Raw genomic sequence first — 69,700 nt, 5'->3', positions numbered from 1 at the left:
CACAGAAACTCTGATTGGTTGACAGCTTCCTCTAGCGTTAGCACCGCACGCCATCGCAGAAGCAAAACCGGGAGGGGGCGGGGTTTGAAATCAGAAAATGAGATTTCGCCCCCCTCAGATTCTCTCTGCTCGGCCAATCAAAATGCACATAGGGCGTGGCCTCCCAGAGCTCGGATGCCTTTGGAGGAGACATCAGAGACGGGACGGGGGGGGAAGGCTTCAGTTTGGATTGCAGGTTCGGGGGGTTGCAAGATCAAACAACGGCAGCAGACCCCCCCCCCCCCAAGGAAGGAAAGGACACAGCAGGCAGAGATCCCAAACCACCCATTTCAGTGGTATTTAGCTGAGCATGGGGGGCGGGGGGGAAGTTACAGGACAGGACTCCGCCTCATCTGGGGTACCTGGGGCCTGATCGTCTGCAGCCGGGGGGTCCTTGCTGAGGGCCCTCAGCACAGCGCAGTGGAACTCTTTATGGGGGGAGTCTAAAGCCGAGCAATCCTCGTCTCCCCCCGAAAAAACCTCGTCAGTTATGGCCTCGGCGGAAACTGCCGGTTCCGTCCTGCTGGAACCCAGAGTGGGAGTTGATGCAGCAGGGGGCGGGGCTTCGTCACAGCCGGGGGGGGCGGTTGAAGAGCGAAGAGGTCTGGAGGCGGGGGCTTCATCCCTCAGCGCAGGACAGGGGGGGCTGGATACGGATCCCGTCCCGGTAGTGTCTGGTGTGTGTGTGTGTGTGTGTGTGTGTGTGTGTGTGTGTGTGTGTGTGTGTGTGTGTGTGGAGACAGAAACACAGTTTGACCCGTCTGAGGTCCTTGAAGTTTTTGCAACATTCCAAGATTCTGTTTTGTTTTTTACCTCCACAAGAATATTTTAAACTTTTGAAGCTACGAACGGATGAATAAATGAATGAATGAAAGAAAGATCAAAAACTTTTTTTGTGTCACGGATCGGTTTAACTTTAGAAAACATTTTCACAGACCGTCCTTTCAGGTCTGGCGATAAATACTACAAAATTAAACGATATCATCAGCGTAAAAATTTTTTTTAATCGAAATATCATAATAAAGTTGAATCCAGTTTGTATCAACTTTATTAGCAGTGTCCTCGTGACGTCACACCAACGTTTGTTTCTTGTTGGTTCTGCTAGCCTGGGCGTTTCAGTTTAGCGGTAATGTATTCTGTGTTAGCGGCCGGAGCGGCCCCTTTAAGACGGTAGTCATGTGACCGAGGCAAGCATCTCCACAAGCGTCAAGAGTGACTCGTAGACAGATGTGGAGGAGAGAATCCACTCATTTAAAACTAAACATGGTTCTGAATCACATCAGACAGAAAACAGAAATAATGGAAGTTCTGCAGTTAGAAACTCCGACAGAAACCGTCACAGAGACGGACGTGAATGTCGGACGCTCGTTCTTTTCCACGCTCAGTTTCTCCGGCCGTTACCTTCGACCCCTCTCTGTTTCAGCTCCACCTCCTTGCGGTACTCCTCCAGCTCCTGGTCGGTGAGTTTGGTGAAGGGGTTGGGACCCTGCATGCTGACGATGACCCTGGGCTGGTACTCCTTCTCTATGATGGCCTTGGATGCGGTCACTAGCTCCCCCTGCAGGACACACACAAGAAGGCAAGAGGGGACGAGCATCACAAAGCTGGGTCAACCAATTACAACGACTGATTTATATGTTGAATAATAATCATTATTACGTCTTAAACTTGGCTAGAACCTTTACTTGTTGCTTTCAGCCCATTCCAAAATGATGAGAAGTGACGGATTACAGTCGAGGGAACAGTCTTGACTGTAATCAGCTTCACTTTATTCTTTATTTCACTTTGGATAATAAACCTAACAACCACTTCTGCTTAGCGACTATCTCTGTTGCCCACAACAGTAACATCTGGAGCAGATTCTGCTTCTTTGAGGTTTCACCTGGAGGTTCACAACAAGCCTTTAGAGAGAATGAAGAGGTGAAACGGACCGATAGGTCACATGACTTTACAAACATGACAACAGAATGGCCCCCAGCACTGACTCGTCTACATAGGACCAGATACACAACAGGAATGACTAGAGAATGAGGTGGAGGACAAGACTGGAGCACAAATACCTTTCTAATTGATCTAGCAGGACTATAGGACCCCTCGGACACATCGAGGCCATCAATAGTGTCTGTACAGTCAGACAGAGGGGCGTCCTGCAATAGTAAATCCAGTGAGGGGGGGGCGTGACCCGGCTCAACACACCAGCACAGTCCAATCAGAAAGATCACCGGCACTCAAAGGTGGAAAGGTCAGTTTGACGCTGCATTTTTCTGCTGTTTGAAAAATGCAGCTGCATCATTTAACGAAACATTGGAACCATTATTTATGATTAAAAGCAGATTAGTTTGGTTTAGATTCATTACTTTCCACCTCTGCATGCACGCACACGCACACGCACACACACACACACATGCATGCAAAAACAAATGAATCTGGGGGGAGTTGGGCTGCAGGAAGCTTCATGCAGCGTTGTTTGAGTCCGGTTCACTCGGTCCAGTTCTGACTGGGATTAAATTTAACTCTTACTCTGCTGAGTTCCTGGTGGTGTTAAAATGTCAAGAGGGAATCTGTAAACCAGAAAATCATCGCCATGCAAACTAGACTCTAAAGTTCATCCAATCAGTTTTCTACCTGGAGTTCTTTGGAGTGAAGAGGGCATGCACAGAAATGAAACATAGGGGTATTACATCAGCGGTCCCCAACCTTTTTCTCCATGGACCGGTTTAACGTCAGACAGTATTTTCAAGGACAGTCCTTTAAGGTGTGGTGGATAAATAAAATAAAACAATACTACCAGCTAAAAAGACGTTTTTTTCTAACTCTAATAATAAAGTTGAATCCAGTTTGTATCAACTTTATTAGCAGCGTCCTCGTAACGTCACACCAACGTGTGTTTCTTGCTGTTTCTGCTAGCCTGGGAGTTTCAGTTTAGCGGTAATGTATTCTGTGTTAGCGACCGGAGCAGCCCCTTTAAGAAGGTAGTCATGTGACCGAGGCAAGCATCTCCACAAGCGTGAAGAGCGACTCAGACAGATGTGGAGGAGAGAATACACTCATTTAAAACTAAACATCTTTCAGAACCAGATCAGAAAGAAAACAGAAATAATGTAAGTTTTGAAATCTTTCTGTGTGACCCGGTACCGACTGACCCACAGACCGGTACCGGTCCACGGCCCATGGGTTGGGGACCACTGCTTTAGACCACAGCCGGATGCACTCTGCCAGAGCAGCGATGGATAGAAGCATCAGCTGTGAGGCGCTAAATTAAAGCAAACACATGACTGAATGGAGACGACTTGCGCTGGCTCGATGACCCCGCCCAAACGCACTCACCTGCCAGACCGTCGACCTCTGTGGTCAAAGAATAACGTGACAGAACAGAGTCACCCACGGCTCAGGGACACACGTGGTGAAGTCACTCCTTTAGAACATTCATTCATTCAGACAATCAATGGGTTTGATCGGAACCGATCTGAACTACTTTACGTAACGCTCACAGCTGGCAGCGTTTCAGGGAAGAGTCCAGACCTGGACTGAATACATTTGATGCCGTTTTTCATGCTTTTAAACAGATTTAAGGTCCAAACTAACGGTCGGTATCAGAGAACGTTCATCTCCAGGTCGGGACGGCGCTGGCGACAGTGAGGGTTCGGTGTTCGGCTCACTGACCTGGGTGAAGGAGCGCTCCACCACGGTGCTGGCACACAGCAGCTGGGACTGGGGTCCCGCCGTCTTGATGTCCTGCAGGTTCTGCTCCCGGATCTGCGGAACGACAACAAGGCGAGTCGTAAAATCCGGATGAACAAGCGGCGGCGCGGCGGATTTTACAGAAGCGTTTAAGGCGGGAGGAGGGCGGCACCTTGTTCCTCATTTCCAGGACGTCTTTTGGATTGGTGTTCATGGGGATGAACTGATTGGCTACTGCAGCCTGGCGGACTCCGTCCTCCTTTGTCCACTGGAAACATCAAGTGAAATATTTAAAACAACAAAAGCAACTAACGCCACACAGACCCAAGCAGAAAAAAAAAAATCTACTGTGCAGGCTTCACAAAACGGGAATCATGCTGAACTGAAAGGGCAGCTGGATGGCTGTAAAAGGTCTTGAATGTAAAACGTGAACCAATGATGACTTCTACTCGAAACAGACTGGTGGACGTCATTACATGCATCATCTGACAGTAGACAATAGCTAAGAAGAAGAATCTGTAAAGACAACTTTCAATTTTTAGCGCTCGTGCATCTAATTTTGTTCGTTGTTCACGTTAATGTTTCTTTAATTGTTCATTCTTAATTTGTATGTATATGAAATTTAAAAAAAAAAAAATTTCTTGATGTTCGATCCTCAAATATACATTTACAGATAAATAATTATACACAAGTAAAATCTGCATGTCGAATGGTTGTAAAAAACATAATAATAATAATAATAATAATAAAAATAATAATTTAGGGGCCTTTTTTACAAGGCTGCATCTGGTTAAACTGATTTTAATCATTTTAAAGGTTTACATGTTGTTTGACTAACGAAATGGATTCCCCCCGTATCTCCAGGTTCTACTGAAACACCGAGACCCGATCATATCGTTCCCCGGTGGAACTCCGGAATATCGATCGATTACCACTTTTATTTTTGTGGATGTGCCCATCCCTGATTAATATGTGCATCAATTGATCTTGTGATTGATAGACAGACATAAAGCTGATTCGCTAATTTTAGCACGTAAGATGGAAATCATGTCATCATCATTGATGTACTGTCAGTCCCAAAGAAACAGAAGAAGCCGGACATCAACTAAAAACATCACAGGAGGCGAGAAATGGTGACGAAGGGTGGGGGTGGGGGGTGGGGTGGATTGGGTGGGCGGGGACAGGTGAGGGATGGGTGGCCAATGAGATGCTGATTCTGGCTTACGAAGCGAGTGGCAGTGAGGGGTGAGCTGGCGTCACCAGTCATTTCCAGGCTGATACACAACAACAAGGATGACAGAGATAAGAGTCACACACACACACACACACACACAAACACACACACACACACACTGGATGGACACAACGCTAGGCGCTAATGTTAGCGCGTACGAATCCCTCCGTCCTCTGCGGGTGGAAACATTCGCCGTCCGGTCTACTTCCTGTGTTTTGCGTGAACCTGGTAATGCTCAGCGGAGCCAAAAGGAGGAAGAGGAGGAGGCCTGGATCCTTTTTCCAGCCAGCGGCGGAAACACAAATCACATCAGCAGCGCTCATGCACAGTATTTAGTCACCGCTAAGTGGCTTCATGTCATTCGCAGCAAAGCTTAAGCTCATGGGTTTCATTCCCGCCTTTTTTACGCTCAGCCTGATCAGCTACCAGCAGGAGGCTGGATGAGAACAGCTTCTGAATGAGGTCATGAGATGGACATGTGAACACGATATACTCACTGAGAAAGAGCCTCAAACACAACACTTCCTACTTTCCCAACAGGAGATATTTCATTTAAAAAAAAAAGTCAAGTCAAATTTCACGGTTGTTGGTTTTTTTCTTTAGCAAATCTGAACATGCAGGAAAAGCATTTTTTTTAAAAACGCTGAAACAGGAAGCTAGAGGATAAAAATAAAAACCGGGGACATCTAAAAGGTGCAGACACAGGAATCAGGATGTCAGGAAAAAAAAATCATTCCTGGGGAAGAATCATTTTTCTGATGAATAACGTGAATAAATCTGCCGTCGTCATCACTTCCCACACATGCCACCTCCTTTTCTATATTATTAATATGCTTTGTGAGGAGCTGACAAAAGAACGCACACATTTATCCTCTTCATTGACTCACATGAAGCCAGGAATGGGCAAACAGTGGCCCGCGGGCCACATACGGCCCGTTTGGCTTTGTAATCCGGCCTGGCAATCTTGTTTAACTTTAATTATGACATAAACGCAGTTGTAAAATATTTTTTGCAATAATTCTTGCATATTTAAACTTCGCTGCCTGATATCGGCCAAAAACTTTTATATCCTGGTTTTTACATGTCAAATAAATGCTCCAGCTGGCCTTCCTGTGTGGCCCACTGGTCAAAAAGTTTGCCCACCCCTGCGCTAAGCTGACTTTTATAATGCAAAGACGACTTGGGGAGGGCTTGGCGGCGGCGTCACCGCGTCATTGCCACGTTCACCTGTCCGTCGGCAGAGTTGTGCCACACCCCTGCTGCTCACTCCTCTGGGAAAAACGTTAAAAACCAACCAACAATGCATTTCACAACCACGCATGCGAGTGGGGCATGCAGGTGTGGGCAGCCGGCCCCGGCATCCTGACGCATCGGGAGCCCAGAAGGGACGGCAGTTAGCGCTGAAGAGGTAACCGTGTTAGGAAAGTTACCCTAACTCGTGAATGGAGTCGTTTGCCCGGGGCGGTCTCCAGACCGTCAGGATGCCGACCGCCTGCCCGTCACACAACAAGTAGCAGTAAATCTATACTATGAACAGTAAGGTAGGCACAGACCAAGCAGTTGGTTATACAGCTTGGCACGCAGACACCAGACGAGAGAGACTGCAGCAAGGGTTTGACTTGATCGTGTGTTATGTTCGTCCACACCTTAGGCTTGGACTTGGGGCTGCTGCCGTCGGGCCCGTCCTCGTAGGGCTCGTCGGGGCGACCGCCAGCGTTGACCCAGCGGGTCTTGTCTCGCTGGCCGCGCTGGAAGCTGTGTTTCAGAGGGGAGCGGGCGCCGGAGTCGCTGTCCTCGCCGTACGAGTAACCACCGTGGGCAGAGGAAGCGATCTCCACATCACTGTACTTTTTACCTTTGTCTCGTAAGGCGGGGCAGCGGTAAGGGTAGCCCGTCCGGTAGCCCTGCGCGACAGGGGGGGGAAACGGCCGTTAGCATGTGGTTCAAATAGCAGCAGATGTGCGACAGATGCTTTTACCCCGGCGCTTCTTGTAGCTCTCACCAAATTGTCGAGCATCCTCATGAGAGCCTCAAACTCCTGCTCCCCTGTTTGCCATTTGGGATGCGTGGAGGCGCCATCACTAGGCGGCGCAGGGACCCGTGGGCGGGCCTTATATTTCTCAGGGTCAAGCATCACCAGATTATCTGGGCCTCCAGCGCTGGCCAGCGTTCGCACCTGGAATAATTTGGAGTGGGGGGGTGGGGGGTGAAAAGATCCAGAATGAAGAGGAACGTAAACGACAACAGGACGTCTGACGTGAATAGAGCGCAGAGCTCGCTGCTGATCCCACGGAGACGTCCTACCTGGATCTCACAGGCGGTCACCAGGTTGTGGATGTAATAGAAAGCTTCCTCTACCGTTTCTCCAACGGACACCAGGCCGTGGTTCCTCAGGATGAGCACCTGGGATGACAACAAACACCTTCAGATCACGTCAAATAAAGGAGGACATGACGACTCGTCCTCAGGACGCTACCTTGCTGCTGGGCCCCAGGTTCTTCTGAACGATGGGACCTTCTTTCATGTCCAGCAGGATGCCTTGGTAGTCGTGGTACCTCACCTCGCCCAGAGACAGCGCCTCAGGAGAGATGGGCAGCAGCCCACATTTCATGGCCGACACCTGCAACTCATCAAACACGACAACGCGGCGCATGATGAGAGATCATGGTATGTTTGTATGTGTGTGTGTGTGTGTGTGTGTGTGTGTGTGTGTGTGTTGTCTGTGCTGTCGCTCACCGCAGCGCCGGCGTGTGTGTGAATGTGAACGATACACTGGACGTCGGGCCGCGCGGCGTAGATGGCAGAATGGAGCGTGAAGCCGGCCTGGTTGATCCCGAGGTTGGTGCTGCCCCGGTCCACGATCTCCCCCTGGAGGTTGATCTTCACCTGGGGAGGGAGGCAGGAGTCAGTCGTGTTTCTACGGCTCGTTTCAGCCGATCAAAAGAAAAACAGGAAGTTCTACGAGGAATACACTCACCAGACTGGAGGCGGTGACTTCACTGTACAGGAGCCCCATGGGGACAATTAGGAAGCGATCCTGCTCCGAGTTCACCCTAACCTGAAAGAAAAAAGACATTCCCATTTGATCTCGTAAAAGGAGAATACAGGTAAACATCGGCATATGATGTTCTCGATTAGACGTCGATTTTCAAATATAGAAACAACACAGAAAAATAAAAAGTTCATGTCATTTTTCTCCACTTTACGTCTTTACACAAATACTGGAATCATAAAAATCACATTATATCATGTTACTGTACAATAAATCTGAATAAAACATAATATCATGTTATTAGCCCGTAGCAACCCCCGTGACCCACAATGAGGAAGAAGGAGCTGAAGACGAGAATGAGACGTTTTTTTCTGTATGATATTAAAAAATAAAATTTAATTGTTTGTCAACTTAAAATAGATTCTTATTAACCAAATATTATTAAAAAACATTAATTAATAAAGTTCAGTACAGAACTGAACGTTTATCTACAGTTTAACCTGGAGACGAGTTCATTTAACTGACGTTGCGTCTCCCTGAACTAGGTTTACCTGCACACAGGTGTGTTTCTGTAGATCTATCGCTATTGGCTGCTGGCTGTTCCGTTAACCGGGTTAGTGAGTGTCTTTAAAACGCGTCGTCTTACCGTCAGGTGGTTGTAGATCAGCTGCGACCATCCGAACAAGTCGGCCACGCGGTAAAAGGCGGCCAGCTTGCAGCGGAGCAGCTTCTCTCCTTTATCGTAGGAGATAGAGTCCGATCCGCGCAGGTCGTTCACGGGGGTCACCATTCCCAAACCTGAGACGGAGACAGATTCTTTTACAGACCCAACCCTCTCGCTGGGACTTCCGCTGCACCTCCCACTTGAAAGTAACCCGTTCCCCCTCTCTGCTTACTCATATTGAGCGCCGCCATGCCTCCCTGCGGCGCCGCCGGGTACATGGATGGCATGCTGGTGGTCATGAAGTCGGCGATCTGCTGCAGGGCCAACAGGCTGGTGGGGGTCTTCCCCTTCTTCAGCTGGTCCTGGATCATGGTCTCCAGCTCGTCGCAGAAGGCCTGGCGCACAGCCGAAGGTTAGCCCACGTTTCAGAAGGGTAACAACCTGCTAGCCTTTTAGCGAGACCAGTTTGAAGCTAATTCGCATAAATTCTCATGTTTTTACTGTGATATCTGTTTTATGGTTTTAGCCGGTGGGGGGGGGTAGCTAACAAACAGACCAATGAGGTCGTGAAGAGGTCAACAGCGGACATCTTAACAAATAAACGCTGATGTCAGGGGTTCTCAGGCAGACAACGGCTCTTTGACGGCTCTGCTCTCTGGCATCCAGCGGCTGACAGACCCTCTGTTGACGAACATCATGTGACGAAGACAAAGTGGACTGTGTGTGTGTGTGTGTGTGTGTGTGTGTGTGTGTGTGTGTGTGTGTGTGTGTGTGTGTGTGTGTGTATGCTGGCACTCCACTGACCGGGCTCTGGAGGATCATGGAGACCCTCTTCCTCTGCTCCATCATGTTGAAGTCCTGCCGCAGGTCGGGGGCCATGTTCCTCTCCCTCTGGTACTCCGGGCTGCTCTCGTCCACCCGGTCGAAGTAGCGCTCCTTGTGGGGGGCCGTGGTGGGAGGGGGGGCCGTCACCACCCCAGCACCTGACTCGCCGTTCATCATGGGCTGGCCTGCTCCTGTTGAGAGGGGGGGGGGGCGTTCATCCATTAATAATGAAGTGGGATAAAATAAGTTGCTGACAAAGCGACATGGAATACACTCTGCCCTACTTCCTGTCTGGGTCATGTGACCTCTCCCCCCAGCGCAGAGAGCCTCTCATTGATTTCCACGCTGTGTTTCCTGGAACTCGACGACACCCAACTGTCAGGGCCAGGGTCGGGTGACAGGAAGTAGAACAACAACGGGACGCGAGGCTTATCGTTCAGAGGAGTTATCAGAAGGAGGACGTTTATATCCAGGTTCTGGAGTTATTCCTGGAGACAAAGATTTATTTCATGTCCAGGAATAACTCTAGAAAAGTTTATTTATGATTATCAAAAAATTAAGAGACAACTCTGGCAGAAACAGCTGATTGGTTCATGTAAGGATAAGAACTCCACAGGTCAGTCACCGCAGAATCCAAACAAAGACTGTGTGTGTGTGTGTGTGTGTTGCAGCCCATTAGTTCCCATCAATATGAATGTTCAGCCAGAACGACCATGACAACTGCAGACAAGGCCCAAGAATCCAGCGCCACGCCGAGCTGAACAGCCTCCGTTTGTTCACTGGTGCTGGTCGGCGCTGGGATTTACCACGACAACAAACGTCTCACCAGCTCGACCAACTAAATAGTTTGATGAACATGAAATAGTCCAGGAACACAGGAAATAACAGTTTAAAGCTTCAACTACAGTTGCTACAACAATTAGGGACCATAAAAGATCCATTGCACTAAAAATAGAAATGTACAGTGCGCCTTCGTTCTTAGCAGTTTATGTGTTCCAGCAACCACACATGATTAACGAATTCCGCGATAGAGCGACAAACTCTTTATCTTATTATTTAGGGTAATTTAAACATTAACGAACCCTCCCCATACAGATATTAAACCACCACCAAAACTTTGGGATGAGGTAAAGTCACAAGCCTTGATGCATGAGGGCATACTGAATGTGACACAAAATACTTTTATACACTAGCACCTTCAGTGCTACCCCTACGGGGTTTATTAAAGAATTTATCTATTTATATCAGAAAACTTTTTTTTTTTTTTAAATATATATATAGAAAACCTCTGATTTAATAGATACGCCCACTTTAACTGAATAACTTTCAGCAGGACTTACAGTGGAACTTCACTAGCCATCACAGCTGAACGGTCATCTACCTTTAAAACCAGGTTTCCATGGAAACAACATCAGGAATATCTTAAACTAGGTTGTGAAATCTAAAGATTTATGCTCGATACCTAGGCTCAGCTTGAACGCATCAACACAACAGCAGGAGTTGTGCAACAGGATCCTTTCAGACAGAGCCCAGCAGACTAGTTAACACCTTAATGACAGGTTGGATTAAACGTCACTGTTTATTACAGCTGCAGGAAAATAGCGGTGTGGTATTTCTGTGCTCCTCATCGGTTTAATGACCTTCATGTCAAAGGAAACCCAATAACGCTGCGCTGAACCCAGCTGGTTTGAGTCATCTCATTTCCTTCCTGCTGCTGTTGCCTGGTTACGAGTGTTGACACCGTTACTCCAGCTGTGTGACAACAACCGTGTGTTGTGCAACTAAAGTCCGCTCATTCCTGCAGCAACAACGGCTCCTCGCGCCCCCACATCAGACCCCCATCCTCTGATACGTAGGAGCGGCCACGCTCCTCTCGTGTTGAGTGTGGTCGCCATGGAAACAAACCACATTGCCATGGAAACGTGGGACAGCCTTTCCAGATCGGTGTTATGTAAGAGCAGCATGAGGCGGCGTCACAAGGCAAACTCCTGCTTCAGGTGGAATCATCTCCCATCTGAGCCGTCATGTGAAGGCATGAGGAACGTAATGATGATGATGATGATGATGATGATGCTACCAGAAAAAAATGTGTCTCCTTGTAGAGTTTCTACCACCACACCCAAGAAATACTTCAGCTTTAAAGTCATGTTCCTCATCGTAAACAGGAACTGGGGTGTTCACCGAGCTGCAGCTCCGACAGGCTTTATTTGTGATGCCTGCTCATATTTGTCTGTTCTGTTTGAATAAAAGCTTTAAATTAGGGCCGTCACTTTAATGCGTTAATTAGATTAATTAATTAAGCTGCAAATGAATGCGCTATAAAAATTAACGCAATTAATCGCGAGTGGCAAGTCAATGCGCAAGCCCACTCGGACCTTTGGGCGGAAAGTTTATGTATAAAAAGAACAAAGACGGGACTATCAACAAAAACGCAGTGATTCTGCGCTGCCAATCTGCGCTGTAATAAGGAGTGAATGAATAATGGATCCGATGTAAAGCGTCTTTGAAAAGTGTCCAGAAAAGTGTTATATAAATCCAATCCATTATTATTATTATTATTATTATTATTATTATTATTTGTACCTTTTGTAAAAGAAAATTTTCATATCACCGAAGCAGCTCCAACCTAATGTATCGCTTAAATGTAAAACATGTCTAGCACACAGAGTTATCTGTTGTCAGTTCCTGTAACGTTAGCTTACTATTAGCTTGCCACTGATGTTGCCTTATTTAGAGACATGTTATACCATTCATTGTGAATTGCTGTATTGAGTCAGCTTTAGTATTTCATTTTGATTGAGCCTTATTTTATTTCTGAATTTTATTTTACTTGACTGTATTTGTATCGCATTTTTGAGAAATGCACCTGGCCTAATTGGTTTGCTGATGTGCTTGGCCTTTTTTCTTTTGAATTTCATTCATAAAGCACCCATAACCAATAAAAATGTGGATTTTAAACCTTCTCTTCTTGGTGTTTTCTATTGATAAGTCATGCACTACAATTTTGTGATGTCCTAGAACTCAAATTCTTTATTTGGGGGACTTTATCAGGTATGAGATTAAAATATGATTAATTAGATTAATTAATTACCAATCCTGTAATTAGATTAACTTTTTAAATCGCGTGACAGCACTAGTTTAAATGAATTTTATTTATACACGAGGCTCTCAGCTCCCCCCATGGTGGCGAGTTATTGGTCAATTTATAGCTCTGCATATTCTGGGATGGAGATAGATATCCATTTGAATCATAAAGTTCCGTTGAATTATGAATCGGAGCTTGCATTAAGAACAGTTTTGCAGCACCAGGTGTTTCAAGGACTGGAAATGAAATAGAACGGCTATTTTCATTATTGACAGACTCTTCAATCACTCATTTAATCAACAACACACCCAAAGTTCCCCTCACAATTAAAAACAGGCCTGTGTTAGTTAAAAAAAGTATTTTCTGATATGTCTAACAATCCAAAACAATAGACATTGAGAACTTTACATGAATAAAGGCAGGAAAAGTCATCTGCTTCATAGCCAGAAACACAGTGATGCTAATGTCACTGCTGATTGTGCAAATGAGTAAAAAAAAAAAGCACAAACGACCAATCAAAATCACTTACAGCAGGTTTAAAGAATGCTAAATCTCTCCAATGACCCAAACTTTTTTAAATGAATCATCGGGTCAATTCGTAACAGAACACAGCTGGAGTTTCTCCGGGGATACAACTGAGACGTCTCCTCAGGCAAAGCTAACGCTAACATACAGCAACAGGAAGAAAGCAGGAAAGGAAAGGTTTCATCTGTCGCTCACAGCCAACGCCGGAGCAGCCGCTGTTCTGTTAGCGTGTGGAGTATATCTGGAGGGTTCCTGTCCGAAGCAACATCAGTTAGCATCGGTCTTTGGTGACGTCCGGATTGAACGACAGCTCTTTCAAGCAAAGTGATCACACATGGAAAGAAAGGAGGGAAAGTGAAGCAGGAGAAGGGACGTGAAATGAGGAACACATTTTCAGCTGCACTGCAGTGGAGGGTGTGGGCGTGGGGAGTGGGAGTAAAACAAACACTGTACAGTGAGTGTGTATGCATGGCAAAATGAAGCCAGACAGAAAGCTGCGATCCCTCCATTGGGAATTAAACTCCCACAAACAGAATGACCAAATCCTGGGAATCCACAGCCCGACAATTCATCCTCCTAGTGTGACGACGAATAATAATACTAATAATAACAATAACAATTAAGAGTGACCCGATCTGTCACTTATTGGTGACTCGCTTCTGCAGGAGTCGCCAACATTAGACTCATATTTTTGGTCATGCCATCCAAACAAAAATGGACGCCTGCAGTAAATCCATTCAGGACCGTTTGTTGTGACAGCTGTTCACCATTGCTGACATTCGTCACTAGGAATAAGTCTCCAGATGACTCCAGCGCCCCGCTCCTGAATCACCATCACCCCACAGGATGACGTCACGTGGCTGCACCGGTCCATCAGGAGGAGGATTACTGCTGAGGCATTTGATTGAACTAATTTTCTTTCGATCTTTTTTTTAAAAAACAATTTTTTAATTGCTTGTGTTGATTTTCTTATAGTTTATAATATTGTTATTACTATAAATAAAGACGTTGTAAAAGAACTGAATGAATCCAGTGCAAACAGCAGCAACTTGTGAGTGTGAAATGCAAAATAACACAGGCCTGCTAAAGTAGCAGCATGCTAGCGGTACCGTACACACACACACACACACACACACACCACACACACACACCGGACACCGTGTGCTGTCCGGTGTGCGGAGGAAAACATTTGAACGGAGAAAAAGACATTTAAATAGCAGACATACTAAAAAGCAGAAGCCCGTTATTCCAGCATGAATTCGTGGAGCAGCGCCAGAACCACCTTAGCTAACCAGCTGCACGGACACCAAGCTAGCGGGGCGACACTGTTAACACTCGGTCACCGCCCACACGGGAAATAAATAAAAAAGATGGGAGTTAAATCAATGCTTACCCTCTCTTTAATGAAGTGATGAAATAAAAATAGAGCCCGTGGGGAAAAAAAAAACACGACAAAAGCGCCTCTTCTCTGTGGCCGCGGAGGTTCCAGAGGCTTTATCTCTCGACTCGTCCTCCCCTCGTCGCTCCACCCAGATTGGCCATCATCCCAGTTGGGTGCGGTAAAGTTATTAATTTGCCGCTCGCTGAATGGGCATCCAGCTCCACGTGACAGTATCAGAGCATTTTGATTGGTAGATGAGCTCTTTGACCGCCCCGCAGGAAGGGTGCCTCCATGTAATGTTATTGTGGAACAAAATACAGATGGTTTATGACGGGAAAAATACACTGATAGCAGGAAATAATATTTAAAGAAAAGCAATTAATTTGCAGGTCTTATAAATTATATGTAATATGACGTATAAACTTGTTTGGTAATAAAATTATATAAAAAATTCTCATTTAAAATATTTATAACACAATTATAAATACTTATGTTATACCGTTAACATACTATTATTATTATAATTATTATTATAATTATAATTATTATTATTATTATTATTATTATTATTATTATTATTATTATTATACACTAGAACTACATTGTTTTAATAATTATCAAAAAAGAACTAGAAAAACTTCAAATAAAGTACAAATTCTCATAATCTGAGAAAATGAAGCTAAATAAAAGGGTCTTTTAACTTCTGGTCAGCTAAAGAATATAAACAAGCTAATGTTTTGCAGTGCAAAGTTGTTGTTTGGAGTGCAGCACACGTGAAAATGGTGCATTTTGTTAATGAACAATCTTGTCCAACTGTTCTCTAACGACCTGATCTAACTAGTTGAACGACCTGAAATAATTTCCTGGATCTGGCAGTCAGCTGTTCTCATCCGGTGGTCACGTGTATCCAAGGCACGCGCTCACTGTTGTCCAATCATCTGATGGACACCATTTATTACATCTGAAGCACAACGAGCATAAAAGGGACGCTATGAAATATGTGCACGAGAAAACGCGTGCGCGCGGAGGACGGCGGGTGGCGACGAGTTCACCACTAGGTGGCGGTGCTGCAACACACTTCTATGAAATAACATTTGATGGCATAAATAAAGAGTTTCTATTATTATTATTATTATTATTATTATTATTATTATTATTATTATTATTATTATTATTATTATTATTATTATTATTATCGTTACTATTATTATTACTACTACTGTTATTAGTAGTAATAGTAGTAGTAATAGTAGTAGTAGTAGTAATAATAGTAGTGAAGTAGTACAGTAATTGTAGTAATAGTAGTGTTACAAGTAGCACTAGTAATAGTAGTATTAGAAATACTAGTATTAGTAGTACAACTAGTAGTAGTAACAGCAATATTAATAGTACAACTAGTAGTAGTAGTAATAGTAGTAAGAGTAGCATTAGTAATAGTAATAGTAGTAGTAGTAGCAGCAATCGTAGTATTAGTTGTAATAGTAGTAGTAGCAATAGAAGTAATAGTAGTAGTAGTAATAATAGTAGTAGTAATAGTAGTATTAGCAATAGTAGTATTAGTAGTGCAACTAGTAGTATTAGTAGTATTAGTAGCAGTATTATAGTGTTAGTAGCAGTAGTAATAGTACCAGTATTTATACATATTATACAAAATTTAAATTTCCCTAAATTTCCCAGTTTGGGATAAATAAAGTCTGTCTGTCTGTCTGTCTGTCTGTCTGTCTGTCTGTCTGTCTGTCTGTCTGTCTGTCTGTCTGTCTGTCTGTCTGTCTGTCTGTCTGTCTGTCTGTCTGTCTGTCTGTCTGTCTGTCTATCTATCTATCTATCTATCTATCTATCTATCTAACATTCATTCATTCGTTCATTCATTCGTTCATTCATTCATTCATTGTGTACCACTTCAACCACTGTGGTGGGTCACGGTTAGCTGAAGCCTATCACAGCTGACTGAGGGCGTGAGGTGGGGAAACTCCGAGCGCGACGCCAGTGCACTGTAGACTTATTATATTATATTATATTATATTATATTATATTATATTATATTATATTATATTATATTATATTATATTATATTATATTATATTATATCATATCATATTATATTGTATTATGTTAGTTTTTAACTTTGCTTTATACTTTAAGCTTTCTCATCAGCTCTATTTTTCAGTCTGTAGCCTCTCGTGTTTCGTTCATGTCAATTACCCATTTAACATATGCATGTATTTTTGAATGGCCCTGAACTCAATCCTGCAAAATACCAGTCACACACACACACACACACACACACACACACACACACACACACACACACACACACACACACACACACACACACACACACACACACACACACACACACACACACACACACACACATTCTCCTCCTGCTCTGGCTGCTGCTCAGTGTTGTAAATGATTGTGGTCTGCCTTTCTGCATGGATACACCAGCTAAGAACCTCTAAATATATCTAACAGGTGTGTGTGAAGATCGTATCCGTACACTGGAAACCTACACCTTACTCTATAACTTTCTTATCCGTTATGTGTGTAAGTGTGTGTGTCTTTATCAGAGTTCTTACATGTTGGTGATTTATCTGTATTTTATTCAGACAGACAGCTTCACACTGAGGGTTGGGATTATGATGCTGTCGTCAGGTGGCGTCGCCCACAGCGTCCAGGTGCACGGCAACCGTCGCCGCCCTGATCTTCATCACCTTCATCGACCACCTCCTCCTCCTGCTCGCTCCAGCTGGATGGACCTTCTCACACAAACTGGCGTGAAAAGGCAGGACTTTTAATTTGGGGGTTTTGGTGAAGAAGCTCCTCGCTTTGGAGGAAAACGCAGCATCCTTCGTCTCCACGGCGACGGTCTTCAATCTCATCCTCGCTGGATTCCTGCAGTTTTTCTCGTCAGGAGGAGGTTTTTGCATCTTTTTTATCCTTCAGCCGCGATTGGATCCACGAGTCAGCTGACGCCCAGAGCATTTCCTGGTAAACTCTATTTATTCAGGCTGGTTGGTTGCCTTGGTAACCGTGGCGAGAGCATCCCCTACAAGTCTGAGGAGGCGAGGCGCAGCGAAGCCATCGAGTCTTCATGGAACTTTTTAACAATCGTTTCGCTGTTTAAATCCAGCCAGAGCAGGAGGAGAATGTGTGTGTGTGTGTGTGTGTGTGTGTGTGTGTGTGTGTGTGTGTGTGTGTGTGTGTGTGTGTGTGTGTGTGTGTGTGTGTGTGTGTGTGTGTGTGTGTGTGTGTGTGTGTGTGTGTGTGTGTGTGTGTGTGTGTGTGTGTGTGTGTGTGTAGAGTTGGGGGGCCACATGACATGCTTTTGTGTCTCTGCTGTTTGCTGGTTTCATCTGGAGGGGATGGAGAGTATGGTGAAGTAAGAAAGGCGGCGACGGCGGCACCTGATCGCACTTAATGCTGTCCTCAAAGGGTCAGATGTAACTAATAAATGTAACGTAATGTAACTCAGTGTAATGTAACGTAAATGTAACTACTCCTTAATGTCAAATAACGTTAAATTTATTACTTACTGAAGTTACAAACATTACAGTTACACAAAAAAATGTTTGTTTCTGTTATAACAAATGCTTTTTAACATAACATAAATTAAAGAAATAACAAATTATACGTTTTGTTTTTTTAATTTTTTTTAATTAAATAAAAAAAATCTTTTTTTTATTTGTCAGGTTATTAAACCCACAGAACTCCATCAATCAAGGATCAAACTATCAATGAATAAAGAAAAATAACATCAAACACAAGTTAGGACATTAAATGTTTTTGTCAAAGTTAAAATGGGTTAAATTACTGCATTTTGGGAAATGTAGTTTTTGGTCAAATTTATTTGTAGACACTCTGACCTTTTATGCTCTTGCGGGCCACACAAAACAATGTAGCGGGCCACATTTGGCCCCCGGGCCATGAGTTTGACACGTGTGCTTCAAAGGCTCAGAAGTTTTTGGGGAGCGTCTGAGTTCGTGATGATGTTGTTGACAAGCCGCCCGATTGAATGAAAGGTATCCAAGCAACCAAAAGGGCTACAGGGGGGCTGAGGGGGGGCCGAGGCGGCATTGTGCGCTCCGTGTCGGTCGATGTTGTCGCATGATTGTGATGGCCTGACCCCTCATTTGCCTTTGCTGTGGCCGCTGCGGGCCGAGCCCGCTCCCTACAACCGCTCATTATACCCCAGGATTTCCATCTGACATCCCAGCGTCGTGTTTCCCACACAAAACGCTCCTCCATCCATCTGTCCGGGTTTGCTGTCATTTCAAGTCTTTTTTAAAAAATGTATTATGTGAGACATTCCCAGCATGCTCAGCGTCAGGAATGAGTCCCATGACGGGGCCGTTTCAGGTGGATGAAAGGCTTCCAGTGAAACAATGGCGCGTCGTTAGGCCTCACACACAACGGTTGCATCACTCTGAGGAGACAGTGATGAGTGCGTGGCGCATCGTTGTTTCAACCGTTCATTCCCTTATCAGTGCAATCATAGGTTTTGTTTCACAAATGAAGTTCCGAGGTGCCCCACAAATAAGGTCATCCCAATTGTACAGCGTTCCGACAAGGGGCTCTATGACAACACAGTCCTGACCCTCCCATCTCACTGCCTTGTCCCAATCGCTGTGGATGTTGTCTGGTGTTTTTGCCGTGAACCAACTCAATCCTGTGGAACGAATTAATCTTTCCCCATTAACCCAGGTGAAGCTGTCTTCATCTTCAAAATCAAACAGGCCAATCCATGCTCCTTTGACTGAGGATTTCTTTTTCTTATGTTCTTGATCCAATAATAAAGTCAAATTTGTTAAGAACTCCTGATTTTGAGGATTTGAAACAATAGCTAAGTCACCACCAAATTCATGGCATATAAAACGTGATACTTCCCATTTCTCTAGCTGATCAAATATACGGAAACAGCGGGAGTCATGCTCAGTCCAGTAGTCTGGGCAGCGTGAGCACTGGAGTGTTGCCTCATTACAAAATTTCTTGGAGATGTCATGGAAATGGGGGACGTTTAGAATTGACCTCAGTCGTTCGTTTTCCTGTTGAAGGTGTGCCTTTTCCAGTTCCAAATGAGTTATGTTCTTTGTAGCATCGGCCAACTCTTGCAGCTGCTGGTTACACTGGTTTGTCTCTTCAGATATTGTCGTCAGGTTCTGCTTTAGCTTGTTCAGCTGCTGGCTATACTGGTTTGCCTTTTCAGTCATTGTCGTAATGTTCTCCTGTGATTCTTTCAGATTCTGTTCAAGGTCTGCCTTTTGCTGTTCCAAGGGAATTGTGTTGTCTTCAGCATTGGACAACTCCGTCACATTTCCTTTCAGCTGCTGGCTGCACTGGTTTGCCTCTTCAGATATTGTCGTCAGGTTCTGGTTTGACTTGTTCAGCTGCTGGCTATACTGGTTTGCCTTTTCAGTCATTGTTGTAATGTTCTCCTGTGACTCTTTTAGATTCTGTGTAAGGCCTGCCTTTTCTTGTTCCAATTGAGTTATGTTGTGTCGAGCATTGAACAACTCCGTCACATTCCCATGCAGCTGCTGGCTACACTGGTTTGCCTCTCCAGACATTGTCATAATGTTATCATGTAACTTGTTCAGCTCTTGGCGATACTGGTTTGCTTTTTCAGACATCGTAGTCACATTCTCCTGTGACTCTTTCAGATTCCGTTTAAGGTCTGCCTTTTCATGTTCCAAATGAATTTTATTGTCTTTAGCATTGGACAACTCCATCACATTTCCTTGTAGCTGCTGGCTACATTGGTTTGCCTTTCCCAATATTGTTGTCATTTTCTCCTGTGACTCTTTCAGATTCTGATTAAGTCCTGCATTTACCTGTACCAAATGAGTTATGTTGTCTCGAGCATTGGACAACTCCGTCACATTCCCTTGCAGCTGCTGACTACACTGGTTTGCCTCTTCAGATATTGTCGTGATGTTCTCCTGTAACTTGTTCAACTGCTGGCAATACTGGTTTGCCTTTTCAGACATTATCGTCATGTTCTCCTGTGACTCTTTCAGATTCCGTTTAAGGCCTGCCGTTTCCTGTTCCAATTGAGTTAGGTTGTTTTGAGCATTGGACAACTCCATCACATTCCCTTGCAGCTGCTGGCTACACTGGTTTGCCTCTTCAGATATTGTCGTGATGTTCTCCTGTAACTTGTTCAACTGCTGGCAATACTGGTTTGCCTTTTCAGACATTATCGTCGTGTTCTCCTGTGACTCTTTCAGATTCCGTTTAAGGCCTGCCGTTTCCTGTTCCAATTGAGTTAGGTTGTTTCGAGCATTGGACAACTCCATCACATTCCCTTGCAGCTGCTGGCAACACTGGTTTGCCTCTTTAGATATTGTCGTGATGTTCTCCTGTAACTTGTTCAACTGCTGGCAATAATGGTTTGCCTTTTCAGACATTATCGTCGTGTTCTCCTGTGACTCTTTCAGATTCCGTTTAAGGCCTGACTTTTCCTGTTCCAATTGAGTTATGTTGTCTCGAACATTAGACAACTCTGTCACATTCCCTTGCAGCTGCTGGCTACACTGGTTTGCCACTTCAGATATTGTCGTGATGTTCTCCTGTAACTTGTTCAACTGCTGGCAATAATGGTTTGCCTTTTCAGACATTATCGTCGTGTTCTCCTGTGACTCTTTCAGATTCCGTTTAAGGCCTGCCTTTTCCTGTTCCAATTGAGTTATGTTGTCTCGAACACTAGACAACTCCGTCACATTTCCTTGCAGCTGCTGGCTACACTGGTTTGCCTCTTCAGATATTCTTGTAATGTTCTCCTGTGACATGTTCAGATTCTGTTTAAGGGCTACCTTTTGCTGTTCCAAATTAATTATATGGTTTCTAGCTTTCTCGAGGTCGTCCAGCAATATTTTCAGAGTTCGGTTAAGGCCTCTATTGTTCTCTTCCATAAGTTTGATCTGGTCTTGATGACTGGATAGCTCTGCACTCCAATGTTTATTGATTAATCCCATTGGAATCAGTAAAGCAACAGCCACCAGAAATAAAACTGAGACCACAACGAGAATGGTTTTCCCTTTTTTCTTCGATTGCGGTCTCCTTGTTTCGTCAGGAATCTCTCCACTGTCAAAAGAAAATAATTTTTAACGAAAATGTATTGTTATTATTATAATGTAATGCCAAGTGTAATTTAAACACACTTTTAACAAAACTATCTATCAATCTATCACTCTATCAATCTATCACTCTATCAATCAGTCAATCATGGTGCTCATAGTGTTCATGGTGTTCATTTGTTCACATGTTCATAGTTTTCCGTGTTCAAACTTTCATGGTGTCAATAGTGCTCATGGTGTCCATCTTGTTGTTCATAGTGTTCATAGGGTTCAGAGTTTCCTCCAGGATTAATAAAGTGTCTGTCTGTCTTTCTTTCTACATGTACCTATATGTATGTGCGTGTGCGTGTACAGTGCCTTGCGAAAGTATTGGCAGTATTGAAAGTATAATTGTGTGGAATTTTATGGCACACCTTTCAAAATCTGTCTCTCCACTGTCAGTTTGAACTGTAATGGTTTGCACTGGGCCATGTACTGGATTTTCTTTTTTGTCATCTTCTTCCAACATGATCTGGATAATTTTCCAAAAGTGTCAGTCCGTGGACTGTATGGACTGTTTTAAAGACTGTTTTAAAGGCTAACTGGCTTTAATCTAGACTCTTGCTTTCAAGTTCTTTAATGTCTGGTTTGCTTTTTCCAACATTGTCTTCATGCTGTCCAGACATATTGTCAAGCCTCTACTTTCCTCAACTACAAATGTTTATTGGTATCCAACATTTTAAACATTAAAATACTGACCACCACAAGTAAGACCAAGACCAGGGATCAGGAACCTGTGGCTCCATGTGACTCTTTCATCCATATACTGCGGATCCATGTGGATTTGAAAAAAGGCTGGTGGATAGCACTGTTGCCTCACAGCAAAGGATTCCAGGTTTGAGTCGTTTCTGTTCTCCCTGTAAGTGTGACCGTAGGTGTGAATGTGTGCATGAATGGTCATCTTGTCTTCCCAATTAGGGTCATCTCTTCTCCCCAAGACTCCTTCAGGCCTATGCTGCTGAGCTGGGAGACCCTCTTCAACAGGTGTTTAATCTGGGAATTGTCCCGTATTTGTGGAAAACCTCCTGCGTTGTCCTTGTAGGGACGCCCTACTGAGCTCAATGACTGCCGTCACTCTTGTCCATGTAATGATGACTCTGGAGCAACTGGTCCTAGAGCTCATGTGTCCCCAGGTGTGGGGTGCACCTGACACTGGGGATGGCAGTCTGTCAATTTGGATTATATTCATAACAGGTAAACACTGCAGTCTGTCAATCTTAAAAAATGTTTGATTTAGACCTTAACACATTGGCTGCAGTCATTTTCAGTGCAGTGTGTCCCTGTACTGCAAGGGCTTTGTAGTAATTAATCTTCTTCGGTGGACTTCCACTGACGCTCCGGACATTTATCGGTGTTTTCTTTCTGTTCTTGGCCGATCACCAGATGCTTCATTCAGAGCTTCACGTGTTTGCTCTGACATCTTGTGAGCTCTGACATACACAACTTCTCCGTCTCCCTCTGATTCTCCATCCTCTGTTTGAGCATGTGCAGAATGAGACAAAGCAGAGAAGCTAAGGGCTAGCATTTGCATGTTCTTAGGACTAGCATTTTGTTGTGTAGGAACCAGCAGTTATTTTAAGAGAACAACAGCGAAGTGTCATTCATTCATTCATTTTCTTTCGCTTTATCCGCTGCAGCGGGTCAGGTGGCCATCTGTCACTAATTCAGGGAGTGGCTAAGCTAATTGGTAAACACATGGATTTAGCTAAAACAGCTAATCGAGTATATTACTTCCGGTTTTGGTACAGGCACAGCTACAGGTGTGTTTCCGTGTCTGCATATGTAACCCAGTGGTTATCTAGCCAGCCTGTTATTCAGTGTTAATAGGTACACTGTCTCTTTAAGAGTCACGACAGTAAAGCTCTGCTTTACGGCAGCGATCTCAGAGCGGGAGAATTCGCAGGCTACACTTGAGTAATACTGGGGGAGAAGACAGGGCCGAGCTGTAGCCGGTCTGCACTAGCCGTCTTTCACGTCAAGTCACTACTTATACTTTTTCCTGGTAGGTGAGCTCATATATTGATGTTATGTGAATTTGCTTGTTGTAAAAAATAGTTTCCTGCTGTATGGGTGAACATGAATGTGTAAATATGCATTTTTTTTAAGCTTGACGCTAATCACGAGATAACCGGGATTAGTTAGTTACATTTTTGGGGGGTACCCTAAATTTAGTTTCCTTAGCTGGGATTTTCTTTTTTTTAATTAAAAATGATCAAATTGTGGATCTTCACAATTTGTGGAGAGGATTAACTTTTTCTCACCCAAGAATAAAAAAAGACTGATTTATTTTAATAAACACCACAAAAAGACTGATTTAAAGGGAAGCTACGTTCCAGTCCATAAAAGTTTTCATTTCATGTTACTGGACTTAGGCAGCATACTAATGCCAGCTCCGGAATAAATTCCTGCAGAGTACATTTGAATCTAATTTCATCCTTGTTCGTTGTTATTGAAGGAGGGACAAATCCATACTCGGTTACACTTACACAACACAACTTCCACCACCAGGGGACAGCATGGAGACTTCAGGATTCTCACAAGACAATAAAAACTATGAAAACTTTATCGTTTCACACATCAAGTTTTATTATGCAGCCAACTGTCTTCTGACTGTAAGTCAGGTAAAGAAACTGAGATAAACGACGAAACGGAGCGGCTTGAAGCTACAGACTGGACCACTGACTCCGTTCACATCACAGGCAGTGATCTCATTCAACAACTCAGTGTTAGTTCTTGGATGCAAATGAAGACCACTGGTAAAAAGAATAAACTAAAAATTAAGATTCCCAAAGTAATTTTAACATGTCAGCATTATGACTAGAAATTGAATGTTAAGATGACATTTTTTCACATTCATCACACACTGCTGCATAAAGAGACAATAAGGGAACCAAATTTGAATATATCTGCAGCGATTTTGTCATAAAAATAACTTAAATAAAGATAAACTGTTGAAGATTCACATGAATCACTTTCACAAACATGACATTCATTTATTCACGTCTCAACAGACGAAACATTTGAAGAGCCTGAACTTACGGTGACGTCAGATATCTTGTCTATCTCCGCTGACGTGAATCCGTACTCTCGGAGGACCTCCGCAGTGTTCTGTCCGATAACGGGGTCCGGGGCGAGGCAAGGCTCTGCTGGGGTCCGGGACAGGAGCGGCTCCAGCCGGGGGCCTTCATCGCCGCTGGCGTCCCGCATGAAGGAAGCCCTTTCCTAGTTGTGGGGGTGTGAGCTCACCTGATGGAACGTCAGCACGGGTGTGATGCAGGCGTCGGTCCCGTTGAACACCTCCGATCACTCGGCTTGGCTTTTTGAAGCAAAGCGCTCTGTGAAGACCCGTCTCAGCTCCGGCTAATCCTCGAAGCTCACCTGAGGAGGCAACTTTCCCACATCCAGCTCCAAGCCTGGAGGGAAAAGATGGATTTATCCGTAAACAAACAAACAAACAAACGGGATCATTATCATCTTCGCACTAGGGCTGGGCGGATTGATCCAAATATCGATATTATCGATACTAAGCAAGTACTTGGATCAGATCGATACTCTTGTCCTGGGATTGATACTTTGCTCCTCCACCAATTTCCTCAAAGCACCGCTTCTCTGTGCAAACAGCGTACCCCCCCCCCTCGCCCAGTGCCCCCTGCTACTCTGAGTCTCTGCCTGACGGAGTGACTCAGGCACACTTTTAGCCCCTCCCCCTACCTGGCCACTGGCCTGCTGCATCCTCCGGACACAGAGACAATGGACTCTGGCAGAGGCTTTTCAGCCAAAAAGTCAACAATACCCAGGTAATCTGTTTTTCACAATGTAATAGGGTATCAATTTTAGGAGATTGGTTCAATGGTTATATGTTCACCCAGTTGAAAAAAATCTTGTTTTACTAAGGTACAGCTATCCAGAGCTCCGCCCTGTCCGTATCCGGTCAGGCGAGCATAGATCAAACTGGGATTTTCCTTCAACAGCTCCTGTGGGCCAAGACCCAGCTTCTCCATCACACCTGAGCAGCCCGAGGAACTCACACATCAAAACACGGACGGCATTTTATCTGATTATACCTGCTGGAGACGACACGGCGTCTAGCCGTGACGGCGCCAGTCATCTCACCTTTACGGTAGGGCTCCAGCAGGACATCGGACCTGAGGTAGAGTCGCCTGAGCACAGCCACGCCCTCTGATGTCTTCAGGTTGATGGCCGGTAAATTTATTTAGGACAGTTTGTTCTGACAGCTGTTCACCATTGCTGACATTCGTCACCAGGAATAAGTCTCCAGATGACTCCAGCGACCCGCTCCTGAACCACCATCACCCCACAGGATGACGTCACGTGGTTGCACCAGTCCATCAGGAGGAGGATTACTGCTGAGGCATCTGTTTGAATTGATTTTTTTTTTCTTTTTTAAAAAAGTATTTAAGAAATTGCTTGTGTTGATTTTCTTATAGTTTTTTTAATTATTATTATTATTATAAATAAAGACGTTGTAAAATAATGGAATGAATCCAGTGCAAACAGCATCAACAGTGAGTGTGAAATGCAAAATAACACAGGCCTGCCTTAGCTAACCAGCTGCACGGACACCAAGCTAGCGGGGCGACACTGTTAACACTCGGTCACCGCCCACACGGGAAATAAATAAAAAAGATGGGAGTTAAATCAATGCTTACCCTCTCTTTAATAAAGTGATGAAATAAAAATAGAGCCCGTGGAAAAAAAAACCACGACAAAAGCGCCTCTTCTCTGTGGCCGCGGAGGTTCCAGAGGCTTTATCTCTCGACTCGTCCTCCCCTCGTCGCTCCACCCAGATTGGCCATCATCCCAGTTGGGTGCGGTAAAGTTATTAATTTGCCGCTCGCTGAATGGGCATCCAGCTCCACGTGACAGTATCAGAGCGTTTTGATTGGTAGATAAACTGACCGCCCCGCAGGAAGGGTGCCTCCATGTAATGTTATTGTGGAACAAAATACAGATAGTTTATGACGGGAAAAATACACTGATAGCAGGAAATCATATTAATAGAAAAGCAGTTAATTTATAAATGTCATAAATTATATGTAAAATGACGTAATCATAAAATTGGTAATAAAATTATAAAAAAAACTTTTAGAATTTAAAATGTTTATAATACAATTATAAATACTTGTTTTATACCATTAACATATTATTGTTATTATACACTAGTACTACATTGCTTTAATTATTATATTAAAAAAAAGAACCGGAAAAACTTAAAGCACAAATTCTCATAAAAATTCTCTGACAAAATAAAGCTAACAAAATCACTTAAACTTTGACATGCCATCAAATAAAAAAGTAGATTAAACAAAAGAGTCTTTTAACTGCTGGTCAGCTAAAGCATAAAAACAAGCTAATGTTTTGCAGTGTAAAGGTGTTGTTTAGAGTACATGTAAAAATGGTTCATTTTGTTCATGAACAATTTTATCCAACTGTTCTTAATCTAACGACCTGATCTAACTCCCTGAACTACCTGAAGAAATTTCCTGTGTCGCGCAGTCAGCTGTTCTCATCCGGTGGTCACGTGTATCCAAGGCACGTGCTCACTGTTGTCCAATCATCTGGGGGGACGTTATGAAATATGTGCACGAGCAAACGCGTGCGCGCGGAGGACGACGGGTGACTCACACAGCTGCACGTGCGCGGAGTTCACCACTAGGTGGCGGTGCTGCAACGCACTTCTATGAAACACAGTAACATTTAATGGCATAAATAATGAGTTTCTATCATTATTATTGTAATTATTATTATTGCTATTATTAGTAGTAGTAATAGTAGTAGTAGTAATAGTAGTTGTAATAGTAGTAGTGTAGTAGTACAGTAATTGCAGTAGTAGTATTAGTATTAGTAATAGTAGTATTAGTAGTACAACAAGTGGTAGTAGTGGTAATAGTAGTAGCAGCAGCAGTAGTAGAAGGAATACTAGCACTAGTAGTAATAATAGTAGTGTAGTAGGAGTAGTATTAATAGTAGTATTAGTAGTACAACTAGTAGTATAAGTAGTAGTAGTAATAGTAGTAGTATTAATAGTAATATTAGTAGTACAACTAGTAGTATAAGTAGTAGTAGTAATAGTAGTAGTAGCGATAGTAGTATTAGTAGTACAACTACTAGTAGTAGTAGTAGTGTAGTAGTAATAATAGTAGTATTAGTAGTACAACTAGTAGTAGTAGTGGTAGTAATAGTAGCAGTATTCATTCTCTTACACATCATTCATTCATTCATTGTGTACCACTTCAACCACTGTGGTGGGTCACGGGGAGCTGAAGCCTATCACAGCTGACTGAGGGCGTGAGGTGGGGAAACTCCGAACGCGACGCCAGTGCACCGTAGACTTAATTATATTATATTATATTATATTATATTATATTATATTATATTATATTATATTATATTATATTATATTATATTATATTATATTATATTATATTATATTATATTATATTATATTATATCATATTATATTATATTGTATTATGTTAGTTTTTAACTTTGCTTTATACTTTCAGCTTTCTCATCAGCTCTATTTTTCAGTCTGTAGCCTCTCGTGTTTCGTTCATGTCAATTACCCATTTAACATATGCATGTATTTTTGAATGGCCCTGAACTCAATCCTGCAAAATACCAGTCACACACAGACACACACAGACACACAGACACACAGACACAGACACACAGACACAGACACAGACACAGACACACACACACACACACACACACACACACACACACACACACACACACACACACACACACACACACACACACACACACACACACACACACACACACACACACACACATTCTCCTCCTGCTCTGGCTGCTGCTCAGTGTTGTAAATGATTGTGGTCTGCCTTTCTGCATGGATACACCAGCTAAGAACCTCTAAATATATCTAACAGGTGTGTGTGAAGATCGTATCCGTACACTGGAAACCTACACCTTACTCTATAACTTTCTTATCCGTTATGTGTGTCAGTGTGTGTGTCTTTATCAGAGTTCTTACATGTTGGTCATTTATCTGTATTTTATTCAGGCAGACAGCTTCACACTGAGGCTTCCTGTCCTTTTAACATCTATAATTTGGATGTCATTCTCATCCAACCTGACCCGCCGACAGGTGTTCCGACAATAATGATCCACCAAGACATTCGTCATCGATAGAAATCCTCCAGTGACACGAAACACATTAAAAAGTCCGATCTGGCTCAGCGGCGACAAATCATTTGAGCTGCGGCCTTACGTCTGGCTCCCAGCACGCATTCCTGGGTCACCTGTTTTCTCTTAGCAGCGCCGGTGAAGATCAGCCCAGCTGCTGCTCCCGTTCCTTTACCATCCCAGGTTAACCCCGTCTGATTCGGCTCTAAGCTCTGGAATCAGAGGCTGATATGAACACAAACAGTTTGTGGTGCAGCTGCTGGTGGATCGGGGGGGGGGGGGGCAGTTCCTGTCCCACCGGGTTAAAGTGCTTTACGGACTTCCTGAATCTCAACATGCTGCTACTCATTGACGCCACAGTGGTAACCATAGCGACTGCTCCATTTTCCACCAGTGGCAATCAACCTGTTACTCAAAGATGGTATTGTATTGCCCCCCCCCATCCTGCGCCTGTGTCCCGCACAATGAGACAAGGGTCAGCCTGTCTCTGCTCCGCTGTGTTTTTGATTCACTTCTCCTTTAGGAAAATGTTCTGCGAACTTTGACCTCTGGCGGTGACCTTTCCAGCCCGGTGACCCCCTGAACCAGAGGGTCAAGGTAGCTTCTCCGGGGGGGCGTGGGCTAGAGACAAGCTACCATCATCCTATCTGACTGTTTGTCGTCTGCGTGCATCATGTTGACTTGTTTATTTCTGTTTTTTACTGTTTCCATGGAGACGGGGTCGTTCTCACCTGGTTAACTAAAGGTTAACCAAACCATTACTATTCATTCAGGAGGGATTCGACCACACAAGAGACGGAAATGACGTAATAAAGACGTTAAAGCTGCTGCTTGCCTTCATTTCTCACCTGCTGGAAGGTAACCGAGTGCTGGAGTACTCTGGGAAAGTACCTGTCCTGCACCTGCCAGCTGTTTCAAACAAACTTTATTGATTCTCCACCTCCACCTGCAGTTGCTCCACCCTTCCAAGCATCAGTCGTTTCCTTCCCGAATCACGTGACGCGTGGGACTCTCTCCATCCGTGACCTTTGTCTCTCCTCCCTTTTACGCACGGCTCTTCCTATCGTCCTGAACGCGTTACTGCAGAGACGTGACCACCTCTGGTCAACCCCCCCGTCCTCCACACACACACACACACACACACACACCTCTTCCTCCTCCCCCTCCTGCTCCCTCCCCTCTCTGCTCGGATCGCAGCCCGGAGAGGTTTGAATGCAGTCGGCCGCCATGCTGAGCTGAGACGGAGGCGCACGGAACTTTTTTTTTTTTTGGCCACGCTGCTGCACCGACGCGGATCTGCTGCTTCTCCCGGATAGAAGAGCTTCTGCTCCGGTAAGTCGCTCGGATCGGGTTCGGGGGTGAAGTCTGGGGGGGGGGGGGGGTCCCGGTTACGGTTCCAGCCTCGTATTCATGCGCGCTGTCGCGGATTTCCAGCTCTGCCTGCACTTGTTGCTCTGCAGCGGAACGAGAGGAGGAAAAAAAAAAAAAAAACGCACCGGGGGGGGGGCGGTTGTTTCCAACTTTCACGGCGCGTAAAATAAAAGTTTTTAATCCGCGATGTTTTGAATTTGAATTGAGTTAAAATATTTTTTTTACGCAACTCTCGGTGCGTAAAGAAGCCGCACCAGACGCACTTCCCCTCTTTGGAAGTGAAAAATAACCGGTGGATATAATATGACGTGTCCTCCGGTGAAGCTTTTTAAAGATTAAATTAACCCCCCCCCACCCCCTACAGCTCTGGAAAAGGCCATTCTGCCCCCCTCCCTCCCTCCCAGAGGTCATTCTGCGGTTCCTTCTCTTGCCACGCATAAATCACAGCTCCGCTTTCACTGCGGCAACAAAAGGCTTTAACGGATTAAATGCAGAACAGAACCGGGGGGGGGGGAAGGGGTGTTCGGGTCCGGCCGCTCCGGGAGGGGGGCACAGAGGATGCTCATAAAGTTTTCACCTGCACACACGAACCGTGTGGAGATGTGCGCATGTGCGGTTTGCTTCTGGCCCGGTTGCAGGGAGCCAACCCCCCCCACCCCCCACCCCCCCATCTGGTGGATCTTCATCCCTTGTTCTCATGTTCTCACGTCTGGACTCCTGAACCAATCACTGAACTCGTTTCCAGGTGAACACAGCGTCCTCTTCCTCTCCCCTCATCCTCGTGAGAAACGTTTTCACCATCAGCTGCCCCCCCCCCCCACATATTCTGAGCAGCTCGGTTTGGATTGCATAAGCGCTGTGGAATCCTGGCCCCCCGTCAGCTGGTTCTGGTGTGTTTGTTGTTGTTGTTTTGTGGTTGTTTTGTTGTTTGTGTGTGTTGTGTTGTATTTGTTGTGTTGTGTTTGTTGTTTGTTGTGTTGTGTTTGTTGTTATTTGTGTTGGTTGTTTGTTGTGTGTTGTGTTGTATTTGTTGTGTTGTGTTTGTTGTTTGTTGTGTTGTGTTTGTTGTTTTTTGTGTTGGTTGTTTGTTGTGTGTTGTGTTGTATTTGTTGTGTTGTGTTTGTTGTTTGTTGTGTTGTGTTTGTTGTTATTTGTGTTGGTTGTTTGTTGTGTGTTGTGTTGTATTTGTTGTGTTGTGTTTGTTGTTTGTTGTGTTTATTGTATTTGTTGTTTGTTGTGTTTGTTTATTGTTTTTGTTTGTTGTTTTTGTTGTGTTTTTTGTGTTGGTTCTATTGTGTGTGTTCAGTTTGTTCAGTTTGTTCTGTTTGTTGTGTTTGTTCTGTTCCATCTGTTCACCTGGATGCCAGAGCCTTTGTGGGGGGGTGGGGGGAAGTGGGCCCCCAGGGGGCCTCAGCCGGGTCATTCCAGGCAGCGTGGAGTGTGATTGGTGTCGTGGAGACCCCCCCGGGGATGTGGTGGTGGTGATGGTGGTGGTGGGGGGGGGGTCAGAACAGGATATTGCTGTGTGATGCGTGATGATCCAGCAGCCGGATCGTTAAACCGGCCCCCCCACACACACACACACACAAGAGGAGGAATATCCACACACATCCCCGTTTCCTGAAGCGGGACGTCAGGATGGAGCGCGGGGGGTGCGTTTGATTCGCTCAAGTTCTGTTCGCGGTGAAAGTCAAGCTTGTTTTTCCGGAGTTTATTGGAAGCACAGGATTCCCCTGACGGGGGGAATTAGCTGCCGTGCTGCTGCTGGTTTGTGACAAACCTTCTTTATCATTAATCAGATTGAAATGGGTGGGGGGGGGTTGAATTTCTCACATGTAAAACGGTGGTGACGGCGGCCTGCAGCCGCCTGATTGTCCCCCCGCGGGAGGTCAAGGGTCGCTGAGGTGTGCTGGCTCCATCACACAACCCCCCCCCCAGCTCCCTTTGAAATGCACCCCCCCCCCTTGGGGGGGGCTGAACCCACTTCCTCCTGTTAGCATCTGGCGCTAACATCAGACGGGTGGGCGTGGCTACAGGTTCCTGCCACACGTTCACCGCACCACATTCCAGAGACGGAGGTCTGGGCCGGGGGGGTGGGGGGGTTGTCGGTACGTGAGAATCCAGCTGGAGTCACATGACCCAGATGTTGTGTGTGGAGCTGGTTTCCATGGAGACGGCAGCGTTTCACACCCCCCTGTCCTGATGTGAACGTGACACCTCCTATCCACGACCCACTCAGGGTGGGGCTTCCGTTAATCCACCCCCCCCATTACTGTTGGACTGGGGGGTGACATACCTGATGAACTGGGGGGGGGGCGTCCCCATTCGCTCCTAGAATGAGGAAGAAAAAAAGCATTCCCACAACAATAGACACACTCCTAACCTCGACCCCCTCCCCCCTTCGTCCCTCCTCACACCCAAATGCCCCCTCCCCCTCCTCCTCAGTAATTGTGAGCTCCCAGGCGCTCCCAAAAGGCGCGATCTCCACCCCCCCCCCTTCCAGCAGTTCTGGACCTCTGCATGAGGAGGCGTCCAGTCGCTGACGCCACATCGGGAGGGAAGCACCTCCGGCTCGCCTCCTCCGTGTTTCGTTTTGTTGTTTACACCGAGAGAGGGGGAGGAAAACAGAGGGGGGGGGTGAGGAAGAAGGGAGGGGGTGACGATGGGATTTTGCGTTCCTTACATCTGTCATGCAAACCGGTGGCGGCGGCGGCGGCGTTGTCCCCGTTAAAACATCAGCTGCAGGATTCCCACTCATCAGGCTGTGGTAAGGATCGCAATGGCATCCCATAATGCTACCCTTCCATGTGTGCAAATGCATGTGTGTTTGTGTTCCGGCGTGCGGAAGGTCTGCAGCTCAGTTCCAGCTATTTTTACCCAGAATGCAAGTGGGAGGTGAATAATTCAGTGATTTCAGACTCGGTTCTTCTCCTCCTGCGTCGTCCGGCGAGAGAAGTTGGGATTATGATGCTGTCGTCAGGAGGCGTCGCCCACAGCGTCCAGGTGCACGGCAACCGTCGCCGCCCTGATCTTCATCACCTTCATCAACCATCTCCTCCTCCTCCTCGCTCCACCTTCGCACACAAACTGGCGTGAGAAGGCAGGACCTTTAATTTGGGGGTTTTGGGAGGAAAACGCAGCATCCTTCGTCTCCACGGCGACGGTCTTCAGTCTCATCCTCGCTGGATTCCTGCAGTTTTTCGCGTCAGGAGGAGGTTTTTGCATCTTTTTATCCTTCAGCCGCGATTGGATCCACGAGTCAGCTGACGCCCAGAGCATTTCCTGGTAAACTCTATTTATTCAGGCTGGTTGGTTGCCTTGGTAACCGTGGCGAGAGCATCCCCTACAAGTCTGAGGAGGCGAGGCGCAGCGAAGCCATCGAGTCTTCATGGAACTTTTTAACAATCGTTTCGCTATTTAAATCCGTTTTCGTGCCGTTTTGAATATTTAAATCAGTTTGACTAGAGGATCTTTGACGGGACGTCTCACTCTAACACAAACAGGGTTTGTCGGGTTGTGTTTTCATTCCGGTTGTGTTCCTCCTTCTCTTCCAGACCGCCGTCCTGACATTTTTCCCACGATCCTCTGCCTCCGTTTCCCTCCGACGACAAGACGAGTCTCAGCTTTTTTTAAATGAATCAGTTTTCACTCGCCGACACCATGACCGACAAGTAAGTGTGTGTGTGTGTCAGCTCAGCTCTAATCACCCCCCTTTCTCTCTCTCTCTTTTGGTGTGAGTGTGTGTTTTGTTGTAGAGTTGGGGGGCCACATGACATTCTAGAGGGAGGCGCCCTTGAAGACTGGTGACATTTGCATGGGGGCTGATTTGCATTTTCTTCCCGGCGTGCCGCTCTCATTGGTTTGATGATGTCTTCCTCCTGCTTCCTTCTTTCTTCTTCTGCCCCCCCCCCCAACTAACAATAGCAAAGTGTTCTATCTCTTTAGAACACTTTGCTATTGTGTCTCTGCTGTTTGCTGGTTTCATCTGGAGGGGATGGAGAGTATGGTGAAGTAAGAAAGGCGGCGACGGCGGCACCTGATCGCACTTAATGCTGTCCTCAAAGGGTCAGATGTAACTAATAAATGTAACATAATGTAACTCAGTGTAATGTAACTAAATGTAACTACTCCTTAATGTCAAATAACGCTAAATTTATTACTTATTGAAGTTACAAACATTACAGTTACACAAAAAAAATGTTTGTTTCTCTGTTATAACAAATGCTTTTTAATATAACATAAATTAAAGAAATAACAAATTATACATTTTGTTAAAATTTTTAATTATTTGTCAGATTATTAAACCCACAGAACTCCATCAATCAAGGATCAAACTATCAATCAATAAAGAAAAATAACATCAAACACAAGTTAGGACATTAAATGTTTTTGTCAAAGTTAAAATGGGTTACATTACTGCATTTTGGGAAATGTAGTTTTTGGTCAAATTTATTTGTAGACACTCTGACCTTTTATGCTCTCGCGGGCCACACAAAACAATGTAACGGGCCACATTTGGCCCCCGGGCCATGAGTTTGATACGTGTGCTTCAAAGGCTCAGAAGTTTTTGGGGAGTGTCTGAGTTAGTGATGATGTTGTTGACAAGCCGCCCGATTGGATGAAAGGTATCCAAGCAACCAAAGGGGCTACAGGGGGGCTGGGGGGGGCGAGGGGGCATTGTGCGCTCCGTGTCGGTCGATGTTGTCGGATGATTGTTGGCCGGCGAGGATGATAAATGTGACGCCAAAAGGAAGTGATGAGAAGTTGGAGGACCCCCCCACTCCCACCCCGACCCCCCATCCTCAGCAGCGGCAGCGAACAAAGCCTCCTTCAACACGGGACTACTTAAGATTCATACAAAGACAGAAGATGACCACTTATTTAACACACACACACACACACACACACACACACACACACACACACACACACACACACACACACACACACACACACACACACACACACACACACACTCACACACACACACACACACACACACACACACACACACACACACACACACACACACACACACACACACACACACACACACACAGTCGTCTCGCTCCTGAGCAAACATTTACCCGTAGCAGGATATCACTGTGCATTCCTCTGGGTATTCCCAGACACACGCTAGGCTGCATCCTCACCCGACATCGTCCGACACACACACACACACACACACACACACACACACACACACACACACACACACACACACACACACACACACACACACACAATCGGTGGTGTTGATGCAGAAGCGGATTATTCAACATCAAATGTCTTCAAAAATGAAGTTTGATTTGCCGCCTCGTCTATTATGGGGGGGGCCCTCCGGGATTGGAGGGTGGGGAGTGGACCAGGGCTGAAGGGTGGGGGGTGGGGGGCATTTCCAAAAGCCTGATCTGTTCTGCGTTTCTTGTAAACGGGGATTCTTTCTATTCAAATTCAAGCTGGTTTAATCCCCTCCATTAAACTGCTTTGTGTGTGTGTGTGTGTGTGTGTGTGTGTGTGTGTGTGTGTGTGTGTGTGTGTGTGTGTGTGTGTGACTCAGTCTCAGCTGGACTGCAGGAGCGTTCCTCAGCTCTAAAGCCCTACGTAATGTTTCTGCTCCTCTTCCTCCTCATCTCTTCATCTTTCTCTCTCTCCATCGATGGGGGGTGTGGTCCTGGGGGGGGGGGTTGTCATGTGACGCCTCCAGACAAGCAGCTTTGTCCCCGTCACTCAGATCCACTCATCAATTCAACCCACTCACACCCGTGACACGTCCACTTCCTCTCGGCGCCCCCGCAGGACCACGGTGTCACCCAGGGCGGGGTCACGGGGCACCCCCCCCCCCCCGCCGCAGGCCTCCTGGACATCCCGAATTGAAACGTCCGGAGGCGTGGCGTGGTCGGTGTCTGTGGTGGATGCGTGGAACCGACTGTCACCGGATTGTGTGGGAGCAAAGGCAAAGTGCTTCCTGTGGGTGTCAAGAGGGAAATGACCTTTGACCCCCGACTCATCCATCTCCTGCAGCTGTCATCTTCCTCCCGACGTTTCATTGATGCTGATTGAGGAGCGAGGGGCCCGAATTGATTCGTGGAGGGGCCGGATCCAACAAATGTGAGGCGTTTGCGTCGGATGTTTCCGCCAGAATCCAATCAGAACCCGATCAGAACCCGATCAGAACTCGATCAGAACCCGATCAGAACCCGATCAGAACTCGACCCCGAGTTGTGGTGAACTTGTCGGGTCAGCGCCTGTGGGAACGAAGCCTGTGAACTTGTGCAGGAAGAATGAATTCAGCCTCGCTGGGAATGTTTTGATTTTACTCAGGGAAGCAGTCTGAAGGAACAGCACCCCCCCATCTGTCACCATGGTAACAGATGTGGGGGGGGGGGTTCCACTTTACTTTCTTGTGACTCATGAAACCTTGTTTTCACGTCCTGAAAAGAAAGAAGAATTTTACAGGCGACAGAATATTCCTTTCTTCTGACTCATTAGTGATGCACAGCTTCCCTGTCGCCGTGACGACGACGACGCTCGGCAGCTTCCTTTGTCTGGACTGTTCTTTTTCGCTGAAGTGGGAATGAAGTCAGTCTAACGTTAATGATGGGGCTGTTTGGTCACTTGAATGTAATCAGATTACACCGGCGCCCCCCCCACCCCCACCCCCACCCGATGAAGCGCTGCTTCCAGCCTGTCGTCAGATTAGAGGCTAATCTCTGATGGGATTAGTGGTTTGTAACAGATGTGGATCAGCGGTGCCGTCTTTGTATTTACATCTGGAGCCCCGCCCCTCCTGGTCGCCGCTAGCAACCACATGTGGAGGGGACGGCGTCGCTGGGGTGGGTTCCATGCGGGGTGACGTTTGCGTTTGGCTCCCACCGGTCATGTGTCCTCAGTTCTAAAACACAAGCGCCGCTATCGTTCCCTCACTACCCAGAATGCTTTGCTAACTGGTGTGCGAATGAGTGTCTGAGTGGGTGAATTGGTGACATCTTCATCTTCTTGCTCTTAAATGTTAATGAACTGGAGTGTTATTGTGTCTGAAGAAACTAACACACACACACACACACACGTGTCTTGTCCTGTCTGATGTTTCTGTCTTCTCCCCCCCCCCTCCCCAGCTTGAGGATTTTATAATTCTCTCCGGAAGGAGGAGCGTCGCGTCTTTTCAGGAGCCACAGGTCAGAAACTTTACTCCTCTTCCTCCCTGTGCAGATCAACTGAGCTGCTCGCAGCCCGCATGTCTCAACAAGAATGCTGCATGCCCCCCACCCCCCACTCCCCAACAACACCTCAGGCTTGTCTGCTTTTTATCCCCCCTGCATGTCCACACCTGGGCAAGTGGCTCTGATCTGATCATTCTGCTTCCTGTCTCTGATTCATTTCCTCTGCGTTGTGATTCTCTGGTTTTTTGTGGAACAAGCTGTTGGCATCATATTTTTATAGCTGCCCCCCCCCCCCTACTTTATATTTTAGTATATAAAGTAGAAATGACAATTAAATGACCTCAAATAGAGATTATAGATTGAAATTTAATAAATAAAGACTTACAAACAATTGAACTTATGAACGACACCTCGGATTCAGTTGTGTTTGTATGTTGAGGACTACCTGTGCTGCACAAATAGCATGCTAACATCTCTGGAACCCCAGAGAGAAGTTCATCCAGCCTTTGAAGAGCTTGTTCCTCTAAATAACACGACGTTTCATAAGAAGACTAATCCTCAGCCTCTCTGGTAAAAGTCAGGCATTGTCTCAGAGGCAGCTTCATGCTGGGCTAATGATAGTTTGTAAAGGGGAAAATAATAGGCTTGGTTCTGTGCTCTGTTCTCGCGGCGGTCCGACTGTCGCTGGCGCTACCGAGTAGCGATTTGCCTCGATTTATCCCCGGTTGACTGGACTGTTGAAATAAACTGTCTTTACCTGGGGAAACCTGTCCCAAGTCACACCTCTAAAGCAGGAAGTGCCCGGACAACACATTAAAAAAAAAGACGCCAAAACCTTGCGATGCCGCGACAACATGCAGGTGTGGTGAAATGACTTGGCTGTCAATGACGATGATGATATTCCTCACGGTGACCCCAGTTGTCCTGATTTAATGGGTTTATTCTGTGGTTCTGTGGATTAATGGAGTCAAGCTGCTGCTGATTCAGACATCGCTGGTGTTTTGTTCGTGAATCCAGTTCTTTGCCTTCATCGTTGGCTCCATGACGATGATAATGATGATGATGAGGGTGCGTCCCAAACCCGCTGCCAGGCGTTGAGGGCTTTGGATCGTTTATACTTTGGGAGACACAGTGTTGTTTTCCTTGGGGGAGGACAACACTGCAGCCACCATGAAACACTGAGGAACCGGCTAAGATAGAAAGACGAGGGAGAAGGCCAATGTGAGTAAGACCGTAGATCAAAGCTACTGCTTTGATCAGAGACACTAGATCGAAGCACTAGCTTTGCTCTTTGACCTATGCAAGTAGGTCAGGGTAAAATTTTGAATCCAGGGGTGTTGTAGGATGTTGCAGACTGTGACTACCTTGGTTCTAGTTTGTTCCTGAGTTATCATCATGTGCATCAACAGTTCATTCAAAGTGATTCTATTTAGAATCTTTTGGAGTTTGTTCAGAAACTTCCCCAGGACTTTACCTGGCCTTCAAAAAGCCCCCCTCCCTTCCCCCCCATGAATGACAGCCATTCACCAACACGGGCCACAAGGCCTTCAGCTGGGCTTTCGCGGCTTCCCAAAATAGTCCCACATTATACACCCAAGGCCTGGCGGACATCACAGGAGCCTGAAGGAAACTGCATCCATTGGAAGGCTTCTGTTGGGGGTGGGGTTGGGTTTTTTTTATTTAACACCCCAGATGCATTAAGAGGTAAGGGGTAAAAATAGAGCCTGGATTGAATGCATCGTTTCTTCAGGTGACATCAACCCTCTCGTCGAACCTTGTGTCCCGCCTTGGCGGCGCGTTTCGCCTCAGACCGTTGTCGATTGATTTTCACGGTCGTAGGAGCTTCGATTCTAGAAGAACCTCGGAAGGAAAGGCTTTTGTTATTTTTGCCGCTGCAGATGTCGGTAGTAAAATTCTTTTCTGCTTTTAATTAAAAGGAGGGCAGCGGCGCCTGGTGATTATGTTTTCATGGCCCACTCAGACGGGGAACACCGCACGGCAATTCCTCTTCCTGTCGTTCGCTCGCGCCGCTGCCCCGTGTGTTTACAGGGCAGTTTTGTCAGATCTTCAGCAGCCATGTGACTCAGGCAGAGGGCGTGTTGTTTTTAAAAAGCTTTCCATCGGAGTACTAAATATACCCTTTACTGGACCTGACCCCTCATTTGCCTTTGCTGTGGCCGCTCCGGGCCGAACCCGCTCCCTACAACCGCTCATTATACCCCAGGATTTCCATCTGACATCCCTTCGTCGTGTTTCCGACACAAAACTCTCCTCCATCCATCTGTCCGGGTTTGCTGTCATTTTAAGTCTTTTTTTCTTTATTATGTGACACATTCCCAGCATGCTCGGCATCAGGAATGAGTCCCATGACCCCGCCTTACACAGGAGACGGGAGTTTGATTCCGGATTAAGGGTTCGGCCTTTTTTAAAGTTTGAACTTTTCCACCCATCCGTCGCCCACTGGAGCTCAGCTGCTTTCAGTTGATTTCCTCTGTATGGCCGCCGTCAGCTGTACGGCGGAGATGCTGCAGCTGTTCGCCGGGTGTCACATGACTTGATGCTAACACGACACGCTGGATTTGCACGTCATGACTGAAGGCTGATGTCTATCTTTATTGAATTCCACACGGTTTTTTGGACGGGAACCAGAGCTGCAGGTTGAACTCTGGTTGGTGTCAGAAGGGGAACTCCAGGCGAGTCCGTACATTCGAGTGCGTTTATGGGTCACGGCGAGGGCGAGCGCTCGAGTCATCGCTGGGCGGGGGCCGAAGGCTGCAAGTTTCAGAAATGAAATAACAGCAGCGGGTGTGGTGATGGGAAGATATACAGAAATTGGCCCTCTGTGGCCTGTTCCTCATCGCCGCTTGGAGCTGGCGACTAAAGGCTACATCGGCTAGCATGACTCACCCGATCCTGTAAACCTGTCAGCATTTGAATCTCACTGTGGGAAACGTTGATGAAAAGTTTCACACAAAGAGAGAGAAACATCTGGAACAAAAGAGTCTATCTCTTTCAAGACTATCTCTTGAAAGAGACTATGTCTCGATAGTGTCTTTCAAGACTATCTCTAGAAAGAGACTATGTCTCGATAGTCTCTTTCAAGACTATCTCTCGAAAAGAGACTATGTCTCGATAGTCTCTTTCAAGACTATCTCTCGAAAGAGACTATGTCTCGATAGTCTTTGTTAGGACTATCTCTTGAAAGAGACTATCAAGAGATAGTCTTGACAATCTCTTAAAAGAGACTATGTCTTGATAGTGTCTTTCAAGACTATCTCTTGAAAGAGACTATCTCGACACTGCTAAATCTGTGTAATCAGACTACTCTTCAAATGTCAGCTGAAGCTAGTATCTGTAGTTTAGCTGAGGAGGCAGTAAAGCCTCGGCTGTCTGTGTTTGAAATGTCAGAAACAGCTCATCACCCTGTGGGGGAAATGCAACTCCAAACTCTGATGCGGCCGGCGGAATTCAAAGGGAGGGGCCCCGGGTCCCGGGGATGCGATGCTCGCGGTTGGCATTATCGTATACACATGCAAGCGTGCTCGGGTCTCCGTCGCGTCCACCCCAGTAATCCGCTAACGACATTGGAGCCAACATCTGCGCCCATCAGTGTGTCGTCCTCCCCCGGTCCCATGGATTCTGTTTCATGTGAAAGCTCTGTTTATCAACGGGCCCCGTTCCAAATAGCTCACAATACCCCCTAGAGATTAGAAGAGCTGACAGGATGGGTGGCTCTCAGAGCACTCAGATGGAGCTGATATGGTTAAAAGGTTTGCACGTATAATCTAACAAACTGGCATTAATGCTACCTTTAAATGCTAATTTGCGTTCTCTGTTGGAAGAAAAATATGGTCGCAGTTAGAAAGTAGCAACCTAAACCGCAGGCTATACCTTGTTTAGCTTCTGTGTTAAGTGTGCACGTGCTAGCATTAGCTTTAACTGCTGTGGCTATCTTAAATTTATGGGCCTCAGTGGCGGGAACTTTCAAAACTTTTGGATGTGTTCAGTAATAAAAAGAGAACCAGGAGACACAAGTAGAATCAGTTCCATGACTGAACTGGTACGACAAAGATTTAACCATTCAGAATAACTAAAATAATTTTATTCTGTTCCAGCCTTTGAAAAAAAAAGCCTATTTTTACCAACCAATAGACACGCAGACTTTATCTGTGAGTAATTAATTATATATAAGCTACGTAAACAATGATAAAGAATGGAAGGAAACGCAAAAGTCAGGAGAACACACGAACTACGTCTTTACTCCACCAACGAGAACGAGATCTGGTCTCACTGATGTTGTATCCATCCGCCAACACGCGGTAAAGAACGAGATGCGGTCTCACTGATGTTGTACAGAGTTGTGGTGTGTTAACACAGGACTGGTTCTGTCTAGAAGCAGCGGACCAAAACACTAGATTTATGTGTCGTATGTAACGGAGGCGCGGCGCCGATCAATGGGACTCCATTGTGTTCGGTCACTGGTTCAGGTTGTTTATGAGACGTGTCGACCATCACTTCGTCTTTGGAGGATGAAGGTCTGCAGTTCTGATGAAGAGCAAACCCAATCAGCCAATTAGTTGACTAGTTGTGTGACGTGCCTTCAGCTAACCGTGTTAGCTGTGAGCGCCGTCTACTTCCTGTTTTTCATCGCGACCAGCCTTAATGAGAATCAGATGGTCGGCGCGTGCTGCGTGATTTGTTTGTGTTGGGTTCTTCTTCTTCTCTTTTTTATTGCCGCTAACTCGTTTAACCTGCTGGTGTTCAAATGTGGGGGGGGTCTGTTTTCCCCCCTGTGCCCCCTGTCCTCAGTGGGCCGCCTGCCAGTGCCTTTGCCCGGCGCTGGGAACCCCGAGGCCCCGAGCAGGTGTCCCAGCCAAAGGAGCTGAGAGGGGACACAAAGGGCCCAGCATGGCAACGCTCTTAAATGTCCCATGCCGGCGTGCCCCCCCCCCCCCCCCCTAAATCTCCCAGCTGCATAGGGTCGCTGCCCCGCCGCTACTGTAACTGCTCCAGCGCTGTTTGAAGCTTTTCTCAGCTCCGCCCGAAATGGGTTCAGGGTAAGATAGATGGATGTTCCTGAGGGCCCGACGGAGGGCCGGGTGTAGCTTATCAGGGACCAGAATGGAGGCCCCAGTTCGTTACTCTTCTCCTTATCATGAACGTTCACATTTTCTCCCCCACCCCTCTCGCTGTCTAAAATGGAGTGAAGGGACGCCTCCAGATCCAGAACTAAATCTGGATTAAGATCTGAATCATTAGAGATCAGAACTGAAGTGTTCCTGTTTAGATCTGGCTCGCGATCCGGATCTAGGTTGTACATTTTTGAACTGAATAGTTACTGTTTTGATCTGGATCCAGATCCGGTTCGTATATCCTCGAACTGAACGGTTTCTCTTTAGATCCGGATCCGGATCCGGATCTGGGTCGTACATCCTCGACAAACCATGGGGTCTAGAACTGAACTGTTTCTGTTTAGATCTGGATCTAGATCCAGATCTGAGTCGTACATCTTTGACAATCCGTGTAGGTCAGAACTGAACTGTTCAGATCTGGATCTAGATCTGAATCTGGATCTAGATCTGGATCCGGATCCGGGTCGTACGTCCTTGAACTGAACTATTGCTGTTTAAAATGTAAAGACTGTACGAGAGTTGGCTGGGAAGATGAAGCCCCGCCCCCCTCTTCTTCTTCTCTCTTTCTCCTCTTTGTTGAATTCTGCAGTGATGATGTGCATGTGGGGGGGGGTTGGAGGTTGGGGGCTGGGGGGGGCTACCCTCATCTTCAGTAAACAATAGGTCCTTGTGTATCTGACCCCCCTCTTCTGTGGCGCGGCCTGAAACTGGGATGGAATTCCAGTCGGTGGAAACCCTCAACAGAACCAGTCCTCCCAGTATGGGGAGGGGGGGGGGTTGGAGGGCGGGGGCATGTCCAGGGTCATTTGTTCTAATTTAAAACCACATCAGCAGTAATCAATTATCAATTATCCTACCCTCCTTTAGAGTGGAGCTGTGGTGGCCCCCATTGATCGACTGGCCCCTCTGCTGGGGAACTGACCCATAACTGGGGGGCCTCGGTTGGGGCTGGGTGTCGACAGACGTGTTAGATGATGATTTATTTGTTATGAAATCATGGCTGTAGAGCCTAAATTCTTTCACGTCCTCCCAACTGTAACGGGACGCCATCCGTCTTCGTCCTCCTCGCTCAGGACATCCGACCGGCGCGACCGGCCCACCCGTCAAGGTGTGTGACAACCAGCAGAACCTGCTCTGACTCTCGGTCACGTGACCCTGCCACGACGACGGCGGCGGCGGCGGTGTCCACCGATAGACGTCTCCAGTGTCAGATTGGGACGGGCCCCTTCGGGTTTCCACGGCCACCACGGAGGCAAACGAGGCCCCGCCTGCAGGAATGTGTTTGCTGTTGCAGGAAATTTGGCAAACATTAGCGTGTTTTACAAGCAGGGTTAAGAACAGATTTAGAGATTTGCTTTAATATTTTCCTCAAGCTTTAAAGCTTTAAAGCCCTTTTTTTTCCCCTCCTGACCTAAAACAAGCGACCAAAGGATAAAATAATTCAACACAGAGAGCAGAAAACATTTTTATACGTGCTGCATTGTTTTTTATTTAAACGACATGAACCCACAAAGACAGATTCCGTTTAACTTTTATTATGTCACCCCAACAAATAAACATTAAGGAGAGGGTTGTCATGGTAATTTTACAATGTTCAAGTTAATTATAATAAAGATAATAAAAGTAGTCCCTCCTTATCTGCTAGAATTAAATGGTTTTTGTAGTAAAATATCCCATAAATCATTTTTTAATTCAACAATCCATAAATAGTTTTAAGGTCAATAAAGTTAAAGTTCTGAATCCACTTTTGTTCTGATCCAGTTAAATAAGAATGTATTTTTCTGTCACTAGAAGAATATTCTCACCCAAGATTCTACTTAGAGGACAACAAACAAACAAACAAACAAACATCCTCTCTGGTGACAAATTCCAATATATATTTAAATGTATGGGATTTTCCTGTTTACATCTAAAATACCTCTAAAATATGGACTGAGTTTCTCTTTAATGGTCAAACCCAACTTCAGTTAACTAAACCTGCTTTGTGAAACTAAACCCTGGAGTGGTATTGGTGGTCGTTATTGTTGTTTTTTCATTTAAAAGAAATGACTATTAAATATAAATATTAAACGGATGATTAAATGTTTTCCCATCAGACATCCTGTGTGTTTTTCATGTGTTTAGATTTTACCAGAAGTCTTTTTGTCTTCTTAAACAACTGGATCTATTTTATTTGAAGGCGTGTGTTGTTCTGTTCTAGTCTAAACCTGACTGAACGTTTGAATCTGTCCTGCCAGCTTTCACTTTGAGGGGATTTTCTGTCTGTTTTTCCGTCTGCTTCCTGATAAGATCAGCTTGTGAAGAACTCGTTTCTACATCCTTGTGAAAATATTTTGTCGCAATTGTCTTAGTATCACTTTTGCTGTTTCTCCTGCAGAGGAAACTTCACCGTCCCGAGGTTATCAGAGTCTAACATGGGGTTTGGCGTGCTGGGGGTGTTTCTGGGGCTGCTACTGGAGGTGTCCACCCATGGACCCCACGCCGTTCCTCGGACTTCCTGGAGACACGAAGGTGAGGCTGAAGGGACGGCATCCATCCATTCATTCAGTCATTCATTCACTCATGCACTCATTCATTCATCACATTATTTTATGTGGCCCGCGAGAGCATGAAAGGTCAAGAGTGCTTTAACCAAAACTACATTTCCCACAATGCAGTAATTCAGCCCATTATAACCCTGACTAAACGTTGTGAACAAAGTTAATGTCCTAACTGTCCAATTAGCATTAGCTGAATGTTGTTGGAGGCTGGAGGACCCCCGCTGACACACACACAGTCCCCTGGTGGAATCAAACCAATGGCCTGACGGGTTAATATAATATCTGATAATATAACGATCGATCGATCACATGCTTGGATGACTGACAGTTACTCATTCTGGCTAAAACAGTTTCACAAGCATAAACTCGGGTCAGAGTTAGTGTTACAGGCTTCTTGTCCATATATGGTGTCACACATGAACCTCCGTTCTCAGAAGTTTGAATCATTCTGGTTACAAGTGAAACCTCCTCCTTGTTATTTGTGAGCTTCATTTCCTCCTGCGGCGCAGACGGGGCGGGTGGAGACAATCTTCATATCTCTGAACTTCCAGCAGACGCCTCGCTCGCACCTGTTTCCTGTCTTCTCTTTCAACACGTCCTCTCAGGAGGAAGTTCAGTTTGTCTTCCTCCGTTTACATAAATAGCTGCGGTAACCCGGTCGCTGCTCCGTGGGGAGCGCTTCAGCTCGGCTCGGGTCGCCCGTGTTTGACAGAAACAAGTGTTCAAACAACCACAAGCAACTTGAGTTTCATTGCCGGTTTGTTATATTTATTTTACGATTTTTTTTTTGCTAAACAGTCCAATTTTGTGCTCAGATTTAGATCTGGTGGAGTTTTCAGAACCGGGGATCTCCAACTACTCCACGCTGCTGCTGAGCGAGAAGAAGGATGCTCTCTACGTGGGGGCGAGGGAGGCCATCTTTGAGCTCAGCAAGAAGAACGTCAGAGTCAGAAATAACAAGGTGGCACCTGCAAGACGAGATTTGGGGCAAAATGTGTATAAAAAACAACACTTTTTGACGTTGAAATGTTTTTCAGGTCCAGTGGACGGTTGCGGAAACCTCCATGACGATGTGTACCCTCAAAGGGAAGTCCAAAGAGGTGTGTTGGGTTGTCGTCTGATCCGATGTGTGTTCTAGTCTCATGCGTGTTCACTAATCCGGGGGTATTGAACCCATCTTCCAGAGGGACTGTCTGAACTACATCCGGGTGGTCCAACCCGTCGACGACGAGCGATTGTACGTTTGTGGCACACACGCCTTCCAGCCTCAGTGTAAACACCTGGTAGGTTAGGCACCATCACCTCTCAGCCCTCGCTGTCGTCACGGCAACATCTACTGACGCTTCATCTGCTTCCTCAGAACCTCGCCGATTTCTCGTTGGACGGCCAGGCTGAAGACGGCCGCGGGAAGTGCTCCTTCGACCCCTCCCACAGCTTCACGAGCGTCATGGTTGGTGAGTGTCGGAAAGAGAATGACGGATGTGGAGGAAAACGGCCACGGAACCCCTTTCCTTCTTCCTGTTTCCCAGATGGAGAGCTCTACTCTGGGACGGCGTACAACTTCTTGGGCAGTGAACCCATTATATCCAGGTACTCCCCATCCCAGACCCTCCTGAGGACAGAGTACTCCACATCCTGGCTCAATGGTGAGGCAGCTGGGGGCAGACGAACCACGTCTGATCTGGAAACAGTGGCGTGATGCTCAAGTTCTCCTCCCTCTTCCTTCTTTCCTCTTAGAGCCCAGTTTTGTTTTCGCGGATGTCATCAGGGAGGGGCCCAACAGGGTCGACGGGGAGGATGATAAGATCTATTTCTTCTTCACTGAGGTGTCGGTCGAGTACGAATTCTTCGGAAAGCTGCTCATCCCCAGGGTGGCTCGGGTCTGTAAGGTCAGAAGCCCTCAGGTTCCTCACCTTCGTTTCGTCTAAAACAGTTTGATTTAGCACCGCTTTTAGCTGAATTTATCAGTATCAAGGATTAGTTGTCAGCCCTGATGTGTCTGAACGTGGTTTTCAAGCTGTTGGCAGCTCATTTACAGTGTTTTCCGCAGTACAAGGCGCACTGGACTATATGGCGCACCTTCAATGAATGGCCTATTTCAAACTTTTTTCATACATAAGGCGCACTTTCTGTATCTGAAATAATTAAAGGCTTCTAGGTGCGCCTCATCATGTGGAAAATACTGTAATTATAGGGTCGAACAGCAGGGGCGGAGCCTGCAAGGCAGAAATCTGGTTATGAATACTCTTCTCACCAGGAGCACCAGAGGTTTAATGCTTGGAGCAGAAGGTGCTCCTGCGGAGTTCTGTGGTTGTTAGATGTTTGACAGACCCATCCACGGTGGAAATGAGTTCTACACACACACACACACACACACACACACACACACACACACACACACTAACGCCGATCACCCTCTTCCGCAGGGCGACCTGGGAGGACAGCGCACCCTGCAGAAGAAATGGACGTCCTTCCTGAAGGCCAAGCTGGTCTGCTCCATGCCCGAGCTCAACTTCGTCTTCAACGTGGTGCACGACGTCTTCGTCCTGCAGGGGGCGGAGTGGAGGGACACGGTCATTTATGGCATCTTCACCTCCCAGTGGTCAGTGGTTTGAAGCTGTGAGCCGGATGGAGCGCCATGGCGACGCTGTTTCCTGACCCCCGTCTTCTTCTTTGTCACTCAGGGGTAACGTGGGGCTGTCGGCGGTGTGCGCTTACAACATGACGGCGGTGGAGGAGGTCTTCTCCAGGGGGAAGTACATGCAGAAGGCCACGGTGGAGCAGTCCCACACCAAGTGGGTCCGCTACAACGGCATCACTCCTTCTCCACGCCCCGGAGCGGTAAAGATCCCGTGGTCAAGATGAAGATGTGTTTGGAGGTGACCCTTCATGGACGTCCCTCTTCTTCCTCCTCCAGTGTATCAACAATCTGATGCGTCAGCAGAACATCAGCAGCTCGCTCCACCTGCCCGACAAGACCCTCCAGTTTGTGAAGGACCACCCCCTGCTGGAGGACCCCGTCCTGCCCGTCGGCGGCGGGCCCCGCCTCATCACCAAAGACGTCAACTACACCCAGATCGTGGTGGAGAGGGTCCGGGCTCTGGATCGGAACATCTACGACGTCATCTTCACCGGAACAGGCAGGAAACGGAACTGCTTCGTCATGGTTCAGGACATCTTGGCGAGTGGTTTCGTTTCATTCGTGGGTTTACCCTCCTCTTCCTCAGATAAGGGGCTCCTCCACAAGTCGGTGGTGGTCGGAGGAGAAGTTCACATCGTGGAGGAGATCCAGCTCCTGAAGAACTCGGAGTCCGTGAAGAACCTCCTGCTGTCCTCTGAGGTCAGTCACAAACAGACGTTTCCTGTCCCAGGAGGAAGTAGAAGACGAGGCTGAGAGGTGACTCAGCACTTGTGTAAACCAGTCAGGTTGACAGTGACGACTCAGCACTTCTCTTAACCAGTCGGGTTTTCAAGGGCGACTCAGCAATTCTTTAAATTAGTTGGGTTTGCAGGCGACTCAGCACTTCTGAAAACCCGTTGGGTGTACAGAGTGGGTACAGGGTGTATCGTTCGCGTTTTCCCGTTGGGTTTAATGACCCCGTCCTTCCAGACCCGGTCCCTGTACGCCGGCTCTGACTCGGGCGTGGTCCAGTCCCCGACAGCCTTCTGTGGCCGCTATCCGTCCTGCGTGGACTGCATCCTGGCTCGGGATCCCTACTGCGCCTGGGACCCCCCAAACGCCGCCTGTGTCAACATCTTTGATGTTCCCAGCCAACGGCACAGGTAGCCACACCCACCAGGTCACCCCCCCCCCCCCGCCCCATCCCCTTCACCCTGATGATGCTCAATGTCTGTTTTTCAGGAGGTTGCTTCAGAACCTGAACGGCGATGCTGACAGGTGTCCCTCAGGTACGGACAGACTGCCCCCCCCCCCCACCTCACAATGCTGTGACCTGATTGTCCCAGAACTCACCCCCCCTCCCCTATCTGTTTTGCCTCTCAGCGTCGGCCCGGGCCCTGAAGGACCCCCACAGCGTGACGGTGAAGCCCGGCAGCTCCGCCGAGCTGCCCTGCCTCCCCCCATCCAACCTGGCGCAGGTGGTGTGGAGGTCCAACGGCTCCATCCTGACCGAGGCGTCCCGCTTCCACCTCCTGGGGGAGACCGGCCTCCTCATCTACAGCGTGGCCCCCGAGGACCAGGGCCACTACGAGTGCTGGGCCGTGGAATGGGCCCCCGCCGCCGGCAAGAACTTCAGCCGCCTCCTGGCCGCGTACATCCTGACTCTGGATGCACCGCCCCCGACTGGTCATGTGACCCCTGCCACCGCCGCTGCTGCCGCCCCCCGGGAGACATCTGGCCCCAACACCGCTGAGAACATCGGTAAGAGAAACCGAGCCCCCTTAACTTCGGCCCTCGCCCCGCCCAGCTTCACCTCCGCAGTCCAGCTCACGCCCCCGCCCCAGACTGACTCCATACTAACCCCGCCCCCCAGCAGTACGATCAAGCTCCACCCACAAAGGGAGCTTTCTCCGAGCTCCCCCGACCCCCAGGACCCGGCAACCGAATACCTCCAGCAGAGCAGCGGCACCGCCCTCCTCTTCCTCTTCCTCCTGTTCTTCCTCCTCTTCCTGGGGGCGCTCACGTATAACTGCTACATGGGCTATCTCCCCGCCCCCTGCCTCCGGGGGCGGGACGCTCTGCTGGGTAACAAGAAGAGCCCCGGCCAACCCGAGTATCGTGCCTGCGAGGCGGGACTGATGGAAGCATCCGCCGCCGCCGACAAGATCCGCATGACGGAACGGCCGACCCAGAACGGGGGCGGGGCCCCCCAGAACGGGGGCCGGGCGCTACGGGACACCGGCTACGAGACAGAACCGGAGGGGGGCAGCAACGGCCAGATCCCCGGGCACGGCAGCTTCGGGGACGACCTGTCGTTCCAGGAGAAGCCCTTCGACGTGGACTGCGAGTTGCAGCCTATCCAGTTCGCCGACGCCGACGATCCGTTATGCTAGCGTGGGTGGGGGTGGGTGGGGGGGGGGGAGATCACGCGTCTTCCCACAATTCAATGTGTTTTTAAATGTGCGTAACCATCAAGAAAAGCTATTTCTTAAAAATTCCAAATTGGAAACACTCTTTACCAAATTGGTAAGTTAGCGGTAAGCGGAGGCGTGTCTTGGTGAAGCGTGGGCGGGGCTTCCGTCTACGGGACTGGTGGATGCTTTTGGCGTCGTGGTTGTCTCTCAGGGGAAGAGTCGCAGCCCGGATCTGTCATGTGGAGGGAGGGGTCGCGGTGTGCAGCCGCCGCCCGGTACGACCCAGGGGTCAAAGGTCAAGCCTGTTTGGAGGAAGACTGCTGGAACTTCCTGTTTGGCGTGCATCGTGTCAGTTAACCGCCACGGTTCGGGTTCTGGGTATTAACCCCCCCCCCTCCCTGCCCCCCTCCCTATGTGACATCACTTGTTGGTTATTCTTTGACATCCCTGGAAACAATCTGAAGTTCTTTTTAAATCGGTTCATTCTCAGAGATTTTATTATTTAAATGAATCCCGTCTGTGGTTGTGACCCCGCCCTGTGTTATTTTCTTTTCTTTTCACCATATTTATTGTATTTAGACCCCTCCCTCGCTCATCTTCCTCCTTTGCATGCCCCCCCCCCCCTCCCCATGCAGACTCCATGTGTTCCTCAACATTTCTCCGTCACTCCCTCCTTCGCAGCCTCCTCTCCTGTCGACTCTTCATCTTCCTTGTCTTCCTCTGGAAGTAGCCCCCCCTCTGCCCTCCCTTCCTCCTCCTCTTCCTCCTCCTCTTCTTCCTCTTCCTTCGTCTCCGCCAACGAGTTCCACAATGTGGGGGCCCGGGGGGCCGAGGTGAGGCTGGTGCCTCCCCTGCTGAAGGACCAGGCTTGGGGGGTTCACAGCCAGGAGGCCTTCCTGCTCTTCTGCTTGGCGTTGGGTGAGTGGTGCCTGTGACCCCCCTCCCCCAGACCCCCCATCCCCACTCGCGCCCCCATGGATGTTAATCCTGGCGTTTAACCTTCCGTGCATCGCTTGTCGCCTCGTTGTTTTTCTACACGCTGCATTACATGCATGTTTGCTAACCAAGAGTGTGTGTGTGTGTGTGTCTGTGTGTGTGTGTGTGTGTGTGTGTGTGTGTGTGTGTGTGTGTGTGTGTGTGTGTGTGTGTGTGTGTGTGTGAGTGAACGTTCAAACGGTGGATCAGTGTTTACCTGTCCGTGATTGGTTCTTTCTTTACGGGACATTTCTGTACATTAGAACATAAAGCGACATTCTGATGGATCCTTTATGTTCACGGCGTTGAACCTCAGAACGATTCCAATCAGCACAGGGGTCCTAATGTCTATCTGGATGCTTTGTGCCTGTAAACAAATGTAAATATGACTGTACGTATGGAGAAAGATGTATAAAAACCTAGTGGACATTTTGGGACTTACTGTTTTTAGGGAGGTGAAATAAATCCTGTCAAAAGTTTTCAGCACTGGTTTGTTTCTTTAATTGTTTGTGCAGGTAGTCCTCAACCTACGAGCACAACTGGTTCAGAGAGGTCATTCGTAATTTGGTATTTTTTTAATTTCAATCTATAATCACCATTTTAGGTCATTTAAATCTCATTACGATTCTAAATACAGTATTTTCCACACTATAAGGCACACCTAAAAGCCTTTAATTTTCTCAATTTCCTGTAATCCTATGTGAGTTTTATATGAAAACAGTTTTAAAATAGGTTCATACAGGTTCAGGTAGTTTAGAGTTCAGTTGTTACTGTTTAAAGCTCATAATATGGTGTTACTGTACAATATATCAGAATAAAAACATGTAATCACATTAAAATCCACATGTATACTTCCAATATTTGCCGTTAAGGATCAGTCGTGATCGATTTAATCCAGATTATTTTGCCGTAAACTTTTATCCTGATAATATAATCCTTGAGGAGAAGAAGAAGAAGAAGAAGAAAAGACTTGAAGGAACTCTCCACCAGTTTTTAAGATCATCAACAACAACAGCCAGATTCACTGTTGATGACCCACTGTAGCATGTAGCTTAGCTTTACAGTGGAGGAAGAGGAGGAGTTATTGTGGGTCAGAGTTGTCATAAGAGAGATGGTCACCACTACCACTGTCTTCACTAGTTTCGCTTTATCATCTATTATAAACAGTAAAGTATCCAAGGTAGGGAGCCTGACGCTCTGAGATGCTAACAGAGACAACAACAAACAACAACAAGAGGGGGAGGCGAGTGTTGGAAGGGCAGTGGTGCTGCCCTCACGGGGGTTGTGGCAGAAAGTGGAACTGCAGGACGATAGTCGGATACGGTGGCGTGCGTTTGTTCGTGTCTATGAGTGTTGGTAGGTTGAGGATTTCCTGTATTTTTAACCAATGTGGAGGATAAAAGATTCACACGCAGCGGAATCGTGTCGCTATAAACAGAAGGAACTGTTTGTTGAACTTTCTGAACTTTTCAGTGGAAAATTAGCCTCGAAATGGTGTCAAGTGTATGCAGCGTTCACTCTGCTTCACCAGCGTGCAGCTGAGCTGAGGTCAGTCGTTGTGCATGCCAACATCCTCTGCATGCGTGTTCCGCCCTCCAGAAACTGACCTGTAAGGCAAGTATCCCTTCCTCTCACGCAACGTCGGCGTCTGGACCGCTGGCGGGTCAAACCATGGAGCCATTCTGTCCCCCAGGTCCCAGTGACGTCCACATCCACTGGCTCATCAATGGGAAGGGTCTGGACACGCCCGTCATGGAGCACCGCCAGCCGCTGGGGGGGAAGAGGCTGCTGCTGAGCAGCTGGGTCAGGGAGGGGCCGCTCATCAAGGACGCCCGTTACCAATGCGTGGCCGAGGCCAGCACAGGAAGCGACAAGGCAGAGGTGGACCTCCGCCTCACCATCGGAGGTACAGACGGGACCGGAAACTGCAAGGGGGGGGTGGGAGGGTGGCAGGATTGGTTGTTGGGGATGAGATGGTTCTGTTGATGCCAGGTGTTGTTGTTTTGACAGATGAGGAGAGCATTCCATCCAGAGATTTGCACCAATGGAGGAACGCCCTCTCTGAACACGAGCAGCTGCTCAAGAAATGGGAGAAGGCCTGGGTAGGTCTGCAGTCCTACAACAGTTAATCAGAAATAAAAATCAGCTGGTTGTTCATCAATTATCTTCATTGTTCTGCTTATTTTTCTGTCCACCCTACCAAAAGGAAAGCTGCGACGGCCACTGAGCCCTGCGGAGACCTGACGAGCCTTTCATGTCTGGTTGTGGACGTGGTCCTCGGTCCGGGTGGACTCACCTTTGGCACTAAAACTCTTATCCAGGTCCGATTCTGATTCTCACAGGTGTCTGATGGACCGAGGAGCAAAGGAGCTCACCTGGTGATGGCGGTGGGACGCCTTCCAAAAGCAACGAGGAGCTGAAGCTCAGATTGTTTGTGTTTTTACCGATGAAATGAACATTCTGCCAGTCAGAGCTCACCCAGAGCGAGAAAACTATTAGTGACGTGATGTTCAGACCTGGTTATACTTTCATTTACTTAACAGATGTTTTGGGATTTTCTTTGAAATCCTTTTATATTGAGCGGACACCTGTAGGATTCGTTTCTTGAGTGGGATGGGCATCACGGTTATGCATGAATATATCACAAAGTGACTTTTGAATGCAAACCCATTCATTCTGTCTGCAGTCAGTTTTTCTTCTCATAAAACTTGATTACATGTTGGTTTTGTTTTCTTGTGTTCTGTTGGCACAAACTCAGATTTGGATGTGGTTCCTGTTCGAATCAGATCATAGGTCATTGTGTTAACAGCTTGATTCTGGATCAGAGTGTGCTCTACTGGCATGTCAGCATTTTTTAAAGGAACACGTTCTACCAATTGTTAACCATGTTTTATCCTCCTTGGAAGTCCTTAAAAGACTTTCATAGGCCGCAGGAATTTATTTTTAATCATTTATGTAGATAGTTCACCAAATGCTGAAATGTATTCTGTTCACTTAATATTTAAATAAAATAACTAACAAAAGTTAGACCCCATTAATAACCATAGAACGCTGCAGACGCTTTCCTTCTACCACAAATGAATCCACAGCGCCCTCCTCTGGCTAAATGATGGAACTCCAGTCGGAGAAAAATAAAAGAAAGGTTAAATTTATTCATCTCGATACTTTCACTTCTTAAAGGATGACTACAGAATGAGTCAGGAGGTTGTGAAGATCTTCGGGATGGACGAGAACACACATCACTGAACTGTTAGAGCCGTCACGTCACCTGTAGCGCTACTTCCTGCTTGTCTGTCAATCAATCAAGAATTATTGGAAGTGAATCTTTGAATTCTTCCTGTTTTCAGGCACTTCTGTTAAGAGCAGAAGATCATTCAGGTGTTTTTCAGTGACGCTCTACCGAAGCTTCAACGGACGGTTAAATTTAAACAGATTAATGTTATTTTTTTCAAAGTTTTTTTTAATTTAATTTGACACAACGAGTATAACAACCCGTTGTTCAAAGTAAAATATTTCAGAGGAATTTTTAAAAAAAAAGTTTATACGTGTTTTCAGTTGTTTTTGAAAGGGATAATCATCAAAATTCGATTAAATTGAACAATGACTCAGATTGGATGGTTTTGATCACATGATCGTAATCCTGCTCCATTATTGGAACGGGTAATAAACTAGTTAATCATGTTTAATAAATCATGCCGGTCTTGACGCATCTCCGTTATTCACATTTAGCTTTTTATCTTATTTAAATGAAAAATAAAATAAACGTTTTAATGAGTTTTTTAATTTTAAAGAGAAACTGGCGCGAGCCTCCGAGCAGCGGTGACGTGACGTCCGACAGGTGAGAACGAGTTAAAATGATGTTTAACATGTTTAGTGTTAAGTTTACATGAATAACTCGATGACGTAAAAGGTGGTGACGTCTGATATTTTGGGACACTTTTTGTCATTTTATTTCATGTCTTTTTCATGAATGAACAAAAATAATCCACTGTGGTAAATTTCTGAATTCTTCACGACAGCATTTTTGTTTACGTTACAAAAAATAAGATAAAAACTTACATATTAAATTCCATATACTGGTAATGTATAAAGTTTAAATATTTACTCAGATATTATTTCAGTAGTTATTGTACAGTTATTGTGACGTGTTTAGCTTTCTGGCGGCTAATCTTGCGGCTAATGCTAGCGGCTAATCTTCGCTTGTGCTAGTTTAGCCTCTAATGCTAAACCTGTTCGTGTGTAATTTTGTTAAAAAAACAGCGAAGTTTGGGGGCTTTTAATCCAACATTTTCATGGCGAATATCCTCCTAAACATTTATTTAATCTGTTAAAATAAAATTACAAATGCGGTAAGGATAGTTATTCGTTTTATTTATAAAACGTAAACATTTTGGTGACGTCATATCCGGATTATTCTTTCAAATTAAATGTTAGGAAAATTATATTTTGTCATTGCCGTCATTCTAACTGAATTTGGTGTCAAACTCAGAGGTTTTTTTAAACTCTAAAGTGAGATTCTAGTGACAGCAAGTCGGTTCTTGACTCCTGGTTCGGTTCTCCAGAGGTTCTGTGGTTACAGATGAGGAACACATTTTCTTAATATGACAGAATTGCCAGATTTCGCCAGTTGCCTGTTTCTGCCTCTCCTGTAAGTTTGATTATTTTGCTTCTAGCTCGTCTGAAAATAACTCTTGCTTCTTTGAATGTTTTTCGTAACCTGGCAACAGAAGCGAACGGCCTGGCTTTCCTTCCAGAGGATGCTCTTTTCCTTTTTTTTCTCTCTTCTTTCTCATTCACTCCTAATGTATGTCTGAGAAATGAGATAAGGCGGATATTAAACCACATTTAGCTGCAGTGGATCACAGTTCAATAAGGATGCTCCTGCTTCTTCTTATAAGTATCTACTATAATAATCTGTTAAATGCTTTCAAATTGAGGTTGTCTGGATCATTATATTCATTTTATATTTAATAGCTATTATTTGTATGTTTTTCTTTTATTAATGTGCATGAATTAGGTTTTCAACATGCTCTTATTTTGAAAAAGAAAAGAGGTCCTGATGATAGTTTTCTGAATTGCGGAGTGAAACTTGTTTTCTAAACAGACAGGACAGAATCCTGTTTTTGTGTGTCATATTTTGTATTGATTATTCCACTGCTGCACCCCGTCATTCGTGACGCTCCACCTGGGGCCACCACCACCCGCAGGACGACTGAGTGAACAGGAAAACAATGACTATCATTATTTATCCCAGATATTTCCTGCGTTTCCTCTTTGACTGGTCTTCCTGTGTTTCTCTCTGATGGTTGGGAAACAGCTGATGACCCATCAGTTGCTTCACAGTTCTGATCTGATAAGGTCTGTTTTTCCAAGCTGTGGTTGGACGCTTTCTGTCATGGGGCCTTTTTTTATATCACTTACTGGTTTTTTATGTTATTTTTAGTGAGTGATTTTGGTTGGTGACGCAAAGCAAGTCTCATATAATACTGGATTTATTAGAAATAAAACAACCCATCAGCCTTTGTTGTTTCATTTTATTTCATTTCAGTCTTCTAACTGTGTTAAATTCTAATTATTTGGATGTGGTATTTATTTTTAAATTAAAGTTATTTGCTAACGTGAAAATATAAATTATATGTCAGTTCACAAATTGATTTATTTATTATCGTTCAGATCAGTTCATATTATTTATTAAGTTAAAATAGGTCAAAATTTTTTGATGCCTCGCAAACTGAGAGTGAAAATAAACCAGAAAATAAATTCATTTATTCATCCCTTCCTTCCATACAGGAGGAAGGGATGCATAAAAGAATGAATGAGTTAATAATTCAGTGTTTAGAGCCTGTCTTAGTTTCATATTAAACCTCTTAGACAATAACTGATAATCTTTTTGTTGAAAGTGTTTCTCCTTGTTCAAATAATTTTCATTTTAGCTCAACACAATCAGACAATGTGCCTCCTGACTAAAAACTAATAATCATCAAAAGGAAATAAAGAGGTGTGAGTAAAATCTTTCTGAAAACATTAATGATGCGTTTATGCCGTCTGACAGAAAACACATCAGCGCTGAAGTAGGAATTAACAGTGGAGGCGCTAACTGTTCACATGAATGTGGAAAAAGGTGCTGATGGTGACAGTCCCAATCACGGGGGTGGAATTTTTATTTAACATATCTTATTTGCGTGTTTGTCCTTTTTTCTTATTGCGTTAAGAGAAAAATATCTTATTAAATTATGCAGATATGTCACATGTGACGATGCGTGTATTATTTTTAGACGTTAGCCTGGAGAGGAGCGACTGTGCACCCGCCTCCTGGAATGGTTTCTTCCACTATTCTGCAAGCCTCCCCTGAATGAGTCATCCAGCCGGCTGCTCATTGGATGAGACCATGCCGTCCCGAGGGATTGCCTTGCAGAGGCAGAAAGGCCTCGCTTCCATTCACAGAAACATTGGTATGCCACCCTGCGATTCCATTCACACAAACGACTACATTTTCCTGCCTTTTCCTCCTCTGCTCCGATTCTCCTCCGTGTCCTCGCCTCCTCTTTCCATCTGCGACGGTCCGTCTTCATCCCCTGCTTTTGCGTTTGTGCTTTTTTTTTTTTTCTGAGGAGATAAGGCAGACGTGCTGTTTTTTTTTTTTTTTTCTATATTTGCCAGAGCAGGAAAGATGTTGGGAGGGACTGCAGTGCGAAATCTGCGGCAGAGCGAGAGCGGAAGCTGCTTATGAATGAGTGTCAGTCTTTCGACTTTGTAGATGCTCCTGAGGACATTTTGCATGAATGGTTTCTGGCTGTTGTTTCCGCTGCCAGGGAGACAAAGATGCTTCATTACTGCTGCTTTTGAGGAGAGACTCCTGGGCTTTGTTTCCTTTTCTGATTCTGCTAGTTTCACTGACTCCTCATGTCATTCATATCATGGTTTTTAGTGTCATTTTTAGCTGTGAGGCGGTTCATGCTTCCAGTGTCGAGCTGTTTTATCCCTTTGTTGATGAATATTAATGGAGAGTTAGTGCTGCTCGTTCAAAAATCAATTTTATGATCAAATTGATTTCTTTATCCATTCAGTGCCAGATTAAAAATAGATTTTAAAGGTATTGATCAGTCGTTTTAGGCTTGTGAAGGCAGGAGGGATGTCTGCCGATGTTCTGCAGCGGTTATAAATTAACTAGATGACTTATTAATGATGTTGCATGTTTCCAGTCCCGCTGATATTTTACTGTATTGTTGCGCTCAATGATTTATAGACGTTCCTTTTTCATCATGACATCTTATCTCAAGATAAGTCCACATTTGCAGCAGAAAATCGTAACTGCCAATTAAATGGATGCTAGTCTTTATATGACTTTATCATTTACTTTACTTGCGATTCATTTTTTCTAATTAGTTTATTATATGCGTCACCTTTTCCTGACACGTTTTCATGAAATAAAAAATGACTTCAAGCTATAATTAAGGTGATTGAGTTGAAGAATCTGGCTTCTCTCTCAGAAAACCCCCCCCCAAATAAAACGAATCACATAGATTTCATATGGTATTGGGATTTTAAAATTGATTGGTTCTAGTGTGCTGTAAGTGGGAGGTTTTTTTTTCTTTCTCTCCCTCCAACAGGAAGTGATTTGCAGTGTTCAGCAAGCCTTTTGTTGAGAAGGTTTTCTCAGATCAGTGAGTCATGCTTCTGCTCTGAGCCGGCTGGCAGGCAGGCAGCAGAGTATTTGCTCTTCCTTCGCAGCATCCATGATCATCAGCAGCACAGACCTTCCTCTGTTCTCTTACTTTCTGGATTTTTATAGCTAGAAACCATCCTCCTCCTCCTCCTGATCATCACCACCAGCAGCAGCATCAGCATCACCGCTGGAAACCCAACAACACGCTGGCAGTCTCTGATTTCCTCCATCCTCTGCTTCCTCTTCCTCCTCTGCCTCGGCGCTGGGTCGTCATGGATCGAGTCTCTACCTTCCTCTCCGACGTATTGGATCGCAGCTCTGGATTTCATTGAGGACAGATTGGACTTTAACCGACAGCATCAGCATCAGCTGCAGCTCCAAACCAAACCGGCGCTGCCACCTCAACAGAGAGAATTACAGTCAGCTGGCCTGTGATTGCTAAACGGCGTTCTCCGCCTGTGCCGCCGCTGCCGCCGCCACTGCTATGTTACAGGAGAGGTTAATCAGCGCAGCTCAGCCGCGTCTGCCAGCGCGCTTGTGAACGAGGCGGGCGGCGCGCGTCGGTTGGCGGAAGAGAGGGAAGGGTATGCTTCACCGCACCAAATACAACCGCTTCAGGAATGAGTCAGTGACGTCCGTCGATGAGCTTCTCCACGGCCTGTCCATGAACCCCAAGGTCTCGGCCGCCCCCCAATCCGCAGCCGAAACGTCGTACACGCCCCCGAGCGAGGTCCAGTCTTCCTCTGCCGCCACCGCTGCCTCCGGTCACCACGGCGCCGACCACCTGGAAGATGGAGGCACCGCCCTCTGCACCCTCATCAACAAGGTGTCCAGCTTGAAATTCAGCAACTCGGGCAGCTTGCTCGGCATCAAGGGTCTGCCGTCGGCCGTCAAGGACCTGGCTGTGGCGAAGCTGCAGGCGGGTGGGGGGGCGCCGACCCCTTGCTCGGCGATGGCGATCTCTGGGGCGGGCGGGTCGCTGTGTGGCCTGGCCTCGCAGTCGGAATCGGTCGCCGGCGCCAGTAAGAAGAGCAGACCGGACGATCCCCAGCCCAGCAGGGTGGACTGGAATCCAGGCGGAGGTGGGGGGCTGATGAACAAACCCCCCAGGGGATGGCTGCACCTGAGCGAGAAGATCTCGGGTCCTGGAGTGACGTACGTTGTGAAGGTTTGTGATCTCCACTCGTGTGTGTGTGTGTGTGTGTGTGTGTGTGTGTACCTGATTGCTTTTGACTGCTGCTGAGCTCCTGTAAGTGGGGATTGATGGGGGGGGGGCCATAATGTAGCCCCAGCGGCCCGTGAGTGGGTGTCTATAGGCGGGCGACGACAGACGCCCGAGCATCCCGAAATAAACGGAACGCAGAATATTATGTTTCAGAAAACAAATCGGCGATTATCTGTGGCAAACGTTCATCCTGTCTGCGTGGAGATGCGGTGTTATGCTTCCGTAACCATGGCGACGTGTTATTTCCCGTACATCGTGCATCCCTGTGAGCTGTCAGGCCGTTTGAAATGGTGGAACTGGAGTGGGGGGGGGGGTGGCGGACACACGCTAGCCGCCCGCTAACCGTTTAAAGGCCGCTGGCAGATGACTACGAGGGCTGAATGTCATCACGCGGGCGATGAGTCACTGGAATAGAAAAAACGGATCAAACCATTTGTGTTGGTTCGGTCCTGAAACGTGTGTGTGTGTGTGTGTGTGTGTGTGTGTGTGTGTGTGTGTGGTCTCGTATTTACGGAACGCATCAAACACACGTTTGTCCGTGACGGTGGATGAACGTAACAACCTGCTGGGGTTGATGGAGAAACGTGTGTGTGTGGAACCATCAGCTGCATTCATGTGTCCAGTCGATGCTTCTGAAAGCCGCCCCCACCCCCTCTCTTCCTGTACCGTGACCCCCCACCCCCACCCCCCATGTGCATTGAGTTCAGAGCGGGTTGATGCTCACAGCTCTTTGAATTAGCCTGAAGCGTTCCCATCATGCACCATTACTCTAAAGGGACACAAGCTTCTCACCCCCAGCAGCAGGAACGCGATTCATGTTAGCGTTAGCTTCAAGTCGGCTGCAGTAAACAACAACAACAACAAGAGGAGGCTGTGACTTCCTGTTCCAGATTGGGTTTACACGCGTCTTTCAGGTGGATTCTTTTTATTTAAAGTTCAGACGTGTTTCTTTCCAAGTGGAGCAGAGCGATGGCGTCCCGCTCAGACTCCGCCCACAACAAGTTGAGATCCGTTTGATGTATTTTTGGCTTTTTCTTCCTGATCTCTAAAAATAAAAACGCATTAAAAATGTCAAATGTGTGGAAACGGTGGAGAAGTTTTTTTTTTTGCAGGAGGTGATGAGGATGTGTTCAATGTTCACCAGGAGAGCTGTTGTCGAGTGGGTATTATGGGATAGGAGGTCTGCGGTCACGTGTGTTAAGAGAAACACACGAGTTTGAACGTGGACAAAAACTTTGACCTGAAACATCTAAAACAGTGACATCATCAGGATGACGTGACGTAGTATGATCGTCATCGTCATCGTCATCGTCATCGTCATCGTCATCATCATCATCTCTTGAGAGTTGTATTTGTGTTGCGGTGCTGCACAGTGTCATGTGTTTTGCGTGTTGTTGCGTTATTCCGTGACACAAACAACTGATGCCGACAGACACGTTTCCGTGGCGACAATGGTCATCCGGTCTTCAGGTCGCCATCAGACGTGCTCATTCTGTCAGCGGGTAGCAGCGATTTGCCGATGAGATTTGAGGGGGCGGAGCTTCCATCTGCAAAGTGGGCGGATCCCTAATGTTACATGATTGGTTTCCATATATAGTCGTAGTGTCATTTGTATGTTGTATTTGAAGGAAGTGTTCCAGAAACACTAAAGCAAAACAAAGGTCATCAGGTGATCAAGCTAACGCGAGCATGAAGCTAACAACAGGAAGACGAGCTGAATAAGTGTGTTTCACACACACCGTGTTGTGTTTTTGCTTTCCAGTATCTGGGCTGCATTGAAGTCCTTCGATCGATGAGGTCACTCGATTTCACCACAAGATCACAAATTACAAGGTACGTTCAGCCTGACCTCTGACCTTTTGACCTCATCACAAGGTTACATTTCCTTTAAGTCAAATCCATGGGCATAAATTGTGCTTTCTACAGAGAGAACAAACACACACACACACACACACACACACCCACTAAAGTTTATTCACACAATATCTCACGGTTTCCTCATGAATGAACTTAAATAATAAATTGATGCTAATCTAGTGCGAGAGGTAATGTTATAATTAGCGACTCACAGACCATACAGCTAATACAGTAATGCTTTAGTAAATAACCATCATTCTGATGTCATGTTTATTTAGAGATGTCAGGTTTCCTCTGTCATTGACTAATGTGCAGCGAAGTGCCGTCAGCCAATGAGATTGTGTGTCGCGTTCCGTTTAACGCTTGACTTCCTGAAGAGAGTTCAGGCTAACAGGAGCTGGAAAATCCACACAACAGCATGTCTGTGTGTGTGTGTGTGTGTGTGTGTGTGTGTGTGCGTGTGTGTGTGTGTGTGTGTGTGTGTGTGCGTGTGTGTGTGTGTGTGTGTGTGTGTGTGTGTGTGTGTGTGTAATGGATACAGATGCAGGACTCTTCTATATTCCCTATGGCGCCTTATAAACGTTTTACACTGCTTATTGAATATTGATTGTCTCTTGTGGTCGAGGTGAATTAATTTAATGTCTAACAACCTGTGGAGCTCAGGGGTCCTGGAAATGAAGTGTTTTTCTATTAGTTCCCTTTATTTATGTGTTCAAATTCTACATCTGTGGAAAAGTAGAAGCAAAAATTTTATTTATCTTGTACTAAATGATGAAGAAAACGCTCAATTAAACTAGCTAGCTGCTAGCAGTAAACTGCTGGCTGCTAGCTTCTATCTTTGAGCTACACCCATCACTCAGAACATCCCACCATTAATAATATTTTGTTTAATGTTTTGTCCCCCCCACCCCCCAGGGAAGCCATCAGCCTGGTGTGTGAGGCTGTCCCAGGGACCAAAGGAGCTCTACGGAAGAGAAAGGTAAGGGATGGTCAGAGAGATGGAGTGAAGACACAACTCTGAGTTGTCAAATCCAAACGGAAGAATGAAAGCAGGACATGATGGAGGACGGCTGTTAGCTGTTAGCTTTTGCAGCTCGTGATCACCTGATCATTGTGTTTTGTTGACTCAGAACTTCCTCTATGCAAAAAAAACAACCCCAAAACATGTTAGCCTTCATGCTCAGCCGTCCAATCCAGATCGTCACCCAAATCCGATGTCAGTCCATGGGGTTTTGTGTTCACGCTGACGCGGGTCGTTTGGATTCCGCCTGAGAGCAGAGAAAACGGATGTCAGTGAAGATCCAGAGAAGAAAAGGAGTCATTGGATATTTGTTTACGCTTCCCTCATGCCAAAAGAAAAGGAAGAGAGAGGGAGACATGATGAGAGAGAGAGAGAGAGAGAGATGAAGAGGTATGAGACTATATGTGTGGGCGTAGCTCCGGCCCACGATGCATTGCACACCATGCACAGTGCTTAGTGACTCATGTAGTGCACAATATCTGTGATCAGGAGACCGAACTGTTGTGTGTGTGTGTGTGTGTGTGTGTGTGTGTGTGTGTGTGTGTGTGTGTGTGTGGTGTGAAATGAAGCATCACTCTGCTCTCTGGCTCGTCCAGATCTCAGGTTTGGGAAGGGAACGGCGAATCAGCGCAGGCGACTCCCCTCAGAATAGATTCTGCACATAAGATAATGTTCTTTAGGCACTGTGGTGACATGGGCCTGCTCTTCTTCATCATCGCCGCTGTCTTCCTCATCTCCAGCACGCAGCAGATAGCGTTCGTGTTAGCTCGATAAATGTTCATCCTGTAATCGACGTTTTTGAACACGTCCACAGGTGAACCCTGAGGTGCTAGGAGGCGGAGTTAATCAGGTTTGCTAGCTGCTGGCGGTAGTTAGCATTTAGCCTTCCATCCTCTGCTGTAAATGGGTTTGTCCTCCGTCCCTCCCAGCCGCCGTCCAAAGCGCTGTCCAGCATCCTGGGGAAGAGCAACCTGCAATTCGCTGGGATGTCCATCAACCTGAACGTGTCCACTAGCAGCCTAAACCTGATGACCCCTGACGGCAAACAGGTTGGTGAACACCGCAGGGCGTCATGTGATCAGGCTCTGGACTTCTTCTTCTCGTCTTTTTGCTAAACTAATAACGCTAAGCGCTGGATACTCCCGGCGTGTCGTCAGAGTTTACGGTTTACGTGTTGAATGAAGTGAACGTGTTTCTGGTAGTAAGAGGCGTTCACTGACGACTGTGAAATGTTTCTCTATACAGATTATAGCCAATCACCACATGCAGTCCATCTCCTTTGCGTCAGGCGGCGACCCTGTGAGTAACACACAATGCCTCTGTGTGTGACGTGTCGCTGGTTTTTAAACTAAATATTATATTGTGAGGGACTGATTGTGTTTTATAGCTGCTTTCTGTCTTTTCAGGACACCACAGATTACGTTGCTTATGTAGCAAAAGACCCCGTGAACAGAAGAGGTGGGTGTTCCCCGAAGGTTTTTAACTAGTTTTTGAACTACAGTATTTTCCGCGCTATAAGGCGCACTGGACTATAAGGCGCACCCTCAATAATTTGTTTGTTTTATAATTTATTTCATATATAAGGAGCACCGGATTATAAGACGCACACAATAAAAAATAAATAACATTTATTTGATGAACTGCAGCGGCTGTAGTTGCGCAATCCGTCCACTAGATGGAGCCGCGCTGCTCAGACAGTCATGATTGCATTCATGACTTCCTGACTACCTTTGAATGGCCCCTAATGTTATATCAATAAGCCATTCTGAGCCTCATCAAGGAAACCTGATCACTTGATCATTTTACCATCTTAGAAAGAAGTCAACACGCATATTAAAAAACCTGACATTAAAAACTGGTTAAATTCATTGCGAGTGCAGTCAGTGCGAACAGAGCGGATTATTTCCTGATCTGAAGTTCGAAGCAGATATTTAAGCTCTGACGTTCGTCTTCGTTTATTAATTAAATATTGTTTCGATCGTCTCTGCAGACAGAATACACAAGCCTGAATGCGCCCCTCCGCCGCCCCCCCAGAGATATCAACTACATTTGTAAATCAATTGCAGCACACAGGACACCTTTGTCTAGCAGTGACTCTGCTCTTGAAATTTCCGAAAAGGCTGGAAGTTCAGCTTTGAGGGTCTTTCATTCACCTTTATGTCAGTTTCTCCGTGTGTTTCCACAGACTGATAGAATGGACCGTCACTAGATTCCAGATGACAACACAATGGCATTTTTAAGACCAATTGAGTTTAAAGTGGGTTATTTCCGACACCAAATAGTTAGGAAATACTGAGATCAGTCAGTCAGTCAAACTTTATTAATAGAATTGTTAAAAGTTCCTTATGTTTTCCTACGTAATCCCCGGTGCTCCTACAGTCTGCTCTACCGTCTGAGAGCAGCTAAGTCAGAGCCGGGACTTCGGTGACGCCCCTTGACTACCGTTGTTAGGGGGCGTGGGCCCGAGTGCCTTGTGAGGGTGCGCCTCTGGTGGCGGAGTGCGGTATGACTGGCAGCCAGACTGCCGGCTTTTTTTCAGCGATCATGTTTTTAACCAATATTAATATGAATATTAATCCATATATAAGATGCACCGGATTATAAGGCGCACGACGGGTTTATGAGAAAATTTTAGGCTTGTAGGTGCGCCTTATAGTGCAAAAAATACGGTAACTACTATAACTAACTACAGTAACTTACTAACCAACTAACTTGGTTTTAAACTAACTAGTTTTTGAACTTACTATCTAACTACCTCAGTTTTAAACTAGTATTTGAACTAACTAACTACTGTAACTAACTTACTAACTCGGTTTTAAACTAACTAGTTTTTGATTTATTATTTCAAATAAACAATGTATTTATGCTATTCGTTATTATTTATGTTTATTGTTTATGTTTACATTGTATATTTGTACTTTTACACCCTTCAAACCAACACACATTTGCACTCTGCTTTTCTTTTTTGTGCACCAATCGTGCTTCAGGTGCCTTCAGTTGCCCCCTGGGGACGAATAAATAAATAAATAAATAAATAAATTTTTTTGAATTGACTGAATTGTACCGTCAGCGTTTTACAGCATTTTCACTGATGTTTTAAGACCCACACAATATTGAGTTCTATGTCTGTAAACACAGTAAAACTAGAAAAGGAAAGTTTAGACTCTACTCTTTCATTGGCAAAATTTTTAGTTTCTAGTCTTTTGGGTTCTTTAGTGAGTAGAACATCAGCTGGTTTCAGCAAAAAACATTCTTGACCAAAAATACGAAGAAAACGAGGCGAATCGAGCAGAACAGAGACTGTGATGCTAACATTTCAGCTTTAGTTATGCCTCAAACATCCTAACAGTTGTTTATTTCTATAAAATGACACAAACAACGCTGAAAAGAAGGTTTTAAATGGCAAAATAATTTATTCGTGGATAAACAACCATGTTCAACGTCTACATTTGACAACATTAAAACGTTCTCTGTAGAGTCTGAGAGGTTAGCGATCGTCTTCTTGTCTCTTCCTGTCTTATTCTCGTGTGATTGACGCCGACAGCTCGTCTAAACCCAGCACTACTGCCCCCTACAGGAGATCAGTTCATACCTACACTGCTTTTGGAGTAGGATCCTCGTAGGGGAGTGGCTTCAGCGTGTCCACGGTGTATTTGAATCCGTTAACGGGTTCCTCTTCCTCCTCAGCGTGTCACATCCTGGAGTGTTCTGACGGCTTGGCCCAGGACGTCATCAGCACCATCGGCCAGGCCTTTGACCTCCGCTTCCAGCAGTACCTCCAGTGTCCGTCCAGCAAACTGTCCTCCAGCCACGACAGGTAAAAGTAATCAGATTACCTCAGAGGAGGAGTAAGGAAAGGAACAACAGACAGGAAGTACTGAGAAAGAGACGGCGGATAGGAATGACAGGAAGCACGACGATCCAAAGTGAGTTGATGATCCCGCCCCTTTTCTCCTCAGGGTGTTAAACATGGAGGAGTTACCCTGGCCGGAGGAGGAGGAGGAGCCGACGGAGCATCCGTACTACAACAACATCCCTGGCAAGATGCCCCCCCCTGGAGGCTTCATTGACGCACGGCTGGCCAATCAGAATCCAGCGCTGGACGGCTGCCAGGTAACGCCGGATGGAACGCACGGAATCACGTTTGTTCCATCGGAGGTTCGAGCTTCTTCTTCTTCCCACGTGTCTCCAGGGGGTGCCGGCGTCCGTGGATCAGACGTACTACCAGGGGCGTCACTGCGGCGGCGAGAACTGGGGCGACGAACGCAAACCCGTCTTCATCCAGCAGGGTGAGAGGCGTCACGTCACGTCACGTGACCCTGAAGGCGTGAGCCGCTTTCCGCACGGCGAGTGACCCGTTTCTCTATCGCAGGATCCTTCGACATCAGCAGCCTGCCTGAGAGCAAAGCTCCGCCCCCCAAGACCGGAGACATGCCGGCGTACGTCAACACGCAGCAGATCGACGCCCAGGTCCTCGCCGCCATCCAGGCCGAGGCGGAAAGCCCCCAGAAGGACCTGTTCGACATGAGTGAGTGTCAGTTAGCGCGTTCCGATGGTCATGTGATGTCGGTTCAGGAGCGGAAGCGCTGGTAGAACGGCGCCGCGCGACGTTCTCATCAAGGCGCTTAATGACAGGGTTCCTCAGGGACGGTCTAATTACAGCGTATCGGCGTGAAGACAATCGGAGGAAACTCAGCCCTGTTATTAATATCAGCTCACATACGTGAAGACGTGTGAATTACACGTTAGCGTGAACGCGCCGCTCTTCTTCTGTCAGCTGAACACAGGAACCTTCACTTCCTGTTGCTTCAGCTGACGAGGTTCTAATCCGGGAGATTACAGAAGGTTTTAATCCACCTGTGTGGACGCTGAGAGGAACTTTTCTTTGCTGACGACTCATGATTGTCGCGGTCAGAATGTGACGCATCCAGATTACCAGATAATCTGGTTTTCCTACGAGTACGACAGCCGGTTTGAAGGGTTTTACCAGAACCGTTCTGCACGTCTGCATCAGGTGTTTGTCCCTCCTGTGTTCCCCTCACACCAGAGCCTTTCGAGGACGCCATCCAGTCGCAGTCCCAGCCGCCGCCGCCTCCGCCCCCGGGCCAACCCCAGTCCCAACAGGCTTACGGTCTTCACAAGGCGGCGTCCGTCGACAACTCCAGCCCCCTCCTGGTGCGCTCGCTGGCCTTCAGGGCGCAGGAGGAGCTGGAGGGCCAGACGTGGTACCACGGGATCATGAGCCGCCGCGATGCCGAGAAGCTGCTGAAGGACGACGGCGACTTCCTGGTGCGCAAGAGCACCACCAACCCGGGGTCCTACGTCCTGTCGGGGATGCACAACGGACTGGCCAAACACCTCCTGCTGGTGGACCCCAAAGGCACGGTAAGGCGGGGGCCAAGCTGCCGCGGCCGGCGCCGACCGATGATGTCAGAGAGCGGGAGGGTTTTAAAGGAGTCTTCCTGTCTCCAGGTACGGACGAGGGATCACGTGTTTGACAGCATAAGCCATCTCATTGGCCATCACCGTGACAACAGTCTGCCCATCGTGTCGGCGGGGAGTGAACTGTGTCTCCTGCAGCCGGTTGGAAGGAAACAGTGATGGCGCCCACGCCTGAGGGATCGCCACGCTCCGGACCGCCTCCTTCCATCCTGGAACTTTTAAGGTTCAAACGTGAGGGGAAGCCAGCGGCGTTTCTGGGAGACTTTGTGAGACTTTATGAGACGCTGGGAGACGCAAGACTTGTTACGCATAAAATATTTCTAGAACTGTTGTGATTTTTGTTGTGATGACTGAAATGCTATATTTTTGAGAAGATCTGGGTGCATTTGGACATAAAAATCTGGATTTGGTGTTTGGAGAGGTAAAAAGACGAGTTCTTGTAGTTTAGCTGAAGTGCAAATCGAACCTCAAAGAGGTGTAACAAGAGTATTTTAGAATAAAAGCCTAAAGTTTTAGTTTTAGTTCTGTCTGTCAAGCACAACCACGTTTCTACAGGAACCGTTGGCGGTTGGTGGAGAAAACCGGAACCGTTTGGACAACGAACGCCGTTTACGATGAATCACTTTGTCCTTTTAATCCCGCCGGCGGCGCGACGGCGGCTCCGCTGCTTTTCATGGGGGTTGGGGGGGTGGGGGGGGTGAGCTGGATGTTTCGCTTCGCAGTAGTCACACAGTGTCGGGTGCAGACATCCTTCATCGTGCTGTCAATGGCTTTACAGATAAACCTTTTTTTTACAAAAGTATTTTCTCGTGTCACTGCAGTCGCATGACTTAAATCCGCTGTTCTTGTGGACATTGTTCGTGAACCTTGATACCCCTTTATTTGGAAGAGGTGCTCGTGTTGCTGACACTGTAAAATATTTCTGCTTTTCAACCAGTGATTATTTCTGAATCGGTTTCTCTGGATTCTTTTCGGTGTTTAGTCGGTGATTCGTTCTGGGGCTTGAGTCACGCGGTGTCCTCATTCTGGATGAAATTTTTTTGACGTTTTCTTTGTCTACTTTTCAAAATTATCATTACCATGGGAATGATCACAAACGAAGAGCACAATCAGAAGGATTACCGGATTACCAACTTGTTGGGGCGCGTTTCAATATTTTTACTGAGTTCTGAGTCAACAGGTTGGTTTTTATTCGTCCACCTTTCGGTCATCCTCTCTGATGTAGTACCTCGCTGTCGCCACTAGGTGTCGCCACAGCCACATTTCAGTCCTGTCATCACTTGCAGCAGGAGGTGCTGGCTGTGTGTTGCTTGAAATATTATAGTCTAGATTTTCAGCCATTAATGCTTGACAGGTCAGAGTTCATTTTGCATTTTGAAGAACAAAACTTTATTATAGTTATTTGAGTTTTGTTTTGTTTTTTTGCAGAATGGGAATCAACATTTTGGAACAGTAACAGTCTTTTAAAATTTGCTCCTTTGACTGTACTGGAGTCAGTGGAAACCAAATGAACGGAGCATTGCGTGTGATATGCACTGGACCACTTCGATTGAACCA

General features: G+C 46.4%; 4 protein-coding genes and 1 long non-coding RNA gene across 21 annotated transcripts in view; 2 read left to right on the top strand and 3 right to left on the bottom strand.

Moving 5' to 3' along the window:
* The window catches only part of add1 (adducin 1 (alpha)), an 18,938-nt gene extending 4,349 nt beyond the window's left edge, over nt 1–14,589 (bottom strand). For 7 of the 12 annotated variants that reach the window (XR_011038230.1, XR_011038231.1, XR_011038229.1 and 4 more), the window contains exons 1-14: nt 14,439–14,589; nt 9,415–9,626; nt 8,843–9,005; nt 8,593–8,744; nt 7,932–8,012; nt 7,691–7,840; nt 7,431–7,574; nt 7,259–7,357; nt 6,957–7,130; nt 6,601–6,858; nt 3,893–3,988; nt 3,703–3,795; nt 1,441–1,597; nt 402–713 (exon numbers count right to left, since the gene is read on the bottom strand). Coding sequence is in view for 7 of the 12 variants with exons in the window: in XM_068335322.1 (XP_068191423.1) it covers nt 402–713; nt 1,441–1,597; nt 3,703–3,795; nt 3,893–3,988; nt 6,601–6,858; nt 6,957–7,130; nt 7,259–7,357; nt 7,431–7,574; nt 7,691–7,840; nt 7,932–8,012; nt 8,593–8,744; nt 8,843–9,005; nt 9,415–9,612 (2,077 nt within the window). In the remaining 5 variants the exon portion in view is untranslated. The remainder of the gene's footprint in view (nt 1–401; nt 714–1,440; nt 1,598–3,702; nt 3,796–3,892; nt 3,989–6,600; nt 6,859–6,956; nt 7,131–7,258; nt 7,358–7,430; nt 7,575–7,690; nt 7,841–7,931; nt 8,013–8,592; nt 8,745–8,842; nt 9,006–9,414; nt 9,627–14,438) is intronic. The other 5 variants (XR_011038233.1, XR_011038232.1, XM_068335326.1 and 2 more) reach the window with 1 other exon arrangement.
* Nucleotides 14,590–18,137: 3,548 nt separating this feature from the next.
* Nucleotides 18,138–21,366, bottom strand: LOC137608718 (putative leucine-rich repeat-containing protein DDB_G0290503). The gene has a single exon (XM_068335263.1). The coding sequence runs from the start codon at nt 21,335–21,337 to the stop codon at nt 18,899–18,901; it is 2,439 nt and encodes an 812-aa protein (XP_068191364.1). The 5' UTR covers nt 21,338–21,366; the 3' UTR covers nt 18,138–18,898.
* A 2,964-nt stretch (nt 21,367–24,330) lies between these two features.
* LOC137608520 (uncharacterized) lies at nt 24,331–26,339 on the bottom strand. Of its 2 annotated transcripts, none has more exons than XR_011038194.1 (3): nt 26,212–26,339; nt 25,655–25,940; nt 24,331–24,954 (listed from the first exon to the last, which is right to left on the bottom strand). It is a non-coding gene; the product is annotated as an uncharacterized lncRNA (long non-coding RNA). The 2 variants fall into 2 exon arrangements; XR_011038193.1 differs by having other exon boundaries at nt 25,655–25,917.
* Nucleotides 26,340–29,909: 3,570 nt separating this feature from the next.
* sema4d (sema domain, immunoglobulin domain (Ig), transmembrane domain (TM) and short cytoplasmic domain, (semaphorin) 4D) lies at nt 29,910–53,651 on the top strand. Of its 5 annotated transcripts, XM_068334589.1 has the most exons (20): nt 29,910–30,049; nt 33,643–33,759; nt 44,761–44,894; nt 45,739–45,884; nt 45,961–46,023; nt 46,108–46,206; nt 46,284–46,377; nt 46,453–46,569; nt 46,661–46,812; nt 47,350–47,525; nt 47,608–47,764; nt 47,841–48,063; nt 48,151–48,263; nt 48,534–48,706; nt 48,786–48,832; nt 48,927–49,304; nt 50,639–50,875; nt 52,626–52,838; nt 52,943–53,034; nt 53,139–53,651. In XM_068334589.1, the coding sequence occupies exons 2-20, from the start codon at nt 33,722–33,724 to the stop codon at nt 53,157–53,159; spliced, it is 2,673 nt and encodes an 890-aa protein (XP_068190690.1). In that variant the 5' UTR covers nt 29,910–30,049; nt 33,643–33,721; the 3' UTR covers nt 53,160–53,651. The 5 variants fall into 5 exon arrangements, with proteins under 5 accessions (XP_068190690.1, XP_068190689.1, XP_068190692.1 ...); XM_068334588.1 differs by having other exon boundaries at nt 52,943–53,651; XM_068334591.1 differs by lacking the exons at nt 52,626–52,838; nt 52,943–53,034; nt 53,139–53,651 and having other exon boundaries at nt 50,593–50,823.
* A 4,954-nt stretch (nt 53,652–58,605) lies between these two features.
* shc3 (SHC (Src homology 2 domain containing) transforming protein 3) overlaps nt 58,606–69,700 on the top strand; it is an 11,821-nt gene continuing 726 nt past the window's right edge. The window contains exons 1-12 of the mRNA XM_068335136.1: nt 58,606–59,766; nt 61,586–61,656; nt 62,596–62,659; nt 63,631–63,750; nt 63,947–64,000; nt 64,108–64,159; nt 66,389–66,518; nt 66,661–66,814; nt 66,894–66,990; nt 67,074–67,229; nt 67,749–68,086; nt 68,174–69,700. The exon at nt 68,174–69,700 is cut by the window's right edge and continues 726 nt beyond it. Coding sequence (XP_068191237.1) covers nt 59,185–59,766; nt 61,586–61,656; nt 62,596–62,659; nt 63,631–63,750; nt 63,947–64,000; nt 64,108–64,159; nt 66,389–66,518; nt 66,661–66,814; nt 66,894–66,990; nt 67,074–67,229; nt 67,749–68,086; nt 68,174–68,302 — 1,947 coding nt within the window. The 5' untranslated portion in view covers nt 58,606–59,184 and the 3' untranslated portion in view covers nt 68,303–69,700. The remainder of the gene's footprint in view (nt 59,767–61,585; nt 61,657–62,595; nt 62,660–63,630; nt 63,751–63,946; nt 64,001–64,107; nt 64,160–66,388; nt 66,519–66,660; nt 66,815–66,893; nt 66,991–67,073; nt 67,230–67,748; nt 68,087–68,173) is intronic.

The sequence above is a fragment of the Antennarius striatus genome, chromosome 15 (assembly GCF_040054535.1).
Source record: "Antennarius striatus isolate MH-2024 chromosome 15, ASM4005453v1, whole genome shotgun sequence".
Lineage (NCBI taxonomy): Eukaryota > Metazoa > Chordata > Actinopteri > Lophiiformes > Antennariidae > Antennarius > Antennarius striatus.
This window is presented reverse-complemented; position numbering and strand designations above follow the sequence as displayed.

Excerpts from the sequence above, each read along its gene's own strand:
- sema4d (XM_068334587.1), top strand. The coding sequence starts at position 33,722 with ATGAATCAGTTTTCACTCGCCGACACCATGACCGACAA. Across the intron at positions 46,207-46,283 it reads AGCCTCAGTGTAAACACCTG|AACCTCGCCGATTTCTCGTT; the intron begins GTAGGTTAGGCA and ends CTGCTTCCTCAG. Across the intron at positions 48,833-48,926 it reads TGCTGACAGGTGTCCCTCAG|CGTCGGCCCGGGCCCTGAAG; the intron begins GTACGGACAGAC and ends TTTGCCTCTCAG.
- LOC137608718 (XM_068335263.1), bottom strand. The coding sequence starts at position 21,337 with ATGGAAGAGAACAATAGAGGCCTTAACCGAACTCTGAAAATATTGCTG.